The sequence below is a fragment of the Hyaena hyaena genome, unplaced genomic scaffold, assembly GCF_003009895.1.
Source record: "Hyaena hyaena isolate Hyena2069 unplaced genomic scaffold, ASM300989v1 scaffold_385, whole genome shotgun sequence".
Taxonomy (NCBI): domain Eukaryota; kingdom Metazoa; phylum Chordata; class Mammalia; order Carnivora; family Hyaenidae; genus Hyaena; species Hyaena hyaena.
The window spans coordinates 1,161,045-1,228,628 of NW_024081022.1; the positions used below are offsets into that span (position 1 = coordinate 1,161,045).

The 67,584-nt window shown below is 61.4% G+C and overlaps 2 protein-coding genes across 8 annotated transcripts in view; both read right to left on the reverse strand.

The window, feature by feature from the left end:
• Positions 1 to 3,888, reverse strand: part of LOC120244727 — a 22,183-nt gene extending 18,295 nt beyond the window's left edge. For 2 of the 4 annotated variants that reach the window (XR_005531607.1, XM_039251456.1), the window contains exons 1-3: positions 3,655 to 3,714; positions 3,316 to 3,484; positions 1,097 to 1,170 (exon numbers count right to left, since the gene is read on the reverse strand). Coding sequence is in view for 2 of the 4 variants with exons in the window: in XM_039251456.1 (XP_039107387.1) it covers positions 1,097 to 1,170; positions 3,316 to 3,484; positions 3,655 to 3,708 (297 nt within the window). In the remaining 2 variants the exon portion in view is untranslated. Of the gene's footprint in view, positions 1 to 1,096; positions 1,171 to 1,293; positions 1,454 to 3,315; positions 3,519 to 3,654; positions 3,715 to 3,779 lie in introns of those variants that run through there. The other 2 variants (XM_039251455.1, XM_039251457.1) reach the window with 2 other exon arrangements.
• A 25,594-nt stretch (positions 3,889 to 29,482) lies between these two features.
• Positions 29,483 to 60,636, reverse strand: MEF2D (myocyte enhancer factor 2D). Of its 4 annotated transcripts, none has more exons than XM_039251337.1 (12): positions 60,285 to 60,636; positions 44,582 to 44,772; positions 43,811 to 44,014; positions 42,578 to 42,715; positions 41,443 to 41,653; positions 41,212 to 41,268; positions 39,265 to 39,455; positions 38,816 to 38,836; positions 37,620 to 37,749; positions 34,094 to 34,331; positions 33,428 to 33,734; positions 29,483 to 33,155 (listed from the first exon to the last, which is right to left on the reverse strand). In XM_039251337.1, exons 2-12 carry the CDS (start codon positions 44,633 to 44,635, stop codon positions 33,144 to 33,146), a joined length of 1,563 nt encoding a protein of 520 aa, XP_039107268.1. In that variant the 5' UTR covers positions 44,636 to 44,772; positions 60,285 to 60,636; the 3' UTR covers positions 29,483 to 33,143. The 4 variants fall into 4 exon arrangements, with proteins under 4 accessions (XP_039107268.1, XP_039107269.1, XP_039107270.1 ...); XM_039251338.1 differs by lacking the exon at positions 60,285 to 60,636 and adding an exon at positions 45,066 to 45,076; XM_039251339.1 differs by lacking the exon at positions 38,816 to 38,836 and having other exon boundaries at positions 60,285 to 60,634.
• Positions 60,637 to 67,584: the final 6,948 nt, after the last annotated feature.

Genomic DNA, 67,584 nt, shown 5'->3' on the forward strand with positions numbered 1-67,584 from the left:
AGATGAATTTGCTTTAAGGACGCAGATGAAAGCGGCCGTTGGAGGAGGTGGGTTCAGGTATTTATTTCTGCCTTCTAAGTGCATCATTATGATGAGCACCGTCACCGTCATTCTCTTGCCACAGAATGTTTGCATTGTCTGTGGGACAGCGACTCGGAAAAGCAAGAATCGGCTTTGGAAATGCCGCTGCTCCGGGGGAAACAAATCTGTCTCCCTCCACGCAGGCAGAGGAGGCTCGAGGGCTTGGGGACAGAATCTGGAAGATTTCGTCCCTGCGGCTGCTGCCCTTCCCTTCCCCCCAAGACAGCCTTTCTCTCCTGTGAGAGGCCAGCCTGAGAATTTGTCTCTGAGCAATGACCCCCCCACCCCCCGTTGTCCCTTAAACCCACAGGCTGTGTGGGGCCCAGAGCCCCGCGGCGCGGGAGAGCTGAGGACCAGGTGACAGAGATGGCAGAGGGTCCGCCATCAGCACATCAGCAAATGGTCTCCTTGAGGGGCAAAAGCGCGGGTGTGTCAGGACGCCGAGGCTGCGCACACACACACACGCGCGCGCGTGCACGCGCACACACGCACATGCACACACACTCAGAAACCTGTGCACTGAGACAAACACCCGGAGGGCCCTTGGCACTCCCAGCACCAGCGGGAGCTGGATGCTTCCCGGCGCTTGGCCGGACCCTCTCGCGGCTGCTGCCGGGATCCCCACTCCCCACAGCACGCACGGTTCTCCTTCCTCGCCTCTGTCACCCAGGTACACACGCCTCTGCACCTCCCCGGTCCCCCGCTGCCACCTGTGTGTGCCCTCCGGAGCCTCTGAGACCAGGGGAAGAGTCCCCGAACCCCCAGTGCTCTCCTCCCTCCCCCCCCCCCCGCCTCGAGGACTGGGCGCAGGGGGCCCCTGAGTCCCTCGCTCCATTCCCACCGTCCATGGCTCCACGGGTCTTAACTGCCATCAGAGGGAAGCAAAGTCAGGGCCCGCACGCCGGACGCGGGACAGGGCAGAGAGCCGTGAAGAGGTGGGAGAACTCTTCCCCAGAGACGACACAGGGCCAGCCCCCCCTCCACCACTGAAAGCAACAAATAAGAAAATAAATACCCTAAAAGCCAAGGTGGCCGCCCACGGTGACAGGATGACACGGGACCGAGGCCGCCGCTTCCTGGATGCCCAGCCTGTCAAGGAGGAGGATGCGCAGGTTATGGTGCTGGAGTGGCTCTAGCTCTCCCCGTCCTGGCCCCACTCTCCCTGCCCCCTCCCCCCTCCCCCCCTCCTCCCGGGTCCAGCCCGGGGCGCACCAGCCCTCCACGCAGCACGGGGTGGCAGCTGGGAGAGAAAAGCCTAGATGCGCAGGAGGGCAGGGCCCTGGGCAGCCAGAGCCCCTTGCCCGGGGACACTCTCTCCTCACAGCCCCTGCTGCTCAGGACAGGAGGCAAGATCCGGGGGCAAGCCCCTGTTTTGTACGTCCAGATCCAACGGCATTACAACCTGTAAAGTGCGCTGCCCTTCCAATACGGGCCGAGCTCTCTCAGGCTCCTCCCACCCGCAGGAGCAGAGCCGTGGCCTCCTCTCCCCTCTGGCTCACAGGCGCGGGAGGTGAGAATACAAAGCAGCTTGCTCTCATTTTAATGTTGAGTAATGGAACCCAGTCTCCCCAGCCCAGTATTTTGCTTTCAGGCTAAATTTTTATTTAGGGGAATGACACGGGCGACCCAGCTCCTCGAACACTAAGGGAAGTATTTGCGTGTGCGTGTGTGCACGTGTGTGTGCGCGGGGGGGGGGGGGTAAGGTGGTGAATCCTTCTGCCTCAAACTCAATTCCACAACTACCCCACCTTCTTTTTTTGATCAGGAAGCTAATCTACCTTAATGCAGAGGAAATCATAAAAAGGAGGGCTGGGAGGTAGGAATAAGCCTGACCTCCAAGAGTGCTTGGAATGCACCCCCCCCCGCCCCACGAACGCCCCCTCGACCCCAAGCCTCAGCCCTGCCTGCCCACCCCTGCATAAAGGGACGTTTCCCCTGAAATGCTCCTCCCGCCAACGAGGGGCCGGCCCTCCTCCACAGCATGCCGTGCACACTCCCTAGAAAATGGACGCAGACACAGCTGGCGGCCTCTGGCTCCTTCCACCCTCACCAGACAGAGTCGTGGGGTCCCCGCGTGCGCCTCTCCCTGCTGAACCCTGCCCTGCACCCCTCCCAAAACATGCATAGGATGGGGGGGGGCGGAACACGGCAACGAGGTCTGAGCCTGGGGGGTATGGAACGTGTGTGTCTGGTGACCCATGGCCTCAGCTTCTCCCAGAAACCTGGCCTCTGGGGGACCAGAAAGAGTCTGGGGGCCTCCTCCGGCCCCCCCTGCCCCATGGTGGTCCCAGCCCGTCTCCCAGAACGCCCATGTGGGCGGGGACACGAGTGAGACTTGTGCCTTCTCTATATCCTCTGGCCCTTCTTAAAAAAAAAAAAAAAAAAAAAAACACAAGAAATTAAGGACCAGCCTCAGATGGGGCTGGAGACGGCGGAGTAGGGGTCCTGCCCCGACGCCCACGGCCTTCAAGCCCCCCGACCCCTGTCCCGCCTGCCAGCTCTGGGGAAAAGCAGGGACGAGGGGGAACTAAGTTAATTTAAATCCTACAAAATGCTTTTGGCTTTTTTTCCCTAATTCTGGTCTCCACCTGTGTGGGAACGTGGCTCCTTCCCCTCCTTGCCCCCTCCCCCACTCCCCGAACCCTCAGACTCGGTCACTTCCTAAGAGCCGATGTCTGGAGGGCGGACCAGAGCCAGGAAAGGAAAGAAGGTCAGGAGTCCAGATACAGAACCACTTTGCTCTCCCCTCCCATCCCCGCTAGTCTCCCTCCGGCCCCCGCTCTGGTCCCAGCATTAAGATGTTGGCCGTCTGGTGGCGAGAGGGAGGGGCTGATTAATAGGATCAGTAGCACCGTGACCCTGAAGCCCCCTGAATCCCATTGACAAACTTGGTGAATGTCTCCGTCGCCGCCGCCGCCAGGGCTCGCGGAAGGAGGGGGCCCGGAGGCGCTCTGGCGGCTGCCTCGGCTCCGCTCGCCGCCTTGGGCGCCCCGACCCGAGGGAGGGGAGACACCCCCCTCTGCCAACCCCCCTCCCCCCTCCACGCACCTGACCCACCCCTTTTGGCCCCCCCTTAAATCTTTCATCAGCTTCCCTTTCTCTGATTATCGCAGCCGCTTCCATCAGCCAGGGGGCCAGGTAGGGCGCCCCGACTGATCGTAGGGGACCCCCCCGCCCCACCCCAGCCCAGACGACCGGCCGGGGCAGCAAGGACGCTCGCTGACGGCCACTCACCCAGCTTCTGGGAGGAGGAGAGCCGGCTCGGCGGTCCCTGCCGCCCGCCGACTGCCTCTCTCGCGGCTCCCAGCCTCCTGTGGCGCGGGGACGCGGCCGGTGACGTAGCATCGGTCTGTCCATTCAGGAATTCCGCTCGCCTCGCTCTTTCTTTCTCTTGCTGCTCTCCCTGGAAGGCAGCAAAGAGGGGGTGCTGCCCCTGTCTGGAGAGACCACAACCACCAAAATGACAGCCGCCCGGAGGAAGCCCCCTCCGCTCCGCTCCCGCTCCCGGGCCGGTGTGGGAAGGGGTCTTTGTGGGCTCGCCTGTCCCCACCTCCTCCCGCTGCCTTTTCTAACCTGAGGCAGGAAGAAGGGGTGAGGGAAGCTATTGTTCCTCAAGGCCACCCTCATCCCCAAAGGAAGCGAGAGACAGGCTGGGACAGGAGCGCGAGGGCCCCTGTCTCCCGCCAGGTCGAACTGACCTTCGGACTGAGAGGGAGCCGGGTTGGGGGGTGCGGAGAGATGGCAGAAGGACACTTGGCCGTTTCAGGGTGGCCCCCAACCCCGTCCCCGTCAGCTGGATGAATCACAAGTCCACATCTTCGTTGTGAAGGACAAAGTGACACTTGGGGGCTGAGGGAGGGGGAGCAGGGCGGGGGGCGGCGAAGGGCAGCGCCCTCTCGGAAGTCTAGACGGGGAGACGGGAGGGGTGGGACCACAGACTCAAAGTGGGAGATAAATTATCTTGTTCTCAGAGGAGGGAGAGCCACTCGAGGGCTGGTTTCCAGGGCTGGGGTCCCAATATCTGCTGGACGCGGAGGCGGGGGGAGCCCAGGATGCCACAATGGCCGAGTCTTCTCTGTCACCCCCACCCCGCCCCTCCCTCCCTCCCTCCCACTCTCCCCGGCCGGCCTGGGAACTCAGTCTGAGCTCGACGTGACAGACAGCAGGCCTGCATGCTAATGAAGTTTGTCTCAAGTTCATTGTCAAAACCCCCCCTTCCCCAAGACCCCCTCCCCTCCTCTCTCATACACAAATCTCCCTCCAACTTTTGTCCCACAGACCTGGAGGCCACTCGAGTCCCTGCCCGCTCCCCTCTCTCACCATCCCCCACTGCTTTCAGTGTCCCCCGGACCCCCGCCTCCCCTGGCCGGGCGGGCGGGGGCCGCTCTCCTGCCCGGTGCCTTCCCAGCCACCTTCCGGCCCGCGTCCCTAAGCTCTGAAGGCGGGATTCCGAGGGCTTAGGTCAGGCCTTCCTTCCGCACCCGGAGCAGGGAGACCGGGCGGGTGGGGGAAGGCCAGACTGCCCCCCACTCCAGCCCTAGCCCCCTCCCCCATTCCTCCCATGATGATTATTTTGCTCTCCCCTTGATTACATCTGCTTCACTAGCTCAGAAATAAAGATCCTTTGAGACTAATTTTGCGCCCCCAGCTCCCCACCCCTTCCCTCCTCCTTCCCTCTAGGCCTGGGCTCCCTTTCGCTCCTTTCTCACCGGCTGGAAGACATTGAGTTCCTTGTCTAGGGGGCTGGGGGGCCGGCGGGGGGGTGCCGGTGGGGTGGAGGAGGTCTCCAGCCCAGGGACGTGTCCAGCAATCCAAACCTGTCGTCCCTTTGTTCCCGCAAATCTCTTCGCACTATCCCCACCCTCTGGGGTCTGCCTTTCTCCCAGTAAGCGGGGGGGGGGGGGGGGGGGGGGGGGGGGGGGGGGGGGGGGGGGGAGGGGAGGAGGACCCTGAACTCACTCCACCCCTCAATTCCAGGGAAAGGAGGGAGGGGGAGAAAAGGGAGAGAAAGATCGAATCCCCCCCCTCATTAGCCAGAAAGGAAGCGAAAGGGGATAATTATAATTAAAAGCAGACAGCTGTGGATCGAGTCTTTTATGTTCCCCAACCCTCCTCCCACCTCTGCCGTCCCCCGAACATCTGCACGGCTCCGTGAGCACCGTCCCCCTGACGTGCTGGGGGGGGGGGACGGGGGGTGGGGGGGTGCTAGGAGGCCGAGGGGCGGGGGCAGCTTGGGGGAACGGCACCCCATAGCCAGTGCTGTCCTAAACATCTCCACAGACCCAAGGGCAGGGAAGTGCCATCTTCCTGTGCCCCATCCTGCACCCCAAAGTATGGGCCCGGAGGAGGTGAGGGCATCCGGGTAATAATAACTGATTCAACAACGGGGGTGGGGGGAATCTTAGATTCTCCCCGAACGAGTCATACCTGATTATAACATTATCAGTACTACAGATCACATGTGATCTAGACGATTTCCTCATCCAGGCAGGTCTTCCCTCCTCCGAGCAGAGGAGGGGCTGAGAGCCAGGGGAGCCCGGACCTCCGAGCGCTGTGTTATAACAAAGGGAGGCTCGTGGATTTGGGGTACACATACTTTATAGTTCGGGGTGGCGTTGCTGGGCCTAACTCTGCTATCCGTGTATTTATAGAACTTGATCATAGGCCAGAACAGCAGGGTAATTATAGCATTATTAGCATATATGCAAATCGAGTAACCTATATACGCTGAATGGAAGCAAATTATTATTTATTCCCCCCCCCCCGCTCCTTCCCTGGTACCAGCTCTGGCTCCTCAGAGCTCCCCACCAGCAATTATCTGACACCGGGAGAGGGGCGGCCGGCCCGGAGGAGGGGGCTGAGGGAGGAGGACATTTTACTCAGCTTTATTCTGGGAAGAGTGGGGAGGGGTGAGCGCGGAGACACAGACCCGGGTTGGAGGCAGACGAAGCCAGGAAAGCTGTGAAGAGTGACAGGTGGAGAGATAGACCCACAGTCCAAGGGGGGGGGAGCAGGGACAGGCCCGTGGAGGCATGCGGAGGGGGCAGGAGAATCCTGGGGGGGGGACGGCCTGCTTCTGGGGGGGCATCGGCTCATCTTGGTCGTCCGGGGTCGTAGGCCTGGAGCCCGGGCCGCTCACCAGCAGCCGCCAGAGCCCGGCCCCCAGCTCTCCGCCGCCCCGTCCAGGGCTCGGTTCCCGCTGCTGCGGGTGAGCACTCCCCGGAGCCTAAAGTCCAGCTGGAGCCCCTCCCCTTGCCCCCGGGGCGTCTGGCCTCCGTAGGGCTTCCCACCTAGATGCCCCCCAGGGGTCTCCCTCCTCCAGCGCTGGCCCCTGCTACTCAGACGCTCTTCACACCGCCTCACGGGTCGGCCTCACGGGTTGGCACCTGACGCGGTTTATCCTTTTCCTTCATATTGTTCCCAGGACTTGCCCTACTGGCTTGAGTAACCCTTCCCCCCACCCGGCGGCGGGGACCATGGATTTCAGAGCCTCACCGACGTCCTTTCCTCCATTCCCCTCGGAAGAGGGCTTCACCCCCCGAGTGGATTAAGGGAGCGTCTCCGTCTGAGCGGCCACAAAGGCCTTTCCACGTCCCCAGAGATACCTACAGCCCCAGCAAAGTCCTGCGAAAGTGGTCATCTAGCTACCCCGGCTCAACAGAACCTTCACCCACCTGAGGCCAACTTCAAGGGAGGCCATGCCGGGGGAGGGAAGATGGCCAGGCTGCTCCGAGCGGTGTAACGAAGAAGGGGACGGGTCCTCAAGGGAAACGGACAGACCGACACCCAGACAGATAGTAGCCGGAAGCCTGCAAGGAAACACAACGTGAGGGCTGTACTAGATCTTAACACGGGCACGAAAATGTGCCGTCACGTAGACGTATAGAGGCCAGCACGGCGGAAGGGCTTTTTCGCCAGCGACCTCCGCGTTTCCGAAACGCATTTGTCTTTGTACGCGCTCCTGGGTCTGGCTGCTTCTCTGCGGCCCCATAATATACAACAGTGAAGGAGCTGAAGGAAGGAACAGGGAAGGAAGACACACACACACACCCAGCAGAGAGGGAGGCCGGGCGAGGCAGAGACCAAGACCTAAGAGAAAGGCACCAAGAATCCACTCAAGGACAGGGCAGACCTGGAGGCCCCAGGGTCCAAGCTTGTCATTCTCTGCCCTACGTCAGAGACCCGGGATGCGGCCCTTACATCTGCCCATCGCTCCTCCGGGCTCAGTCCAGAAACTGGCACACGGATCTGCAGCTTCATCAGGCAGACACCCTCCACCCTGCATGGATCCGGGCTCTTTGGACAATGGCTGGACCCCCTCCCAGGGCTGTCGGTGGAGACCCGGCCCCCAGCCACCCAGCATTCCAGACAGGGACACGCTACCATTTCAACTTTGAGCCATACACTTCCCCATGTGGCTCTCCCATACAGTGACTGAGCTCCAAACCTCTGGAGTTCTGCGTATGCACATAAATATCTCTTATCTCGTTTTCTCTCCTACAAGATGCATGTCCCTGGCAATCCAATTGGACATCTGTAACCACGTCGCCAGCCCCCTGCCTGGTGTGGCTCTCAGGGGCCGTGTGCGAGGCAGGTCTGTAGGGGGCACGCGCAGCTTTGGGTTTTCACCCAGCACAGTCTGTGGGTCCCCGCACCCGCCTGACGTCAGGCTCTGCCATCGCCACGGCCAGGCGTATCTGGCCACCACTCATGCTGTGATACCTTCCAGACCCAGGACTTCTGGGGCACCGTCCACGTGGTCTTTTGCCCTGGAATTCATCCTCAAGGCTGCCAAAATATCCCTTGTTGGTGACCTGATAACATATCTGATACACACGGTTTTCCCACAGACCAGTCTTTCCCCACAGGGCGTCCAGGGTGCCCATCCCACGCGCCCTGGGAAGGGGACCAGACCTCGCCGCCGGGGTCTGGGCCGGCGTGCCAGCTTGGCCACAGTCCCCACGAGCTGGAGACAGAGTCTGTTTACATCTGCCTCCGTGTGTGCGGGTAACTATGTCTGTACTTTGATTCCTAGAGCCACACACACCTTTGCTGCTCCTTGGCATAAGCGGCATGGTCCCTGTGCGGGCACCTGGCCAAGACGCAGCCCTGGGACCGCGTGGCCGGAAATACATAGCGGCCGGGACCTCATGGCCGCCTCGCTAACACGGCGCCGTTTTCTGGATGTAATCCTGGCTCCTGCCTGCTTCGCACAGGCTTCCCCAGGTCCGCTGCTCACGTCTGGGGCTCGGGCTCCCGGATTTGGGCCAGAACCCTCGGCCGGACAAGCAGCCAGTGTCCCCTGCCCTTGGAGCCGGACCCTTCGAAACTACAACCTCAGTCGAGGCAGAGGTGCTGAACTCTGGGTGGCCGTGTAGACGGCGGGGGTCGTGCCTACTGGTGAGACCAGGCAGGTCCCCCTGTCACTCCGTTGCTGTGGAGGGTCACGCCTCCGTGATGGTCTGAGTTAGCGCTGCAGCCCCCCCCCCGGCCGCCCCATGCGCGCAAGTGGGTTTATGTGTGTCTGAGTCGTGTCTCCCCACAGCTGCAATGATGTGTGTGCTCTGCTGTGTGCCAATTATGCCCGGCGCTGCTCTGCAAGCTGGCGCCTTCGCGGGGTCTGAGGCTGCACGGGTGACATTTGTTGATCCCGGTGTTTGCGGGTGTGTGTCTGGGGGCCCCTGAGTCCCAGTGTGAACCGCGGGCCTGTCCCTCTGTCCGCCTGGGGCCAGCCCCCCGCCTCCCGCCCCTTCTCCGGTGCTGCTCTCCCGGCGGCTGCTGCCCGCTTCCCACGAAGGCCTCGCCAGCGGGGGTGGGGGTGCGGGTCCTCGCAGGCTCGGCCAGCGCCCCGGGAGCCACAGCCAGGCCACCGGTGAACAGGGAGAGAAAAAGAAACAGGGCTGGGAAACCGAGGAGGAGGAGAACAGAATCTGTGCGAAAGGAGACAAAACGTTAAAACCAAAGGGATAGAAAGACCTTAAGTTAAATAAAAGGGAAACATAACAAAGGTACTAAAAACGTTAAATTAAATGATAAAGGGAGGTAACAAAATGGAAAAAAGGAAGGCCTCCAAGGCGCCCGAGGGCAGGGGCGGAGTCGGGGCGATAGGGCGTGGGAGTGGGGGGGCCGTGGGAATGCGGGGGCACGGGATCGGGGGGGGGGCCTGCAGGGCGCGCGGGGCGCAGGAGCTGCCGCAGGGGTGGGGGGCACGGGGTGGGGGGGCCGCGAGGGGATCGGAAGACTGCAGGAAAGGGAGGCTTGGGAAGTGGGGGGCGCGGGGTCTGCGCCGACAGCAAGATGGGGGGCTTAGGGATCCAGGGGTGCGGGAAGAGGGGTGATGCAGGATCGAGGAGCTGGGGGTGGGGTGGGGGCGCTGCGGGATCGGGGGCGCGGGGAGGGGGCGGCGCAGGATGGGGGGCGCGGGACCGAGCGGCTGCAGGAACCCAGGGCCGCGGGGTGTCCTCCCCTGGCCGCCCGCTCCCCGACCCGGGTCAGGCGAAAAGCCGGCTCGAGGCTGTGCGCGCCCCCGCTCCCCTCCCCCATCGCCGCCGCCTCCCCCGGGCTCGGTCCTCCCTCGAGGTTGAGGGTTTGGCCGCCAGGCCCTTCGGAGCCGCTGACTCGGGATTCGCGGCGCCGAGCGTTGGCTCGCGGAGCCGGAGCCGTGGAGAGAGCGTGGGGCCCGGGGTCCCCGCTCGTCCCCGCTCCCGACCAGACCCAGGCGAGCAGTCGCGGCCTCGGTGCGGGCCGGAGAAACCGGGGCAGCGGGGGGAGCCTGGGGAACCCCGGAGCCCGGGAGGAGGAAAATGAGCCCCCCAGAGGCCGGAGCAGAGGGGCCGAGCCCGAGGGGCCAGGAGAGGAGACGCGGCGGGGGGAGACACGGAGGACACAGGCCCAGACCCGGCGCTGGAAGGGGGGGGGGGCTCACGGAGTTTGACCCGAGGCCTTGCGACCCTCCCTTCCTCCCCGCGCTGGGGCTCTTCCCTTCCCTTCTGAGGCTGCGCAAACCTAGACCCAGGTCTAGGGTCTCTCCAGGGCTGAGATGCTGGGTGGGAGTTGGGACCCAATGGACCTCAGGGGACTTGTCTGTGGTTGGCATGGAGAGCAGGCCCTCTGCTCTCCCCGGGCACAGAGCAGGTAGCCGGGAGGGGGACCCAGGGGGGACCCAGCCAGCCCAAGCCCCGGGATCCGGGTGGGATCCTGGGGTCACGGCCACCTGAGAGGCTGGCTGGGCCCAGAGCGTCGCCGGCCTAACCCCCAGCGGCCTTCAGTCAGGGGGCCATTTCACTCCCTGAACACCGGGATCAATGCCCCCCGCCAGCCTCCTCCACCCCCGTGTGTGTGGCCACCACCAGCCGTGTGGCCTTGGCCACGTCGTCTCTTCCACCCCTTCCGTCCTCCATAAAGGAAGCGGGAGCATCCTCCCAGTGCGAAGGTGACCAGAGCCAGGAGGGAAGGAGAGCAACCCAGATCTGGCGGGTCAGTCCCACCCCAGAATATTCTGGACTTTGTCAGTTACCGCCTGGGGCATAGAGGACACCACAGGCTGTGGGAGTGAGAGATGAGGAGTGGGTGCCTCCGTGGAGACCCCAGGGCAACGGGAGCAGAAGGGCTGCCCAGGCGGGTCCCCGCCCTGAGGTCGACGTCCGGGCAGGGTGTTCCCGGCAGGGGGTTGACGTGAAGGCCGGAGGGCTTGGAGGGTGTGGGGTGCTGGGAAGGGCACGGTCTGCAATGGCAGCCGCACCCCTGCCTGGCTGTGTGAGCCGAAGCCAGTTACCTCCACTCTCTGAGCCTCTCTTCCCAGCAGGTGACGTGGACGGGAGGAAAGCTACTTGCGGGCTGTGAACGCAGTGAGCGCACCTGCCGGGCGTGTGCAGGCTTGGCCTCCGCAGAAACGCGTGAGGTCGTAGCTTGCTTCCCAGTCAGGACCTTCCGGTCGGCTTTGTGACTTCCACACTGGGGGAGGGGGGAGGGGGGCAGGGGGAGGGGTGGTTGGGGGGGCGCCTGTAGCTCGATGCCCCTCCACTCTGCCTTCCTGATCCAGGCAGTCCGCAAATCCCTGTCTGCTCAAGCTGTCTCAAGAAAGTACATACGTGTGGGGCGCCGGCCTGGCTCAGTCAATGGAGCAGATGACTCCTGGTCTCGGGTCCTGAGTTCGAGCCCCACGTGGGGCAGAGAGATTATTAAAAATATATATATATTAAAAAATACATACGTTACAAGGTGTCAGTCTTTCAAAAAAATGCTAAAGTAAAGTAAACTGTGTCTTAATACATTGAAATAGCCTGAAACAAAATACCGCACAACTGTCATTCCTCCCGGAGCTCCCACCAGGCACCGGCTACACCTCTTCCGGTTAAAGTTAAGACACTCAGAAAGGTTGGAATTTCTGTTCGGTTCCGTGCTGCCTTCCTGTCTGTCGCCTCCAGCTTCCCTTATCTCCGTGTTTCCTTTTAAAGAATTGTGGACATTCTACGTACGGAAAACTGCATGTTTTGACTGCTTGTGCTTCGGTTTTTATTCCCCACAAACTAAATCTATACATTTGACACGGTTACAGTCAGACACCTGTTCAAGCACGGGTGTAACCAAGTACGGTCTCGGACGAGACCGACACGTGGAAAGGAACAAACAAACCGTGCGGTGGTTGACAGACAACCAACCGGGATGAATGTCCCAGTGAAGTGAAGGCGGCCTGGGCTGGCGGGACCCCGGGGCGTTGCTCTGCAAGCCGCTGACCCTCTGCAGACCTGCTTCCCAAGTTTTCCGACGCCCTCCTCATTCTGTCGTTAGGGGACCCACATGACTTTCCGGACATCCAAGTTTCCTTCTAAACTACAGTGTACTGTGTAGACGCACGCGGCCCGAGAGCTTCTGTGACCCGACCTGCTGCGCGGTCGCACCTGACGCCGAGTGCGTCTCCCAGGCGCCCCCGCCCCCCGCCTCGCCCCAGGTTCTCCAGATGGAGGGGCTCCTGGGCCTGGAGGCGCTGGGGCTCTGGGGGGCGGAGGTGAGTGAAGAGGGCGGAGGGCTGGGCGGAGTGGTTCATTAGCACCTCACCTCCTCTTCCACATTCCTCCCCCTCTGGCCCTCCGCCCGGGGGCGTCTGCCCACCCCCCTCCCCCTGGTGCAGCCTCCGCTGAGCTTCCCCGGGTGTAGACTGGAGGGGTCCTCCGAGCTGTCCCGTGGGGTCGGGAGTGGGGAACAGACTGGAGGTATGGTGCGGGGGGTACAAATTGGATTCTAAGAAGAATGTTCTGCAAGGCGGGAGACCCAGTGTCATTCTCTCCACAAGGAAGAGTCCCCTGACACCCTGGGAATGGAAAGGGTTGGGGGCAGGGGGTGGTAGTGCGGGCACCTCAACAACTCAAAAGAGGAGGGGGAGGGCGACGGGGAAGGGGGAGGCTCTGAGCACTGAGGGAGAGCTTTCTGTGCTCTCTCGGGAAGAGGGGGGCCGGCCTGGCGCCGCTAATGAACCCCTTCCCAAATTCTCTGTGCGGGACCGGGCTGCTCCCAGAGGGGGGTCCTTTCTAACAAGGTGCCCCTGGGCCCTGCCCCTCCCTCCCCAGGAGCCCAAGCCGCCAAAGGTTCGTGGAATATAATGGATCATTTTCCAATTTACCAGGGTCTTAGAGATTACGCCGCTAATCCCATCAAAGACCATCTGCTTACATTGTCCCTCCTGAGCCAAAATAAATAGATCCTTTACTCCCTCCACTTCAGCCCCTCTGGGGTATTGTAGCGGGAGAAAGTTCGACAAGGCCCAGCCCATTCCCCCCTCCCTCCTGCTGCGGGCTGGACAGAAAAGGAGAAAACAAACTTAGCTTGTCTGAGGTGTGAAAGGTCGCTTATGCTCCTGAGCTGTATTCTTCTCCGGAGCCTGCGGCGCTGGGAATCGGGCAGAGGGGTGGCCGGCCCCGCGGAGGGGTGGGGCAGGCCGCCCGGGGGCACCCCCGGCCCCGCCCCGCCGGGCGCTCCGAGTCTCTCCCACCTGGGTCCCTGGGGAGTTCTAGCTTCCGCGCCTCCCCGGCCCACGAAAATGCACACAAACACCAGCTTGGTTCCATCTAGAAGTCATTTGTTTCACAGACATTTATTCCCTTATTTGTGATTGCTCCGTGGACGGGAGGGGCCTCATCGATGGGGGAGAGAGGCTTCGGGGGAGCCTGTCGTGGGGGGGGGTTCATGGCTGGACCCGGAGGGGTGTGCAGGGGCAAACCAGGCCCCAGGAGTCAGACAATACAATACGTGAGGCAGGGGTGAAAGAAGGCTGGGGGTGGGTGCGCCCTGAGAAGGTGGCTTGCGAGCCGGAGCCAGACGTCTGGGTAAGAGGGGGCATCTGGACAAAGAGAGCTCCTCAGGCTTGTGTGTGCCTGTTTCTCCCCCACCCTGGCCCTCAACCAACCCTTTCAGCTGTTTTCTAACCCACTCAAGAAAGTAGAGGAGCTATTTCTTAAAAAAAAAAAAAAAAAAAGTTTTCTCTCCTTTTTGGGGCTGGCTCCGTCCATAGAGCACGCAGCTCTTGATCTCGGGGTCGTGAATTGAAGCCGCACGATGGGTGTAGAGCTTACTTGGGGGGGGGACTGAAGAGGCTCCGGGCAGCCTGTCCTCACCGCCCAAGACAGCCTGCAGAGGTGGGGCTCCCCAACTCCGCCAGAAGCTGCCTGATTGGGGCGACCGCCCCAGACACACTCGGTGCCCAGAAGGGCACACGTTTTGCTTCTGAAAAGCAGCAGAGTGGCAGACACAACAGTCACGGCATCAGCCGGAATCAGCCCCAGCGCTGCTGCCGGGTGACCCGGGTGTGGACCCCCCATTCCCTCATTTGTAAAACCTGGGTCGTGCCTGCCTCGGAGGGCGGCTGCGGACACTCGTGAGATAAGGCCCGGTCCCCGGCAGGTGCTCCGCGCAGAACGCTGGGCAGCACGGAGCGGGGACTGAGCCCCAGGACCACAGGGAGCTTCCAGAGCCTTTGCTCAAGAGATTCTGCAGGGGTGTATAAGGTATTTACACGTTCAGGGACAGAGTGTAGTTTCCTAGTTGTAAGATTTGCCCATCTGGCCAGTGCTCCTGGCACCTCCGTGCACAGAGCCCTGGGGGGCACAAAGGGGAGCGAGGCATCGCCCCGGTTGGAGAGGGCAGCGCGGATACAAAGCGCTGGCGCACACCGCGGGACGCGACATGTGCTCAGAACGTAAGACAGCAATTCTATGGAGAAAGAGAGAGAGAACATACGACTGGGGCAACGTGGCATCAGGAAAGATTTCCCTTAAGGAAGTGGCATGAAGTGCAGAGGGTCCTTGAAGGCTGCTAGGCCCCAAACGAACGTGCGGAACGTAGGGAAGACAGAGGCTGGGAGTGACCACGCCTGACCAGAATGTGCACCAGTAAGTAAGGCCTGAACGCGTGGGCGCACATGAGCTCATTATGGGCCAGTGACATCAAGGACCTGCTAAAAGCCAATGCCTTGGCCTGTCCTTGGTTTTATTAGGGGACAATCACGTCCGGGTCAAGAAATATGGATTACATCACTGTGCTTGGGACCAGAGTCACCTCAAGTGAGCTACTGGCAAGGGAGCTTCGGGAAGAGGGTCAGCGGAAACCCGCCAGGGCTCTGCCGCACTCGAGGGGTGCGACCTTGGGAGGAGACAGGGTGCTCACCTGTTCACCTCGGGAGGAGCTGGGGTGCTCACCTGTTCACCTCGGGAGGAGCTGGGGTGCTCACCTGTTCACCTCGGGAGGAGCTGGGGTGCTCACCTGTTCACCTCGGGAGGAGCTGGGGTGCTCACCTGTTCACCGCACAGCAAGCCAGGGGCAGGGCAGATGGTGTGTAAGCATCCGCTGAGGTGGGAGATCCCCAACGTGATTCCTGGAAAAGAGGATCTAACCCCTCAAAAGCGAAGCTTCATGAAGAAGCTGCTGGAGACAGGCTGTGGTCTCTGGCTGCTCTGCTGAGGGGCGCCCCACCCAAGGGGCAACCGAGTGAGGGGTGCAGGCAGGATCAGGGATGCCAGTGAGGAAGCCGATGAGGCCTGGCATGAGGAAAACAGTCCAAAGGGCCGGGAAAGACCAACTCTAGCCAATGTTTGGTCAAGAATGGCCACCCGTGAACGATGGAGAAGGAATTTCTGTTTGGGGTAAGTGACTGGACGAGCCAGTTCCTAACACTCTTTCCACGCCCATGCTCTTGCTGGAGTCAGCTGACGTTGAAAGCCACAAGCTTCCTTGAAGTTTGCATGAGGGCAGGGGTCATGGCCCATTTGGTTGTTTTCTCTGTCAAGTGCCCGGAAGAGTGACAGGCATATAGCAGATATTTGATAAATATTTGTTGAATGGACGAATGAGTGGGTGGATGAATCAGCGCATGTGAAAGTTCTTATAAACTATACGATATTGCAGGTGGTTAGAATTAGCGATGATAGTTAATCATCGATGTTCACTGAGTTGTGTTTCAGGTGCTTCATATGCATTGCTGTGAAGACAGTACGTGTTCCAGGCCTTGAGTCGAGGGAAGAGCATGGGAAGAAGCGAGGCTGAAGGAAACGGAAGGATGAGACGCGGGCTTGGGTCCCCTGTGCTGAGGGGCGTCGGGAGGGGCCCTGCCCGGCTGCGTGTCCCCCGATGGCTGCTGACACAGGGGGTTGACGCGATCCAGAAAGGGAGATTTTCTCGTGCAGTTACAAACGCGAGCCACGTGAGGCCGAGGGGGAGGCGGCATCTCCCACTGGGGCCGTGGTCGCCGCACAGAACGCTTGCACTGTGGCTGCGGGTCGACCCCTGCTCTGTGCCACGCTGAGCTTCCCAGGGCTTCCAGGCTGAGATGGGGTTTCCTCAATGGTCCCTGGGTTCGGGCAGAGCCTTCAATCCTGTAGCAAAGGACTCAGACTCGATGGAAGGCTAAAGTGGAGAGTTTCTGTGCGCTCCATGCCCCGTTTCTGCCTTTGCTGTTGCTCTGTGGAGAAGGGTTAGGGGGACACTGGAGGGGACGTGTCTGAGGGGCCCTGAGGGCAGGATCGGATGGGGTGGGAACGTCCTCGGGGTACCATTCTTTTATTAAAAAACAAAACAAAACATTCCTGCAACCAGTTGTTTCCCAGCTGGTCTGGGTTGGGGAACCCTATCCAAATGCCCCCTTCCCCCAACCCAGATTCCTCACACCGCCTTCCAAACCCCCCCCTCTTTCTGTAGCCTTTTGAGAGTCGAAAAACTCCAATCTTAGGGGCCCTTGGAAAACAACCCAGGTAAAAAGCACTTGACTCCCCTCGGCCTCTCCTCCCCCTGCCTGGGGTTGCACCGCAGGGTGTCGTCATTTGCAAGAACACCAGTAGGGGCGTCTGGGTGGCTCAGCCGGTTAAGGGGCCGACTTCAGCTCAGGTCATGATCTTGCGTTCGTGGGTTCGAGCCCCGCGTCGGGCTCTGTGCTGACAGCTCAGAGCCTGGAGCTGCTTTGGATTCTGTGTCTCCCTCTCTCTCTGCCCCTCCCCTGCTCATGCTGCCTCTCTCTCTGAAATAGATAAAACATTAAAAAAAATTAAAAAAAAAAAAGAACAGCTGTAGAGGAGGGGCCGTAGTGCCTAAAGTGGGGAGCTCCGTGCTCCCGCGGCCCGGAAGGCACTCGCCCCTGGTTTGCTGCCTTGTGCCGCCATCTAGTGTCCCCAAGCCCTCCTATCCCTTCCCCTGGGGAGGGGCGTTTCATTCACTCGCTCACACTCAGTCATGTAAACGTTCCCTGTTTATTCACTTAGTGCTTTAGCAAAACCACGCGGAGCCTTGCCTCTGGCTCTGGAGCGCCCACCGCCCTCGCTGTCTCCACGCCTCTCCTTTCATGCAGCCCCGTCAGCCCCTTTCTCCAGGTCGCTTCCATTCCAAGCCCCTCGCTGCGCCTGGAGCTCACCCCTTTCCGTTAGCCGAGGCGGGAGGAGGCGGGAACCCCTTGCGGTTGGTGAGCTCCCAGCCTGAGGCCCAGGGCGGGTGGGAGGGAGGAACGACACAGTCTGAGCCCAGATGAGGGTATAACCTTTGGGTGCTCGGGAGTTGGTGAATAGTGTGCATCAGGCCGGTTCTTGTCTGGGGCACCGACCCAGGCTCTCGGGGCGGGGCTCAGCATCCCTGTTTCACAGGTGACCAGAGTCAAGCTGTTAGCCAACTGGTGGCCAAGCTGCGGCGGCGGTCTCCGGCCTCCGGCTCCCATCCAGGGTCCGCTTGTCTAGATCAAGACGTCTAGAACAAGAGCACGAAACGGAGACGCAGAGGGTCCCATGCTTGCCTGGACGGGGAGGGACAGCCCCGCGCAGTCGCGGAGCTCCGACCCGCCGGCGCTCCTGTGGCACAAGGGCTCCTCCCAGTGGCCATGCTGGGTAGTGTCCTCCTCACCGGAGAGGGGACAGGATGGGAAGGAGCCGACCGAGGGGCTGGGCTGGGCGGCAGGTAGGAAGTCGTGTCACCTAATGCGCCCTGCGAGGATTTCCAGGAAAGCGGACACATTCATACCAAAGCGTATGCAGACAGAACCCAGTTTGGATGCATTGAACACATTCTTACCATTACTGCACCTGACATCGATGACACTGTTCTCGATGATGCCTTACCTGCCTTGTGCCGAGTCCTCACAGCTCTGGGCAGGTGCTCACAGAGGCTCCGAGAGGTTAGGCAACGTGTGCAGCACCGGCCTCGAACGCCGACTCCACTCCTGAAACCCCCTTCCCTCTGCCCAACACCCACGATATAACTGACTGTGAGCACAGGCAAACTGCTCTGGGTCTGAATCCAGCAGAGAAAGCAATCTCTCCCTAGGGGTGTCTCTGATCCCTCCCAGATTCCAGGAATGACACCCTCCTCGAAGGCAGTTTAGTTCAGAAACAGCACAACAGCTCATCAGCCCACCCTGGAGCGTGGAAGTCGAATGGTTCACAAGAATGGACCGAATGTTTATTTGATTGGTTCAGATCAGGCAAACTAATGCACACACGTGCCTGGATGGCTCAGTCAGGTAAGCATCCGACTCTTGATTTCGGCTCAGCTCATGATCCCAGGGTCATGAGATCGATCGAGCCCTGTGTGGGCTCCGCACTGAGCGTGGAGCCTGCTTGGGATTCTCTCGCCTCCCCTGTGCCCCCTGTTTGCTCGCACTCTCTGTCTCTCTCAAATGAAACGAAATAAAGTGTATACACAACACATGCCTTCTCTGACCCCCACCTGGTAGTGGAGCATAGTGTGGAAGATACAAAGAGAGCTAAGGAATAGTCTGTATCCTCTGAGAAGGTACGAGGCTAGTCAGGGAGACAAACACTTACAGAAATATCCGTGACACAAGGAGAATATGATAAAGGAAAGCAAAAAACCACTAGGGGGGTGGCTGGGAGAGGAACTCAGTGTCTCCATGGAGGACTGGAAGGTACGCGGAGAAGTGGCATCTGGGCAGGGTGGGACTTCAACAGGCACAGGAGAGGGGCGGGGGAGGAAGAGGGGAACAGGGCGGGGGCACGTCCAGGGCTCCAGCTCCCGGATGGACGGAAACACACACGCACGCGCGCGCGCACACACACACACACACACACACACACACGATGGGCTCCCGGACAGTGAGAAGCTGGCATCGGAGTGGGGGCCTTGCGGGTTAGAACCATGTCTGGCATCAAGAACCATTTAGGTTCTTGGGACGCCTGGGTGGCTTAGTCGGTTAAGCGTCCGACTTTCGCCTAGGTCATGATCTCGTGGTTCGTGGGTTCGAGCCCCGCGTCGGGCTCTGTGCTGACTGCCAGCTCAGGGCCTGGAGCCTGTTTCAGAGTCTGTGACTCCCTCTCTGTCTGACCCTCCCCTGCTCACGCTGTCTCTCTCTCTCTCTCTCTCTCCTAGAAATAAATAAAACATTAAAAAAAATTTAAAAAAAAAATTAAAAAAAAACTATTTAGGTTCTTTACTTGAAGTGGTTTATTCAAAACTGTGCGTCAGAACGAAATCTGTCAGGGACGGTGGAAGGGGGCTTGCTCATTTCTGTGCAAAAGGGACGCAAGTCGGTGTCATGTACGGGGTGGACACACGGGGAACACACAGGGACACGGGGGACTACAGAGCGGCTGGCGCTGGTGCAGAGGAGCGGGAAGCGATTCTGTGGCGAAATGCCACGCGGCGGCTCCAGCACTAGCTGCGCAGTGACCACCGCCGTCCACGAGCCACCTCAGATCCGGATTGGGAAAAGTGAGGCAGCCTCGCATGGCTGTGGGCGAGCTGGATCCGACCGCTGCGGAAAGCGCCTGGCATGCTGCAGGGGTGTGCCTGCTGCAGGGGTGTGCTGCACGGCAGGGCAGCGGCGGGCAGGGCCTTCCAGCTGACTTGTGGGGTCCAGGGCAGTCCTATCCAGGTAGGGCGGCCCAGCAGGTGGCCATAAAACCCGGGGGCTGGCATCTCGGAGAGCCTGTGAATCACCGGCGCCAAGGAGGTCACTGGCACCCTGGAAATCAGTGAGAAAACCCAACGAGAGAAGGGAGAGTGAGAGAGGGGGACGGGGAGAAGGACTGCAGACCTCTCTGGGGGGCACGCGGTCCCGAGAGGGGAGAGCGGGGACAGGGGAGACAGCGGCCTGGGTCACCAGCTCACTGAAGGGAGGGGGAGGGTTTGAGGCCACTTGGGCCCCCGAAGACTGTGGTTTCAGGAGAGAAGGGGCTGGACCCGAGAGACACAAACGAGGACTGACGACTCTCCCTAATTACTCTCGGGATCTTGGGAGAAGTTTGATGGCAAAGGAGGAGGAAAAGAAGGTGGCAGTTTGAGAGGGTGACGGGGGTGATGGCACTTTCTTCCTGGTACGGGAGGGATTTGAGTGTGTTTGCTTGTTGGGAAATGGAAGGCAGTGACCCAGGAGCTTCAAGCGGAGGGGGTGGGGACAGCCGTGCTCCTGGGGTGTCAGCCCCGACAAGCAGGGAGAAACCCACCACCGCCAGAAGCAAGAAGTTCGGAAAAGGGAGAGATTAGGGAAGATACTGAAGAGTCGCCAGAAAGCTAGCTCTGTGCGCAAGAGGTGGGGCCAGAGCCTAAGCCGAGTGCTGCAGACAGACCTGTCCCCACGGGAAGTCTGGTGAGCTGTGGAGCTACCCACAAGGACACGGGGGGCGGGGATGGCTGCGGAGAGGGCTGGGGGCTGGGACCTGGAGGCTCAGATGGAATTTATTAAATCAGCACAAATTAAATATAATAACATCCAGTCCTGGCAAAGGTAGGGGCAACGAGCAGACCGTACGCTGCTGGTACAACCTTTCCGGAAGGCCAACCCGGCAATATGTATTAAAAGCTTTTTTTTTTTTTTTAATATTTTTATTTATTTCTAGGAGAGAGAGAGACAGCGCGAGCAGGGGAGGGTCAGAGAGAGAGGGAGTCACAGACTGAAACAGGCTCCAGGCTCCGAGCTGGCAGTCAGCACAGAGCCCGACGCGGGGCTCGAACCCACGAACCGCGAGATCATGACCTGAGCGAAAGTCGGACGCTCAACCGACTAAGCCACCCAGGCGCCCCTGTATTAAAAGCTTTTCAAATGTCACACTCCTCGGCCCTCCTTTCGGTTCTAAGTGTTAAATATAAGGAAATAAGAAACATATGTACAGATACGTTCAGTGCTGTGTATAACAGAAAAAAGGAAACGGCTTTCAACAAGGTGATAGTACCTGACTTGTAGGCTTATAGTACAAGCAGACTTGTACTACAGTATGCGGGTGGGAGAAAGCTCCAGGCAGCAACCAAAAATGTATCTTGACTTGTAACTTGACATGATCAAGTGGTCATGACAGTAGGAAGCAAAAAGAAAACATAATATATAAAATGTAAGTATATTCTTTTCAATATCTACTACACACATACACACTGGGGGGGGCAGGGAGGGAGGTGAAAACATGTATCAGGCTTGACAGCTGCAAAATTATTGTGATCACCTGCGAGGACACAGAACTGGGGCGCCCAGTCAGTTCAGCGTCCGACTTCGGCTCAGGTCATGATCTCGCGGTTCGTGGGTTCGAGCCCTGAGTCGGGCTCTGTGCTGACAGCTCAGAGCCTGGAGCCTGCTTCAGAGTCTGTGTCTCCCTCTCTCTCTGCCCTTCCCCTGCTCACGCTGCCTCTCTCTCAGAAATAAATACAAAACGTTAAAAAATTAAAAAAAAAAAAAAGGACTCTAATGGACACAAATGTCCCCAGTACCTCCTGCTCGATGCCACTTCCCTGCGGTGACAATTGTCTCCAAAGCGTCACCTCCAGGCACCGTCTGTCATCAGCTCGCCACCCTTCTCTTCACAAACTATAGCAGCGAACCTTCCAGCTGTCTCTGCCGAAACTCTCCTCTCAGAAGCTACCGGCAATTTCCTTTTCCCACAACCCAGTGGGCCTCATCTGGCCAACACGGACCTGGATCTTCCTGCAGATGCGATGGTGCTGATTGTCCTGTTTGAGGACGTTTTCCCGTTTGGTTCAATAAACACCGCGGGGACGCCTCTCAGGTAACAGACTAAAGCAAAGGACACTACTTGACCTCTCAGGGTGAGGAGTTTAGCCTAGTCAAGTCCAGCAGCAGACACCTCTGCCTGGTCAGAGGCTCCAGCGGAATGCCAGGGGCTGACCTTAAACTCCAGTGAGCCGAGAAGCGAAGCCAACTGATAATAGGAAGAGAGGGAGTAGAATGCAGTGGATTCTGCTGGGAAATCTGTTGAAGAAGGGAAAAGAAAGAACTTTCTAGAAAGGCCCTGGAAGGGACTGTAGGAGAATGGAGCGGTGTTTTCAGGATGAGAGACTGGCGTGTTTCGGGACTGAAGGAGACACAAGCAGAAAGGGAGCCACTGAACACAGGAGACAGAGAGGGGATAAGTGATCAAAGTCCCGGCAGTATGAGGAAAGGCAACGTCGTCCTGGAGTGCGCGCGGACTGAGGGCACCACGCCAGCGAGGGTACCCCCGGCGGTCCGACAGGCGTGAAGGGCTTTGTCTGTTTTTGTTGTTGTTTTTTAACCTCCATGGTTTTAAAATAATCTGAATTGGTTGTCAATACTTAAAAATCATGAGATTTCAAAAAAACCCCTGTATTTCCAGCTTCATCTCAAAAACTGGAAGAGACCACAGACTTCTTCGGGTGAACATGGCCTCCATCCTTGGGCGGAGCCTCATCCCACATTCACAGTCACCCGCCTAGCTCCTCTGGGCGTGTCAGCTGGATACCCTGCTGTTATGATCCCTCCTGCTTCTCGGTCTGGGCCTTCTGTGTCACGCTGGTTTGGGGTAACTGGGTACTGTGTCTGTTCTCAGTCTCTCCATGGGTCCCTCTGAGAAGTCGCCCAGCTACTGCTTGCATGAGATTACCTGCAACTCAGGATTACACAGTCACTGAGCACCGGAGCTGGAAAGGAACTCAGCAGTCAGTTCACTCTTCTCAATCAACAGAACGCAGTTGGATAATAAAAGTCTAGAACTCAAAAGAATTTTAAAGGTTAACTAGTCTACTGACAAATAAGGAACCCGAGGTCTTGGAGAGATGAAACAATCTTCTTTCTGCTTCACCACACAATTCTGTGCAGGGCAACACACATCTACTGACTCCAGCTCTGCGCCAGGCGCTGCCAGGTAACACAGCACCGCCAACGCAAACGTGGCAGTCCCGGAATGAAGGACATCACATGATGGGATAACGGAGGAAAAAGTTCCAGGGACAAGTATCTGCATATTTAACTACAGAAGTCGATTTAACTAGATCCGGACAAAGGGATAAGGCACATTCTTCTTTTCAGTTCTTGTTGCGTGTATATGTTCTTTTTTTTTTTTTAATGTTTTATTTATTTCTGAGAGAGGGAGAGAGACACACTGTGAGCAGGGGAGGGTCAGAGAGAGAGGGAGACACAGAATCCGAAACAGGCTCCAGGCTCTGAGCTGTCAGCACAGAGTCCAACGTGGGTCTCGAATCCATGAATCATGGGATCGTGACCTGAGCCGAAGTCGGACGCGTAACCGACTGAGCCACCCAGGTGCCCCATGCGAATCCGTTAACAGACGTGGGAACACACTCAGACTAAGTGACGTGTCCAACGGGACAGGCCCAGGGATCGGGTTTCCAAACTGCGGTGCCGTTCCCCTTACCTGTCGTCGGTCCTCGCCTGTGCCGAGCAGTTTCCTCTACTGCCAACCACCCGCTAGGCACAAATCCATATTCCCCCGCTCCCTGATTTACTCAGTCAGCATCACAGCGTCCCGGAGCCACGTACGGCAGCACACACAACACACACAACAACAGCTGCCACAACATGCCTCGTCCCTATTCTGCAACAAGTCCTATAACTATTAACTTTCCCTTCAAATTGTGTCTTTTATCCGGGGCCTTCTCTGGCCACTGCTGCCCTACTGCAGGGGGGATCCTTACGATCTTAACGTAAACCGTCACAGAGGTGGCTTCTCTCCAAAGTTCGCCCACAAAGTGGCTCCTCCCGTCCTCTCGGTCCCCACAGCGGTCAGCCAGCTGCTGAGGAGGGCACCTGCCTTCGCGGCATCTCCCCACACTACCAGGCACCCGCATAACTAGAACATTCCGTCCCTCACCTGCTCAACAAGTGCTTACTGACCACGTTCTCTGCCCCAGGCACAGTGCTGGGATTTCAGTGCGCAGGGCTCCCCGCTGGCCTCTGCACACACACCCTCACGAATTTTGTCTTGCACACGGAGACACTATCTTGAAGGGCTGGTGTGAGAATCAACTGACAGACCATGTGTAGAAATGTTCTGGAAACGAGCTAATACAGGGAAGACCCTCTTTTCCTCCAACTACGTTTGTTTGGTTTGGCTTGGAGGGGAGGTGATTCCACTCATTTCTACATCATTCTGTAGACACAGGATTAACGTCCCGTGCATTATACATAAACCATGACGAACCAGCCTTCAGGGAGCCATTTCGCCCAGTAACCAGAACGTTCCCACTAGCACCCACCCCCGATCTCTCTCCAACGGAAGTAATGAACTTCGTGCTTATCATTCCTCTGCCTTTTTAAAGCGTTTTACCACATGCACCCAAACGCTATGCTGCTTCGTTGCGCGCTCTCTGCAGTTTAAGAACTTGGTCTGAAAGGTCTGTAGGGCTCCGGGGCTTCTCTGTCGGTCCAGGGGGCGGGCAGTCCTCTCCGGGGCCAGGGTCACGGCCCCCAGGACTGGGGGGTCGCCGCCTGCGCGTGACCGCCGCCCGTGCGCACGCGTGGAGGCCGGGGTCCCTCCCTGCGGGGCGCGCTCCGGAGACCCCGGCCGGCCACGTTGCGTACGCTCGCGTCGCGCAGCGAGAGGGTGGAGTCGGGCTCACGCATGCGCGCCGCTTCCCCAGGCCCCGGCCACACGCAGCCACGGCGGTGCGCCCGCTGCGTTTTTTCCCATCTAGGGCTAAAGCTTTTGTGGACGCATGCGTTTTGCCCGGGCTGCGGTTGGCTGAGGGCCCCGTCCGTCACTGGAATAGCCAACGGGGTGAGCCGCAAGGCCCGCTGCCCCGCCCCCACGGTGTGGCCGCTGGGCGTGGCCCCGGGTCTTTGTCCGCTCCCGCGCTCGGGGCAAGAGCGATCGACCCGCTGCCTAGCGGGGAACGATTGCTTAGTTCGTTGCGTCGCGGCGGGGAGGGGCGGTGGGCGAGTGAGGGGCCGCGGTGACCGCGCGCAGTTGCCAGTCGACCATTTATTGAGCACTTGCTGTGTGCCTGGCGCTACCCAGTGCTCCTTCGCACTCCCCTCGCCCCACTCGCCTCGCACGGTGTGGTCCTCCAGGCCGGCGGGGGCCGGGGTCGCCAGGGGGCGGGGCCTCGGGCTGGGCGGGGGCGCAGTCGGGGCGGGGGGCGCGCTTTGAGTGGGGGGGGATGCCCTGAGAGCGGCGGCCACGGGAGAGCGAGCCCACGACGGCGGGAGGGGGGGGTAACTGCAGCTCGGTCCCAACAGCCCGAAACCCTGGCCCCCAGGCTCCTCTGCCGGGACCTCCCCGCCGCGGACACCCCGGGGCCCCCGGGTTTCCCAGCTGCGGAGGGAGGCAGGGACACGGGCTGATGGGAGTCTGCAAACATAAGCGGTCTGTAGCGACTCCGGCAGGAGCCACCGTGGAGCCTGGGGCGGGGTCGCCTGTGTCCCCTTCACATCCGCCCGCTGTTCCTGAAACACGTTGCCACAGTCACAAGGCTGGAAAAGTTGCTCGGCCCCGGGGACTGCGGAACGAGTCCGAACACGCGCTGCAGCGCGCTGGCCTGGCCGCCGCCTCGGCCGGGACAACCAGAGACCACCCTTTGCTTCCTGTCTCCCCAAGAGCCTCCTCTTTGGGGATAGGAGCCCATGGGTGCTCGTTCTTCAGTGGACCCGGGAAACTGGGAGCCACGCCCCTCAGCCCTGTGGGATCCGGAGCTGGAAAGTAGAGAAGCTGCAGAAAGTCGCCACGCCCTGGAAAAAAACCCGTTGTCACGTTTGCAGCGCTCCGCAGTTTACAAAGTGCATGTTCCCGTTCGGGCCGACGGAACACACTGCGTGCCAGGCCCCGAGCCAGACACGAAAATGGGAGCGCTTTCAGTCCAGCTGCAGAGAGAAGATAGGACACTAGTACTGCACTTCGGGGTAGGGCGACGTGGGGGCTATAAAGGAGGCAGATTCCCAAGACCCCTCGCACAAGCCAGTGGGGCAAGACACGGAAACCAGGAAAAGTTTTCTGGAGGGAAAGTTCTAGGAAGGGAGCCTTGAATGGCAGGAAAGGTTTCAAAGGTAGAAACAGGTGTAAGGCAGTTTGGGTGCCTGGACCTCTTCTTACGCTAGCAAGTCATCCAGTGTCTTGTCTTTGACAAGTGGCAGTAACAGAAATAGTGACTCACGCTTACTGAGCCTGTAATATGGATCAAGAACGGTTTTCTTTCTTCTGGAATATCTGTCAGGTACCTGAGAAGTGTTCTCTCCCCTCATCAGAAGAAAACAAGAATCTGGGTGCACTGGGTCCCCCTATGAAGGAGCAGTTGGGCCTTTAGAACCAGGTCTCCCTGAGGTTCCCATTCCCCTGACCACCCGCCTAGCCCGGCGGTCACCCCCTGAGCTGAGCCCCTGTACCCATCCCCAGATGCCCCCGAAGAATGCACCAATGAGTTTTCCCTTGTTCGAGATGGGTGCAAGGCTACTGAGTCCAGCAAGGCTCTAGTAAAGGCAGGAGGCTGCATAGAGGAAATAGATGTCTGGTTCATCTCCCCTACACAGCCCTGCGCCCCTTGGGCGGCTCCGAGCCTCTGAGTCTCTTTTGCCCCCCCCCCCCCCCCCCCGCCTGCCTTCAAGGCCCTTGGAGTTCCCATGCCCTGAGGTGGACGTCTTCACGGGTGACCAACACCATGAATGGCTTCCCTCTCCAGAACCATACCCCCCACAGGGTGCCCTCACCCTGCAGGCCTGAACGGGATGGCCATCTGTCAGCACTGCCATCTGTCCCCGCGTGTGCCTGGGATTCAGTTCCTCTGAAACAAAACTTCCCTCCCCAGACACACCTGGGCTGCAGCCCCACCACCCCGTCGGAGTCCCGAGGCTGAGTCTGGGAGCCACCAGCGCTCCGTTTCCCCCTCCGCTGCCTTCGCCAGGCGCTTTCCATGTCCTGTTACTCTCCCTCTTTAATATTTACTAAGGGGCACCCGGCCGGCTCCGTCGGTGGAACGTGTGGCTCTGGATCTCAGGGTTGTGAGTTCAGGTGCCACGCTGGGTGCAGAGATTACTGAAAAATGCAATCTTGAAAAATAGTATTTACTGAATTCACTCTCTCGTGCTTGTAACGGACCCTGACTGGGCCTCAATTCGGCCATTCCTTCCACTGGTCCTGGCCCTGCTGTCAGAAGGAGCTGGAGCTTTCTGACATGCAAATCTGACAAGTCCCTCTTTTACTTAAAACCCTCTGATGACCAGGGCACCTGGGTGGCTCAGCTGGTTAAGCATCTGGTCAGACTTTGGCTCAAGTCATGATCTCACAGTTCGGGCCCCAAGTCAGGCTCTGTGCTGACAACTCAAGAGCCTGGAGCTGCTTCAGATTCTGTGTCTCTCTCTGCCCCTTCCCCACCTCCACCCTGCTTGTCTCTCTCAAAAATCAACATTAAAAAAAAAAAAAAATCCTTTGATGACCACACATCTCCAAAATAAAATCCAAATCTTGGCAACCACAGCCCTTCACGGTGAGGCGTCTGTCTACCTCTCCGGCTCTCTCTGCTGCTCCCTTGACCTGCCCCACACTCTTCTGGAGCGCACAGCTCTCCTCCCCCCTGCCCCCATGCGCTCTCCCTGCCAGCAGGAATGTCTCCCTGTGCCTGGCTGCCCAGGAACGCCGAACCCTCCAAACCCAGCTCACTCGCCGCCAAGGACACCCTCCTGACCTCTCCCGGCTTGGGTTTGGGTGTGGCCCCAGGTCCGAGCCCGCGGCCCCCTCACATCCTTCCCATGTGACGTTTCGTACGGACTGCGACCCAGGTGCTGGCTGTTGCTTCATGTGGCCCTGTCCCCACTGAACTGTGAGCCTAACACAGGGGCTCACAGAGTAGGTGTTCAACACACGCATGTTGTGCTGCAGACGGAAAGGTGGTGGGAGCAAGGATACGAAGGGTCTGGGGGGCCCAGAGCAGGTCCCCCGGTCGGCCTGGACTCTGAGGGGCAGCAGCGGGGACACGCGGCGACCGAGCCTGACCAAGACTTTGCGTTGGCTCTTTTTCTGAGTCGGCTGGGAGTTGAGCCGTGGGGTTTGGACTTGGCTCAAAGCCCCCTGCGATGTTCGAGGACCAGAACTGCACAACGGGGTGGGTGGGGGTGGGCGGGAAGGGGAGGCAGGGGTTCGAGAACATAGGCAGCTATGAAATAGGCATCCTCTGGCTGACGCAACAGCAGTGTGGACAGACGGACCAGCCGAGGCCGCGCGACCGCGAGGTGGCAGAGCCCGAGGCAAGCCAGTTGTGGGCTGGGTCAAGTTCAGAGATCTCTGTGCCCGGCCACAGCGGGTACCGCGGTAAGTGGAGCTTCAGGGCTGCGCAGGTGTGAGCGGAAACCCCATCAGTCAGGACAGGAGGGGTCATGGCCCAGACACAACACTAACATCTCTGTGGCCCCACACGCTTCTTTCCCCTTCACACGGAGTCCCTGTCCTACTGGACAGCACTGGAGACCCCGTGGCGACCCAGGCCACTCCGCTGGCTCCCGCCGCTCCCCGGGCAGGGACAGGGCACCTGCAGGCGCAAGTGACAGTGCGATTTCGGGAGTGACGCGCGTCTGTTGGCCAGAACCACCGACTTACGGTGACGGGGAGACACGGTCTTCTGCACCCCCGGGAAGGGCAAGGGGGCAGGGAGGCCCGAGGGCCACGGTGAAGCAGCCACGCGGCCTGAGGAACAGAGGTTCGAGGGACGAGAGCGAGGGCTTCTGCTGGGGGATCTGCGTGAGGCTTCAGGGCGCGCGGGCAGGCGGGCGTGTCTGCACGGCAGTGTCTGCAGGGCAGGGGAGGTGAGGGCAGGGGACACGGGGAGCGCCCACAAAGGCTGCTGACGGGAGGCCTCGGCTCTCTGCCGTGTGGGCCTCTCCCCAGGGCTGCGGACGTGCCCAGGGCGTGGCATCTGGCTTCCCGTGGGGCAAAGGACAAGCGCGAGAGCGAGAGAGACAGAAGCTACGACTCAAGCTCGGCAACCTCAGGCCTTCCCCTCTGCGGCCTTTCACGATCACACGTGCCCAGGACGAGTCGGGGTGACGCGGCCGCGCGAGGGCAGGAGGGCCAGGCTGGGGCGACCGGAGGTCGGGGGGGAGCTGCTGCCGCAGGCGGCCCGTGCAGAGTCGCACCTGGAGGGCATCGCGGGCCCTTCCCGCTCGGCTCCTCCTTTCTGTCCGCTGCAGCCGGGCGCCCAGGGAGGTGCGGCCCGCGGTGGCCCTGGGGAGGCAGGGCCGGGCAGACGAAGAACCCGGGGCCAAGAGTGTCCACCGCACGACGTGGACGCCCCCACCTCCGTCTTCGCCCCCAGCGTGGGCCTGTGCGGGCGCCCAGTGGGGTGGGGGCGGGACGGGGGTCCCCTGCCCCTGCTGGAGGGTGGCAGCGTGGGGGCCCGCGAGGGCACCTCAGGACCGCGGGGAGAGGCTGCCCGGCACCGTGGACGGCCCGCGCACCGTGGCTGTGGGCTCCACGGCAAGCTGTTGCCACAGAGCGTTTCCGGTAGTGAGCACCCCCTCCCGCCACCCCGAGTTCCTGCCCTGGCCTTGGGTGCTCTTCCTGGTGCTCCTGCGTCCCAGGGTCCTTTCCCACAGGACAGCCCTCTCCTCCTGGGGCTTCGGCCCCGGCACCTGGAGGAACCTGTCACCGGAGAGCCCCCCCCGCTGCTGAGGGGACCGCCCCAGTCCCCCTCTCCTCCGCCGACCGCACCAAAGAAAGCAGACCCCAAGCCCAAGTATCAGAAATGTGTATTCTTTTTCTTTTAATAGTAAACCTCTTTACAACAAATATAGTGAAAGAGTTTTCAAACAAAACTCCTAAGAATCCCGAGGACTTTGTCTTCTCATTGTGTAGAATACTAAGAAAGCATCACCATACAGCACGAAAAGAAATAGTGAAAACAAATCAACAGCCACACACTTGGACTCGCCCTGCCCAGGACCAGGAGCGGCCCCAGGAGTGTGGGTGATTGTCGGGTTCCGGAGGGGGGGGCACCTCCATGCCTCCCCTCCCTCTCCCCCCTTCCCTCTGGGACCTGAATGGGGAAGACAAAGAGAATCCAGATTCTCCATAGAACATTCCAGCCCCCTGCCCCCACACAAATCCCACGCCTTCCACCATGGGGGGGGAGGGGGGCGGGGTGCAGAGGGGAGAATAGGAGTTCCCAGGCTGCAGATCTCCTCTCTTCCATGAAAGCCTAAATTCACCCCCACCCCTCCCCAGGAGATTCCAAAGAAGTCAGTTAAAAATATATAGATATAGATATTTCTAGATACACTTTTACATCATTTCTGTCTCTCCAAACAAATAAATAATCGTCAAGAGAAGGTGCTTTACTTCCTTCCTGTCCAAGGTCAGGGGGGCTGGGTCAAGGTCGGGGCGGCCTTGCTGTGCTGAGCGCACTGCTGGGCGGGAGGGGAATGGTGCGCTCCAATGGCGTGAGGGGCTCCTCTTGCCCACTGTCCCCCGAGCCTGGGAAGGCCGGGGATGGAGGGGCAGTGGGCAACTCCAGTGATTACTTTGGCAAATGCCCAGTTCTTAGGAGGAAGGAGTAGGTGGAGGCAAATTTGGCTTGTGAGAGGAAGAAATGAAGTCCTCGCTTGAGGTCTGGGTGCCCAGGGACCCGTTCATCTGGCCAGCCAGGAGCCCCTACCCCCAAGAGAAAGCCCGGGGTACTGCATCACAGAAATGTCACATAGTCATTCACAGACCAGCCCCTGCCCCCAGGGGTAGAGAAGAAAGACGAACAGACATCCACACGCGGTAATCAGAAGCCAGGTTTGCCGGTACAAGGCAGAGGGCAAAACTGGTGAATATTGCACCGTGAACTGCAGGGGCCCCCGTCCCCGCCCCGTGCCCGGTGGTGGCCAAGCCCAGCGTCCACAGGTGGGCAGACTGACGGCGGGGACAGCCTGAGGAGGGAAGGCCAGGCACTCGAGGTTCACCGAGCACCTATCATTCACCTGTTCAGCATTTACTGAGTGCCAACTTTCTGCCAGACACCGGGCAGGGCTCTGGGAATGCACGCACGCACAAGGCTACACCCTGAACTTCCCAGGCCCTGATCAAGTCTCAGCGACTCTTGAAAGTCCCTCTAGGAATCTACAGGAAGACTGGACACGCGGCGTGCCCAGCCAGCGGGGGGGGGGGGGGGGGGGGGGGGGGGATTAATTCTGAGTAAGGAAGGATCACTGCCCAGACAAGAACAACGCTTCGAGAAGGACGAGGAACATGAGTGTCACCCTGAAGGTGGGACCGGGGTGGGGGAAGAGGGCACAGCAGGAAAGGAGCTGCGTGTGCGCACAGGGCCGGGGGCCGCCTGCGCACGGAGCCCAGGAGAGGCAGAGCCGCAGGGCCACGCAAGTGGGGTGACGGCCGGATGCCCCCAGCGGCGGTCCCAGCCTGTCAGAGCTGAAGGCAGAGCAGGGCCAGGAGTGGGGGTCAGGGTGGAGGTGAGGGGCGTGGAGCTGGAGGCCAGGGCTGTGGGGCACACAGCCATTTGTCTCCCCCCCTCCCACCCCACACCCAGGGACGCCCTCAGAGCTCAATCCACACAAAGGTTCGTGTACGTGCCCAGACGGGCTCAGAGACACACAGAGCTATGGCCATGCACACACACACCACATGCCCTCGTGCACACGCTCAGTGCACGTGTGGTCACACCCCCCCTTGGATTCTGGTTCCTTCCCTGCGTCAGGCATCAGAATACTGCAAGCGGCTGGGTCACAGAGGCAGGTGGAGTCACCTGCCACAAAACGGGGCCCTGTCTAGTCTACTTTCCCACTGGGCTGGGATGAAACCCCCGGGAAGCGCTGAGCCCCCAGGGCAGGGGAGCCAGGCTTCTGTGAGGGAGGGGGCGCCCCCTCCCGTCGGCATACACACACCACCTTAGGCCAGGCTGGGGGGGGGGGTAGGTGGATCGCAGGCTGGGGGCCTGCCCCCCTCTGCTTTGATCTGTGATCCAGCCTGAGGTCTCAGGGACCCCACGCTGAGGCTGCCCCCACAGGGGTGGGTGGCGGCTGGGAGGGGTGGGCTGGGGGAGGGGAGGGGAGCAAGAACAAGAGCAGAAGAATCTCGGTCTGTACAGTACGGGCCGTTTGAGTCATTATTATTACAATATACTTTGACAAAAATAGAATCTCATTTCATATCAATACAACAACAACAAAAAAACCCAGTTTCCTGGACTGTTACACTGCTAACGGTTTCCAAAGGTTGCTATTTACAATTACAGTAGCCAAGAGGGAAGGCGGGATGCGGCCTGGGGGTGGGGGACAGGAGGTAGCAGACCAGGAGAAACGCCCAGAGCAGGGAGGTGGGGGGGGGGAGAGCCGGGGAGGGGGGCTGGGGAAGGAGGGCCCAGGCGGGAAGGAGGGAGACGGGCCTCCTCCTCCATCTCCCGCCCCGCCCCCTGCCCTCGCGCCCCCCCCAAGTGTCCCTCCTTCGGGGATGTGGGGACGTGTCCGTGCAAGGAAGAGTGAGCCCCCACTCACACCTGCTACCGGCCCGGAGCCCCCCCACCCCCACCCCGCGCTCTGTGGCCAGCTTCCCGTGGCTCGTGTCGGCCGCGGGACGGGGGCTATTGCACTGTGCATCTTCGAGAAACTGCTAGGGGAGGAAGGGGACCCCGATTCACCCCTCGCCCCAGCTCTCTGCCCCTCCTCATGGCTCTTTCTCTCCAAATGTGCTTCCGAGGGGCCCCTGCCTCAAACTCTGCCCCCAGCCTCAGATCCCCAGGCGGCCTTGCCAGCCCACAGGCTCGGCCAGCGCCCCCACGCCTGCGGGTGCAGCTCGCACGAGAATCAGTGAGTGTGTCATGGGGGGATGGGGGGGTCTGGGCTCAGATACTCTGCCCCACGTGCCTGTGGAACAGCCCAGAAGCAGGGACCCTTTTCAGAAGCTCTGCCTCACCTTCCCCCTGAAACACAAACCTACCCAGCCGGGCCGACTTTGGGGTTCAGTCTATTGTAAGGGGGGTTGTTGTTTGGTAGTTTTTTGGTTATCTCCCTCTCTCTGGGGGATGGGGCGGGAGGGCTCGGCACCTGTCCTGTCCCAAAGGCCTATCGGGCTCCCCACCCCCTCCTGCAGCATATGTGAGCAACGTGCAAAGTGTCCCCCCCTTCCCGCAAAAACCAGCACCCCCCCACCAGCAAAACGGTGGGGGGTGCAGAAAGAGGGGATGGGAGCACCCCCTCTCCAAAGCGAGAATCCAAATTAAAAAAAATATAATAATAATAATAATAATATAATAATTATACACAAATGTAACCGTCAACAGGACACGGAGCACAAAAGGAAGTGGGGGTCGAGCGGGAGGAGCCCAGGGCGGGGGGGGGGGGGGGCGGTGAGATTGTCAACTCTTCATCAGGGAGGCTGAGAGGAGGGGGGTGGGAATCGTCACTTTAATGTCTGCGAAGAGAGGAGATGGAGAAGTGGTGTGAGGGCCCAGGCTGCGGGGGTCTGCACCCCCCACTCCCCTCTCCCCTCAGGGCCAGGACCCTGGAGGCGGCCGGCGGACATGGATGTGGGCCTGGTGCCGGAGGGACAGATGGACAGGCCCGCGGGGGTGGGCAGAGGTGGCGGTGCTGCCCCAGGAGGTGACTGGCGCGGGGGTGGGGGTGCAGGGGGCAGTCCCGGGGGGGTGGCAGACACTGGCGGGCAGGAGGGCGGCGCTACAGTACCCAGGTGTCGAGCCGCATCCTCTTCACGGAGGAGCCGTCGGCCTCGGGCTCCGGAGCCGGGCGCAGCAGGCCCAGCGTGGGCCCGAAGTCCCCCCGGCCGTCGTCCCGGTCCCCGGTCTCGTAGGAGCCGCTGGCGGGGCTGCTGAGGCCGTCGCCGGGCTCAGGGCGGGTGGCCGGGAACACAGCTGGAGGGGGCGGCGCGGGGCTGCGCTCACGGCTGGGGGACACCGGCTCCGACTTGATGCTGATGTGCGGGTGGGTGGTGACTGTGAGGGCGGCCCCCACGTGGGGCAGGGGACTGCCCGGGCTGGGCACCAGGGACAGAAGCAAAGGAGGTGTGGAGCCCAGGACGATGGGGCAGGGAGGAAGAGGAAGGAGGTAGAGGCGGGGAGGGACGAGCAGCCAGGGACAAAAGAAGAGGGGCCAAAGGAGGAAAAGAAGGGAAAAGCCCCGTTAGTCTTTGTGTCTGGTGTCACCACGGCACCTAGGTGCTCCGGGCTGGCGGGGGAGGGGCTCTGGCTGGGTCTCCAGGGCCGCTGCTCTGTGTTCAGTGTTCTGCGCCGTCCGCTGGTGACAGGGCCCTTCGGGGGGGTCCCAGCTCCCCCAGAGAACCTGTCTTCCCACCCTCAGCTCTGTCCCCACCCTCCCACGGAGCCCGGGACTCACATCAGGCTGCTGAGAGACACAGGGACCAGGTGGGGCTGTGCCTGGGGCGGCTGCTGCGGCGGCTGGGGCTGCTGCGGCGGCTGGGGCGGCTGGGGCGGCTGCGGCGGCTGTGGCGGCTGCGGCTGGGGTGGCTGGGGCTGCTGCGGCTGCGGCCAGGCGGTGACACTGCCTAGCGACAGTCCCCCTGGCGAGCTGAAGGCTGGGAGGGAGGAGAGCTCTGCGCTGGTCAGCTGGTAATCTGCAGGGGTCGGGGGGGAAGGGAATAGCTCAGCGGGCACACCCCCGCACAGTGCCCACCGCTGCACCAGGCCCTGGCGCCCGCAGCTAAGGAAATGCAAATCTTAACAACCAGCAGGTGCTGGGTTCTTAAAACGGCCTTTAGCTCATCCCTTTCCAACCATCTGTAAGTATCACTTTCAGAATGTCGACTGGAAAAGAGGAGGAAAAAGTCAGGAAGGTCTAACACATGTCTAACTGTCACCTCTCCACCTGCCAGGGCTTCCGGGGCCTTTCCTGGGCGGAGGGGCGTCGTGGGGACCCCAGCGGAGTGGCGTTCTGAGGCCACCGTCACTGTCCCTTTACCTGCAGCCTCGAGACCACAACACCGGAGAAGAGGGCAGCAGGGCGCCACGGCCGCGGGACCCGCGGAGCAGAGGGGCGGCGAGGAGAGCCTGCCCTCAGCATAGCCAGCCGAGCCTCCCACAGCCTCCCCACTTTTTCTTTTTTTTAAGTTTTTTTTTAATGTTTTATTTATTTCTGAGAGAAAGAGACAGTTTGAGCAGGAGACTGTCAGAGAGAGAGGGAAACACAGAATCTGAAGCAGGCTCCAGGCTCTGAGCTGGCAGTCAGCACAGAGCCCGACGCGGGGCTCAAACCCACGAACTGTGAGATCATGACCTGAGCCAAAGTCGGACGCTTATCTGACTGAGCCACCCAGAGCCCCAGCCTCTCCCTTTTTACTTTCTGAATGTCCATCTCTGCAAAGAAGCTGTGAAATCCACTCCAACGGAGAAAAAACAGGGTTTCGCAATTACACGGGCTGGCATGTTTCATGCTGTGGCCTGTGTGGGGTGGTTTAGCAGTGTCCCCCGTGGAGCCCAAGGCAACAAGGGCAGTGGCAGTGGGCAGGGGTGCACCCGCGTGCTCCCGCCACCACAGCGCCATGTTCATTCTCGAGGGTCACGTGCTGCGGCTCCCACCTTGGTGCAGGGAGGACACCACCAGGCACGGAGAAAGGTGAAGGGCAGGAGTGAGGTGGTCAGCCGTCCTGGTGGCCTCCACAGAGGCCCCGCGACCTGGGACAAGCGCCTTGCGCTCTATGGACTGGACAAGGGAGACCCCACCGTACCACAGCTGTTGTGAGGACCAGGTTCTTGCACGCGGGGTGCGTGCACCATAGAATCGGGCACGCAGGACGCATTCCGGACACCGACCTGTTGCTATGAGCAATTCACAGAGGAGGAGACTGCAGCCTCCAATCTGGGGAGCCCCAGGTCACAGAGAAAGCCAACCAACGGCTGAGCTAAGGCAACACCCAGCTTCTGACTGTCTGTCAGTCCCCCCTAGCAATGGTCCACACTCAGAGCGAGGGCAGGGGCAGCCCCAGGGCCAGCCTGTCGCGCCGCCCGCCGCCCTGGGGGGGAACCAGCCCACGCGCCCGCGCGGTCTGCTCCCAAAGCAAACACAGCCGGACCTCCGCGGCCAGTGTCAACAAGGGGCCAGGCCCGTCCCCCACCCAGGGCAGTACTGGAGTCAGATCGCCCTCCCCGGAACCTGAACGGAGGCCAAGGACTGTGACCAGTGAACAACTCAGCAGCGGTATATTTGCTGAGGGTTTGATTAGACACCTCGGGTCACCTGAAAACACCTGCTGCTTAAACCGAGGCCTGCTCGCCGAGTCCGGGGGCAAGAGGAAGTGGAGGCCCTGGTGCCCGGGAGGGTGTGAGGAGCCCACCATTCCCTGCGACGCCAGGCTCAGGGTCGCAATCTGCCCTCACGCCAGACTGACGAGCAGAGTCTAAAGTCTGGCCCTGCTGGGGGCCGGTCCCAGGTTCACGGACACCCACGAAGTTCCCCTTCTGCTTCAGGAGGCTCGTGGGGGCCACAGAAGGCAGGACGAAAGCGCCGCCACGTATTTCGGGAGTCCCCCAGCCTATGGCTCCCGAAGAGCGGTCTGCGCCGCCCTCCACCAAACGCCCCCCGCCCCCAGGGAGCCTGAGAGATCTCTCAAAGACCCACAACTCGTCCCGATGAGGAGACGGGAGCCCAGGGGCATGACTGCCTGAGGCTGCCCCAGGGCAGCGCGACCGGGCAGCGGTTGCATGGACGGGACATGTGCAGGGTCAGGGGACTGACTGGATACCCGGGTGAGAAGATCTGGACACTGACACGTGCCAGGGTCCGGCCCCTCAACATGAGGTGGCTCCTCCTGGCCTGGCCTGCCCCACGGGGCTTCCCTACGGACACTGCTGGGCCCCCGGTGTTGACCCAGGGGGAGGAGACAGGGTCTTGTATTTGTTTTGTTTTTAATTTTTGAGCAATCTCTACACCAACGTGGGGCTCAAACTCACAACCCCTAGATCAGGAGTTGTACGCAGCGTAGGGGTCTTTTGGTCTAGTCTGATCCGATCACAGCCCTAATGGAAGCCGTTCTGAGCGAGGGAATGGGGGGGATGGGGTGCAGAGGTCTCTTCAGCGAGAAACAAGCACTCTGAAAGGAGGTGACAAGCCACGTCCCCATGGGGAAGTCCTTCCTGACGCAACAACGGAGTCCAGGCCAGGAGGGCTAACAGTGTCACAGACTGTTGCTGGGAGGGGACAGTGCGTGACAGGTCAGGACAGCCCTAGGGACCCAGCATGGCCTGGGCACTAGGTGTCCAGAGTTCTTCTACCCAGAGGCCTCTCCTGCGCCCCCAAGCAGCTCTCCACCTTCATACCCCCCCCACCTTCCCTTTGTCAGTGCCCCCCCTCCCCTCCCCATCACCACCAGGGTGAGAGGCACTCTCCTCCCTCCTCCCCCAAACACCATGCTGGCCTTCCCCAGAGGCTGGGCAAACCCTCTCTGGCCTCCTCCACCCATCACTTTTCCAGGAAGCCTGCCCCCCCCCCACCCCGGGCCCCGGCCCCCGGCCAGGGCAGCCGGAGTGACGTGCTCAGCTCCCCTCTGGCCCCGCCCCGCCCCTCCTCAGGAGGCTCCCCAAGGACAGGGACCCCTCTTCCATTAGGTCCAACAGTAAAGCGAGGGCTCCCCAGTTAGCGAATTTGAATTTCAGACAAAACAATGAATAATTTTTTAAAGTGATTATGTCTTTGAGACCTACTTCAGCAGAAAAACGTCTTTGACACGTTATTTATACTAAAAGATTACTCGTGGTTTTATCCGAAATTCAAATTTCAGGGGGTATCCTCTCTCTCCTATTTGCTGAGCCTGGCAACCTCAGCGCGGCGGGGCGCCCCCTCCCCAGCTGAGCACCCCTCCCCCACCCCCGGGGGCCCGCGGCCCCAAGGCCAAGCGCAGCCGGCTCACCTGTGTTGTAGGCAGTGGGCATGGAGGAGAAGGGGAGGCCCTGGCTCAGCAAGCTCGGTGTTGCCACGGAGACCACGGGGGTGGTGAGCGCGTGGCTCGACTGGGAGGCCCCCAGGCGCTGGGCGTTGTTCTGCCGGAGAAAAGTGTGTGTCGCTGGTGGCGGAGGGCGGGCCTGCGCACCAAGGCCAGGCTGGGGGCCCTGCGTCGTGTCCCCAACTGCCCCCCACCCCCCCGCCGCAGGCACACACGCGCGGGCGCGTCCACGGAGACCCCGGGACCCAGGTTGGGGAGCACGCGTGCGTGCAGAGGGGAGGGCACGCTGGCCCGGGCCGAGAGGCGGCGGCGGGCACATGCCCTGCCAGGGGAGGGCGGGCCCGGCGTGGCGCGTGCCTGCGTGTGAGCACACACGCGTGTGGGGCTGTCAGCTCCATCTGCCGCTGAGTCACTTGTTTATTCCAGCTCCACGCTGGGGCCGAAACTGCCGCCGTGTTGGCCGCCACAGCCCGCCTGCCTTTTCCAGCCTCTCTGGCCCCACGTCAGGCAGCTGGGGGAGGGGGCCGCCCCCTCCGGGCTGGCGGTGACCGTGGGAGCGGGAGCGCGTATGCGCGTGCCTCCGAGCGCGTGCCAGGCGGGCTGCGTGCAGGGCTGAGCACAACATGGAGGCCGAGAGGACGCAGGGAGCTACCGAGGACAACTCTGGGGCCTGGCCTGGGGCCTCAGCTGCCTCTGGGAGGCTGCGGTCACCGTCTGGCTGGCACCCTTCCTAAGGAGGTCCCTGTCCTGGGTTCCAGGAATGCTCAGCGGGACTGAGCCAGAGGACAAGTCCAGTCCAGCCCGCCAATGCAGGCGACCCGGGGCACAGCCAGGAGGGCCCTCCGAGGCCTGGGGGCCGGCCCACCCCCTTGCACGCGTGCACGCACACACATACGGAGAAAGGGGATCTGTGTGAACGCGTCATGAAGACATCCACATACAGGCGGGCACTAACACACGCAGGTCTAGCCCTGCCCCCTGCTCGGTTCACCTCTGCACCCCGCCTGGCACTGGGCACAGCTCCTGGCCAACAACCGAGTACACAACACACACGACACACGCTGGCGGGAGGCCAAGGGCACACGCACACTCCATGCTGGGGCACGAGCCACGGGTGGACCCAGAGTTCAAAGCCACAGCACACTCCTCATAGCCTCACTTACCAGATCTAAATGATCCTCAGTCTGGGAGCGGAAATAAAACCAATGGGGTGGTTCAGTCTCTGACCCCTGTCCCCCCCGCAGACCCCTGTCCCCACAGCCACCCGATCTACCTCTTCACACAGGAGCAGGCCAGCTCTCCAGCCTAGGACTCCAGAAAATGCTATATCCCAACATGCACCAGGTCCAGAACCTTCACAATCCAGCCCTCGTGCTTTCACGGGGACTGCAAATCCCTCCCGTTCTTCTCTCCCACCTTCTGTCCCTTCTTCCTGCCCTTGCAAGGGGCACTTCCACATTCTAACCTCGTGCAGGGTCCCCTGGGGAGAAAGAGCTCACGAGAAGTCCTGCCTCCATGGCCCCTCTCAGGCTGTCCCACCTGCTGGCTGGCCTGCAGCTCTCGTCCCCTTCCCCAGCCCCTGGCCCTGGCCCTCGGTGCGACACCCACTCACCAGGTGATGCATCAAGCCCTTTCCTCCCTGGGAAGTGATGACCCTCAGGTCGGGCTTGCGGCTGGGGGCTCCAAGCTGGGCGCTGTGGGTGGGTGGGGGCGGAGACTTGGCAGGGATGCCCTTGTTCAGACTGTTGCCATTGGCTACGGGGAGGAGGCCGGGGGAAGCCCTGGCACTGACGTAGCCATTCCCTGAGAGGAAGAGATGGGGGTAAAAGGAAAGACATGGATCCAGTCCTCAGCCTTCCTAACTGCTCCCCCTCCACGTGCCAGGACTCCATACTCAGGCTGCCGGTGGGTGCTGAGCTCTCGAGTTCTCCCCTAACACCGCCCTGTCTTGGGGGAGAAGCCCCCTTCTCCGGCATTATTGGGTTCACTCCTCTGCCTCTAAGCAACGCGTGACGGAGTTCGGGATCAGGAGGGCTAAGGCTGGCAGGAAGAAGTAGCCAAGAGCTTCTCCTGCGGCCAAGCCCTTCCCGCCTTTCCTCCTCTTGGTCTCAGGAAGTCCCGGCCATCCCACCACCTGGCCTGACTGGCTCCCGGTGGCCCCGCCTGGAGTAGGGGTGGGCAGCTGTATCCCCGGCCTCCGTAAGGATCCCAGCCCCCAAGGCAAATCAACCCGAGACCCCCGTTTGGCCAGGAGATGGTGCCGTGATTCAGGTGCGCGTGACACAACATGCCCAAGGCTCTGCGGCAGATGAGCCATCGCTGGTGGTGGCAGGGTCACCGGTGGTGGCTGGGTCACTGGCAATGGGGAACTGCCGCCACAGCCGCCACAATTAGACCGGCAACAACAGGCGTAATGACCGCCTCTTACATCTGCTCCACACGCGACAACCCGCGCGGGGCTTCCACGTGCATACGATCTCATTTAGCCCCCGCGCCAGCCGTGCAGGCACACCGGGCGTGGACCTCCAGCTCTATTCACAACGGACCACCCTCAAGGCCCGGTTGGCAGGGGTGTGACAACTGGCCCAGAGCAACACAGCTGGGCAGATGCCAAGCCAGGGCTGGAGGACGCCGAGCCAGGGTTCACACACCCGCATTCCACCTGTGGGGCCTGAGGGCCTGCAGGGACCCCTGGGCCCTCAAGTCTGCAGGCACTCCTCTGGGCCGCTTCTCAAAGAGGAAACGGAAGTCCCCATCCCCTCCGCGGACCCCCACACACTGTGGAGGGGTTTCTGTGGTGCCTGGGGCTAAGCCGGGGGATTCTAAAGCCCAGAGCAGTGAGGGTGCCCAGTCAGACGTGTCACCTTGCTCTGTCCCCTGAGAGCACGTTGTTCCCCTGGAAGTGTGGGGCTGCCTTCATCCCAATTCCCGGATCACTCCGGGAATGGCAGGAATGCCAGGGTGACGTCAATGGTGACATTCGAAGTCACAGCCGACAGTCGGACAACAGCATGGGTCAGGAGAGGCTGCCAGCCGCCCCCCGGGGGTCTGTTGGGGATCGATCAGCAACACCGTGGTATGCCGCAGATCCCACCCAGCCGCCCCCCACTCAGCTGGAATGACTGGGATCTTCTCATCCAGCTAGAAATGTTGGTTCCTGGGGCGCCTGGGGGGCTCCGTTGGTTGAGCATACAACTTCGGCTCAGGTCATGATTTCATGGTTCGTGGGTTCGAGCCCCACATCGGGCTTTGTGCTGACAGCTCAGAGCCTGGAGGCTGCTTCAGATTCTGTGTCTCCCTCTCTCTCTGACCCTCCCCTGCTCACACTCTCTCTCTCAGAAATAAATAAAACGTTTAAAAAAAAAAAAAAAAAGTTGATTCCTTTCCCCACTTTGCCCAGAACGCCCTGGGCCCACATCTCTGACAACTGTCCATACCAATCGCTGCCACAGACAAAGAAATTCATCAGCTGGGGCCCTGGCGTCTTCCTCTCATCTACTCTGGGTCCCTTGGGTCCCCCGGCCAGTGAGACCACGAGCAGGCAGGCTGCTGCACTCACCGACAGGGCTGGGGCAGGCTCCGTTAGCGCTGGTGAGGTCTCCCCCCAGCATGGCCCCTGAGGGACAAAAAGAACACGGTAAGCGGCCGGGGAGCCTGTGGAGGGAGGAGCCCCGGCCCCTTTCTGCAGGAGCCACCTAGGTGGCTGACTGCCATATGAGGCGAAGGGGGACACCCACAGCTGGGAATGGGGTCCTGAACCCCGCCGCCCCCTGCCTCACTCCCACCTCACCTGCGCTGGCCGGCCGCTGGGGCAGGCCCGGAGACACGCTGTTTCTCTGCAGCGCTGGCTGCGGGGGGGACAGGAGCCGGGGGTCCGTGAGGGATGACGTCACCAGGGATGGGGTGACCAGGGAGCCACTGGGGTTGCTGAACTGCAGCGAGCTCTGGTTGGACACCGGCACCGTGACGGGCATCGCAAAGTTGGGGGCCGGCACAGCTGACTAGACAGAAAGCGGAAAGGCGGGGTCAGGCCCGGGGACCCGTCGCCCCCGACCCATTCTGCCCGAGGGGGCAGGCAAGACTTTCTCTCGTTTCTGGGCTGTGCGTCCAAGGGCCAGCAGCCCGGCCTCTCTGCCCTGGGCCCTCCTAGAGGACGTCCGTGGGCGGGGGTGCTTTGGGATGGAGCCCGGCCCAGAGAGCAGGCTCTGCTCACCGCAGACAGCCCCAGGGGCGCCCCGAGGCCCCCCAGAGGAGGTGGTTAGTCCTCAGCCAGGCGGGACGCACAGGGAGCGGGTTAGAGGCCCTGAGTGCAGCCCCGAACGCACCCGTGCAGCTGGGAAGGGCCCGCACCACCGGCTAGGCCACCACATCCCTCGTCGCCTCCCAGCACCCCACTCGCCACCCTCCCTCCACAGTGGGGGTGTCGGGGCAGGCCCGAGACTGGGTCTCTGTCTCCGGGTGCCCCGTATGAGGCTCATGGTCCCTACTTCCTGTCGGCTGAAGCCCTCACGTCATCTACGCACTCCCTGCTGGAGACAGGGACACGCCAGGCCCGTCCCGCATGTGCTCCATCCAGCACGCGGCTCGGCAAGGGTCACGGGGTTTTCACAAGCAAGGTCAGCGGCTCCTCGGTGGTGACCGAGAGCCCCGCACGGCGCAGAGCGGCGCGTCCGTCGGGGGCACCGGGGGCGCGAAGCCACACCATGCAGCACAGGCAGCGCTCCTGCACGCGACTACTCACGGCCAGTCTATAACTCTGCATCATTTTATCAAACTCCTCGTCTATCTTTTTATACTTCTCCTCCGTCTGGGGGGTCAGGGCAAACACCTCGTCCACCTCAGGGCTCTCACATTCCCTGTGTTTCTTGTGCAGCGCCTGGGGGGGGGCCGGAGGGGCCGACAGGGAGACAGTGAGTGGCGCTCACCCCGTAGCGCCGGAAGAGCCCGTCCAGCTCCTCGCTGGCGCGCCGGTACTTGTCCTCCAGCAGGGGGCTCTGCTCCAGCGAGTCCTCCCCGTCGGGCTCCGGGCTGTCACAGCCGTTGAAGCCCTTCTTCCTCAGGGTCTGCAAGCGCACCACTGCGTCAGCGGGGGAGGGGGGGAGGTGAAGGGCCCCCTCCCCCCACCCTGGGCAGGTGTGGGCGTGCTGGAGGGGGGAGGCCCTACCCCAGGGAATGTGGCAGGCACTTGGCACAGACCCCTCCCTCCAGGGTGACAGGCGGGGAGCGGCCCTAAGGAGGTTCCACGGGAAGGGCAGCCAGGGCTGGTGGTGCCCAGCTTGGTCCCTGGGCTCTGGGAGACAAGCAGAGATGGAGACAGAGAGAGAGGAAGAAGGGCAGAAAGGCCAAGAGGAAGTCAGCGTCCCTGGAGCCCCTACGATGTGACGCCCCACATGCTGTCCTTGCCCAGAGGGCAGAACTTGTCACACATGCCCGCACAAAGCCGTGGCGCAGCCAGTAGATCTGCACAGACCCCAGGGCTGCCCTCTGCATGCTCAGAGCATCTTCACAGATGTGGTCTCTTTAAGTGTAGACGTTCTATCCCGTAAGCCTGTTTTCTCGAACATGACACTAAGGCAGTCTCCTCCCAACCTCGGGGGTGGAGTCCCTCTCAGGGAAGGCCAGCCCATGGCTTCCGGGCACCTCGTCACTGACAGAAGCTCCTGCCCTGGTAACACACACACCTGAGCGTGGCAGGACCGGGGCCCCGGGAGCCTGACCCACCCTAGGCCACATGGGCAGTCAGTGCCACAGCGGGACCCCAGGCCCATGAACCTCGACGGTGCACAACACTGGCTCTTTGTGACACAGAAAATTGAGCCACGGGGACCCACAAAGGGACTGAGGCGGGGCAGGAGACCCAGGAACGAGGAGGGAGACAAAGGCAGAAGAGTGGGTGCAGGAGCAGACCAGAAGATGGAGCAGAAGAGAAACAGACAGAGAGAGAGAGAGAGAGAGAGAGAGAGAGAGAAGACAGAGCAGAGACGTCACACTGGCCTGACAGTGAACTCTGACATGAACTCAGAGAGGGCCGGCGGGCAGCCCCATCCGATGTTGACCCCCCCGCCCGCCCGCCTCCCCTGGCCCGGGCTCACGCAAGAGGCAGTCGGTCTGTGCAGTGAGCTCACGGGCGAGCGCGCGTGCCCACGGGCGGGGCCCACCTCGATGATGTCGGCGTTGGTGCGGCTCTCGTGCGGCTCGTTGTACTCGGTGTACTTGAGCAGCACCTTGTCCATGTCGGTGCTGGCGTACTGGAACAGCTTGTTGGAGTGGTTGAAGATGATGAGGGCGATCTCGCAGTCACAGAGCACGCTCAGCTCGTACGCCTTCTTCATCAGCCCGAACTTGCGCTTGGTGAACGTCACCTGCGGGGGGGCGGGGGGGACAGTAGGTCTGGCTCAGTCAAAGCCCAAAGCCCACCCAGGAACCCCTGGCCCCAGGGAAGAAACAGGCCAGCACCTCTCTGTCAATGCAGGGCTGAGACATAGCTTAGAGCGGACTCGACTCACGGAAGGGAGAGGATCTGGATGGACAGAATGCCACACCTCTGTGCTGGGGGCTATAAAGAGGTCGGGAGGAAAATGAGCTTCCCGGCTCTTCCCCTGGAGTAGGAAGAGGGGAAGAATGCACCTTGGGAAAGAGGCTGTTGCCCAGGTACGGCCTGAGGCTTGTGTGGGGCTCCTGGATGGGCAGTGGGGGGCACAGGTCCACCTGCTTGCAGCAGATGAGCCTCAGGGTTCTGAGATCCAGGGTTTCAAGAGCTGCGGGAGGTGGGGGCTCCTCTCCCCCCAACTCAGTCCTTCCCCTTCCATCATAGCCTCTGGAGAACCCCCTCCTCCAAGAAGCCCTCTTAGACTGGCAGGAAGGAGTAGAGGCCGAGGCCAGCTCCCTGCCCTCCTTACCCACTCCACGTGGCTCCAAGCCCTCCTCACCTGTCGGTTCCGCTCGTCAGTGATTCGCTGGATCTGAATCTTCTTCCTCCCCATCTTCTCCGGGGGTCCTCAGTGCTAGGGAGGGGAGGGGGTCGCTGGGTGGCGGGTCTCGGCACACCTTACACTGTGTTCATGAACGGCCTGGGGCCAGGGCTCAGTTCATGGTCTGCAGGACACCTCTGCACAGCCTCCTGGGAAAGGAGGGCCAGGAGAGGGATGTCAGCCCCAGGGGCCAGTACACAGCACCCCCAGGAGAGGCTGGCAGCACCCAGCCCCATCCCCAGAATGAGGGGATGGCCAGGCACAGGCTGGAACTCACACCCAGGGCCCAGGCTCCGGTCCGGGCTCTCTCCACACCAACCCTGCCGCGCTCCGGTTTGAGATCATGCAGAGCTGGCGTCCAGGGCTCTGGGTCTGGGAGGACGCCCTATGCCCTCTCCTCTCCCCAGAGCCTGCCCAGAGTAGAGGCTTCGGGGTTTGCCACCTGCCCCGCTGGCCTAGAGTGGCACTCGGGGACCCGGAGCCCGGTGCAGAGAGCACCTACTGAGGCCGTGAGCAGCCACTGAGGTGCACCTGGTGGAGGATGGCAGTGCTTGGGGCCCCCGGTCCGGAACATAGCAGAGCTGGGCTACAGCACTGCTCCCCCAACCTGCCTCACAGAACACCGGAGCCTGGCGTCCCGGAGTGGGTGGGGGCCGTGAGCCCGTCTCCCCCCACCAGGGGCTGCTCCACACCCATCCGTTCTATTCAGTGTGCCTCGGCCTGGAAGTTTCATTAGAAGAAAGGGTTCTGCTGCTTAAAATGAATCAATACGTGACACCCCCCCCCCCACACACACACACATAGTCTAGAATAGAAGTCTGCAAACTTTTTCTGTAAAGGGGCGGATCATAACTACTTTAGGCCTCGCAATCCACACAACTCTGTTGTAACTCCTTGACCGTGTGGCGGGAAAGCAGCAGACGACACGAAAACAAACAAGGGTGGATGAGCTCCAACAAAACCAGATTCATAACAACAGGCACGGGTCAGAGACGGCCTGGAGGTCACAGCATGCCGCTCCCACTATGGAGGAACGGGCCATGTCTAGGACCCAAGTTCAGAGCCGCTGGCATGTCCAGAGGAGGCGGATGCAGGCACCAGGACGAGGACTCCCCAGCTCACAGGCCTACACGGCAGCCACAGCCCACGGGCCCCAGTTCCACAGGCAGGACAGGGAACGGAGCCCTTCTAGAATGGGAGGGGACATGGAGATGGAAACCCAGCCTGACCCGGAAAAGGTGCGAGCTCTCAGGGCTGGGAGAGGCTGGTGCCAAACAGGCTGGGTGAGCCCCTGGGGCCTGGGGAAGGGCCTTGGGTGGGGTGGGGGTCCTCGATGACCCCCGTGATTCCAGGAGAATCGGGGGCAGAGCCGTCCAGGACAGGGAGGCAGGGGGCAGTGAGGACAGGAGGCCCATGCGTTCTGAAGCCACTCTGATTAGCGGCCCAGCCCTCCCCTGCAGAGTCCCCTCCACAGAGCCCTAGGCAGAGAGCCCACTGCAGAGTCCAGGGAGGTAGGCTCTCAGTGGCCCCGGGTTGGGCAGAGGTGACAGACACGCCTGTGGTTAGGAACCCCCTCCCCGACCCCATTTCCAATGGCTGCTGAGTTTTCCTGGAGCCCTTCCAGCCCCTCAGTCATGGCCCCCGAGGTGCTAGAAGAGACGCCGAAGTTCAGCCTCGCTGACTTCTTGGCCACGGAGGGCAGGGGAGAGGGAAGGAGGGGATCAAAGGACTTGGGAGGAGCCAGGGGTACCCCTTCCCCTCCTTCTGCAGCCCAGCTGCAAAGAGCTTCTGCTCTGTCCCAAGATCTTTGGGAAAGAGCATAGTTCCCTGCACCCTTCTCCCCACCCAGAGACGGATCCAGGAACCTCTTCCTCTGTTCCCTGCCCTCAAGGTGCTCCGTGGGCCCTGGGCCGCCTACTGCCCCCATCACACCCCGCCTTGGGACAAACCCACACAGGCGGCCTGAGCGGCCCCGCAGCCACTCCATTCTTTGCCTACGATGCCGGTCACACCAAAGCCCTCCTTCGAAAGCCCCTGCCCGAGGGTTTCAGCTGCCCTGCTCCCCAGTGTGACCCCAGTGATCTGGGCTTGCCAGGAGAGCGGGGAGGGAACACAGAGGCCAAGGGGGCTAAGAAAACGACTTTTCCAAAGGGATCCTGGAGCCTGGCCTTGAAAACCCCCATCCAGACTGGCGAGTGCTGCCACCGCCGCAGTTCTGTGGCTGCGAGCGCCCACCTTCCATCACCCCCGTCCCATCTCCCTGTCGCCACCTTCTGTGTGTAAGCAGATGCTCACGGAGCTGTGGCCTCGATCAGCTTCCGGCCAATTCCGCCGCCTCCTCCAAGTGGAGACAGGCCCCCATGTCTGCTCTCACGACCCCTGAAGTCTGCCCGTGTTCCCGTGGTCCTCGGGCGCCCTGTTCCTTCCCTTCCAGCGCTCACCACGACCGTACATTAGTTCCAACTCTGAGCTTCCATTTAACGCCTGGCTCCCAGGCAGCCGGAGCCTCGTGAGGGCAGGCCCACACCTGTCCTTGTCACCACCCCATCCCGGTAAGGAGCAAGCAGCTCAGGAAATGTCCGCTGGAAGGACGGACTGTGTCCCTGCTCGGACCCCATGAGAAGTCCTTCTTGTGGTCTAACCTCGGTCAGTCTGGCTACAGGACTGGCTCCTTTCCCTCTGTGCTCTGTGGCGGCGGACCCCTTCTTCCCCCAACCGCCCCTGGACTTGTACGCGTGGACACCATCTACCCTCCAAGCGTGCTGGCCTCTCCAGGCCCCACCTCTCCCGGCCCTCGGGCTGGCTGGTGCAGAGGCTGGGACTCTAAAGTCTTCTAAGGAGCAGCCCTGAGCACATGGAGATGGAGAGGATGGGGTTGCTTAGGCAACTGTCGCCTGGCAACCAGCTCCCTGGCTGATCTCCTGCACCACCCCCCCACCCCCGCTTCATGCTGGGGGAGCTGGGATGCGAGAGGGATCAGGGCTGAGAAGACAGGGAAGCCACAGAGACCCCCTGAGCGTCCTCCGGCAGAGGGGAGTCAGGAAGGAGGAGACTGGGCCCCAGCCGTCCCCGGTCTCTGCCAAGGTCCCCCAAGCACTTCTACAACCGCCTGTGTCTCCAGGGCCCCGTCTGTGCCCACTGCCGCGCCTGCCTCTGTGCCAACACCCGCCAGAGCCCGAGATGCCCCTGCCTCGGGCCGTCCTTCCTCCTGTCTAACCAGGAGCCCGCCTACAGCGCAGGCTGGGTCTGTAAGAACATCTCTCCCCTTCCACCCTGTCTCTCCCTCCCATGCAGCGCAGTCCTTGAAGGCCCCGGGGCGAGAAGAGGAACTCGGTGCAGACTTTGGGAGGGCGGCCTGGGGCCCGGGGGGAGGAGGGGGGCACAGAGGGCCCTCTGCAGACCCTCATCGAGGTATGGAGGCCCATCCTGTCCTGCTTCCCTCCTACATTAGGAAGAGCCTAATGAACACCTGGGCCTCCTTAATGAGCCCTCTGCCTAATTACCTCACCAACTGCCAGGAGCCAGAGGCTGGGGCATCTGTTCTCCAGATGTGCCCCTTTCCTCCCTGGCCCGGCCTGCCCCCATTCCTCTTCTCCTTTCTGGCCTTCTCCTCGAGGAAGCCCTCCCAGACCTGGCTCCCCCCATTCCTCTTCTCCTTTCTGGCCTTCTCCTCGAGGAAGCCCTCCCAGACCTGGCTCTTGGCTGTTTCTCCGGAAGCCCAGGACTTGAGGGGACCTAGGAAGAAGACATCCGGGAGACAAGGGGTTGGCCGGATGGCTTTTGGGCTCCAGTGGCCCTGGGGCCCGCCTGACCTCAGGCCACAGCTAGGACTCCTCGGGCCGGCAGCATCTGGGTCACCGAAAGCAGCCCCTGGAAGGCTCCGGCTGCTTCTGCTTCTGCTTCTCCCACTCGAGGCAGTGCAGGCAGGACGGAGCTGGGCAGGGTGGGCCTCCTGGGGGTGGGGAGTGAGGACAGAAAGAGCAGAGGGGGAGGATGGCAGCTGGGCTGGGCCCTGGGGAGGCAGGCATGGACCCACCTTCTTTGGGGAAGGGTGGCTGCAGAGAAGCCTTAGCAAATGGAGAACAGAGAGGGACGCAGGGCAGGAGGCTCATCTGACATCACCCTTGACAAAAAGGAGGGGCCCAGGGAGCCAGAGCCGGTGGGGAATCTAGAAGGACCCCACAGACAGCCATTTGTCCCGGCCCAACCCGGGATCCAGACCCAATAGGAAGCCGAGGGTTGTATTTACATGCAAACGAGGTGCAAACAATATGCAAAATGGACCCTAAAGGGGGTCTCAGTCTGGAAGGGGCGAGGGAGAAAAAACAGGCCCCTGCCTCCCCCAATCTAACACCTCTTGGTACCTGAGCAATATTCAAACCATTCTCGGGTTTCAGAATGATGCTATCTCAGTTCCTGTGTGAGGGTGGCCTGGGGCCAGTGGGGAGAGTTAGGGGGAGCGGTCAGGGCAGCTGCGGCAGGGCTGCCGTTCCTGGGGAGCCCAGAAGTGCCTCCCAGCAGCCAGCCTCCAGCCCCTCTCCTGCCTCCTCGAGGCCCCCACACCCTCCAGCCCACATCTGCCTGCCCTCCGTCCCTGTCTGCTCCCAGAGCTGCCATACCGGTGCAGGTCAAAACGGAGCAGAGGCCCAGAGAGGCTGAGCGAGCAGCCTCCCATCACAGAGCACTGGGCTTCGCACGGTGAGGAAGGCAGCTCTCATTAGGCAGGCCCTCCAACCCTTCCTCCCAGGCTGCTCCAGGCTGCAGGCCGGGGACTGGAGGGGAAGGCAGGAGGCGCTGGAGACAGCTGTCATCCCTCCTCCCGCCCCTTCCCCGTGGCTGGGCTGCAGGGCATGAAATAAGCAGCAGGCGCTGGGGGAGGGGGTGACAATCCAATCCACCTGTCACCCCCACAGTCAGGCGGCCTCCAGCAGCCTGCTCACTAACGAGGGAGGAGGCGTGGGTGAGGCAGACACAGAGAGGGGTGGGAGAGGGGTACAGACACACAGATGCGAGGAAGAGAGGCAGAGAGGCCAAGGGGAACGCCAAGTGCAGGGCGGAGGCAGACAGGCCAGGATAGGGCCAGAGAACGGAGGGCCAGGCTGGAGCCCAGCTGGAGCCCAGACTCAGAGACACGGGCAGAGAACGACGCCCCAAAGCGGGGCTGGGCACATAGGCACAAGTGGACAGGCTGCCAGGCCTGCCCTCTAAATACTTGCAGTTCGGCCAAGAGACAGACCAGGGCAGGGCAGGTCCCATTTGGGCAAGGGCGGGGCGAGGCAAGCAGGCCCTAGGGGCCTGGACTGGGCCTAGAGCCCGCTGGGATGGGGCGTCTGGGCTCCTGAGACTGGGCAGGCCCCCACAGCGGGGACCCCCAGGTGCCGTCCCTGTTTCCACCCCAGCCCGGAGCTCACAGCCCTCCTGGCCACACTCTTGGCCCTGCCCTCCCAGCAGGGACACGTCGAGGTGCCCTCTGGAAGGCGTGGGGGTGGGGTGGGGGGCAGGTGAGCCCAGTGACAGCCCCAAACACCAAGAGGGGGGGCGCAGGCAGAGGGTGTGGGGGCTCATGGCCCCTGGGGTACACACGGGTGAGTCTTCCTCTGCAAACTCGGAAGTCGCTGGTGGGGGAGGGGTGCGGGGAGGGCAGTGCCCAGTTCTCACGCCCCCAGCCAGCTCCGTCACTGCTCCCCTGCTCCTCTCTGGTGTCCCTCTTCCGTTCCTCCCCTCCCCCAGCCAGGGCAGCCTCTTCAATTCAAACCGGGGCTCCAGCGTCTGCTTTCAAAGGCACGGGCGGCGATGCCCGTCCGGTCCCCAGCCTCCTCCCCTCAAAGTTCTGTTTGGCAGGCTCGACTCCCAAAACCCGGTTCCCACCATCTTCCTCTCCCTCGGGATCTCCCCTCCCCCAGCCCGGCAGCCTCAGGGTTGGGCAGGGGCTATTTTTAGCCTGGGCACTGAGCTAATTTTAACTCACCGACAGGGACCTGGGGGCGGGCTGGCGGGCTGGGGGGAGGGGAAGGACCAGTCAGGGAAAGCTGGTCCCCAGGGCCCCGCGGTGGTCTCAGGTCCCAGGTGCCCAGGAAGGCAAGTGGAGGCAGGCTCTGCAGCCGGGGCTGAAGGGACAGAAACGGTCTCCAGAGGCGCCCTGGAGTGGCCGCTCCATGGGCGGGCGCCTTCCCTGCGGCTTCCGCTGGACACCTCTCCCGGGCCCCACCCCAGGCTTTCCCGCTGGGCACATCTCCCAGGATGGGGTCATCCTGTTCTCTGCCCAGGAGATGCCTCTCCGGTGAGGGTCTGTCTCCCGAGCCTCCTCCGCCGCTCCTCCACCCCAGCCTGTCCTTCCTGTGGTCTAGCTCCCATCCTTCCTGCAGCAGCTGTCAGCGCCCAGCCCCCCCCACGCAGCCAGCGGCCAGCCCACCCCCCAGGCTCCAGGCTCCAGCACCGCCCACTGCAGCTCTGGCCTTCCCCTGGAGGCCTCTGGGCTGGCTGCAGGAACAGTCCCCCCCCCCTCCATTCCTCACAAGTTCCTGGAGCCTTGCTCAGGAAGAAGTGGGGGTCACAGGACACTGAATCTTAGTAGAAAGCGGTGGGTGTGGCTGGGCCGTCAACAGCCCAGGGAGGCATGGGGCCTCTGGGCACGGAGATTCTGGGTGTCTGGGTTCCAGACCCTGCTCTAACCCTAAATCGCTGTGCGACCTTGGATAAGTCACTACCCCCTCCAGGCTTTACACCACTGGCCGGTACAACGGGTGGGTGGAGGGGACTAGGTACCCGAGTACCCTCCTAGCCAGTACATTCGGGTCCTGGGCTCTGTGGAGAGAGAGGCCCCAAAGGAAGGTCAGGAGTGGCTTATTCCATGGGGAGGTAACACAAGAGATGTCCTGGTTGGGTCCTCTGTCCTCCAGCTTAGAGGGAAGGGCAGTGTGGAGGCCAGAAGAGAGTAGGGATGGGCTGATAAAGGGGAAAGGTGTTTTCTGAACAGTAACCCTCACAATGGATGGCGAACCCTCGCCAGGAGGAGCCCAGGGTTAGCCGGGGCAGGTGCCAGGAGGGGCACACCAGGGCCCTGGTGGCTGAGACTCACCCACCCTAGCCCCCAAACACACCTGGAATACAGTAGGAAGACCCAGTCCTACTGCTGTTTACTCAGTAGTGATTGGCCCAAGTTCGAGGTCATGGTCATTAGTGGGGCCAGATCTGGAACCCAAGCCTGAGCCTTGCTTCACGCTCTACCCGGCAGACAGATCAGGAATGACTCACTACCACTCGTTTGCATGAGGATTTGCATAGTGTCTCTGACCTTATTCCATCAGGGCTCAACTTCCCATTCCAGGAACTGGGCCACCCCCACCCGGCATCCCCAGGTGCTTCGGACGGTGCTCCTGGCACCACAGACCTGCGGTGCCATCCTTCTCCTCCAGAAGGCAACCTGGAGTGGTAAATAATCCTGGTGGTCCCGTCTGCGCTCTCAGGGCAACAGGGTCCTCCGCTGTGTCCAGGTGCCCGTCCAGGCGACGACAAGGGAGCAGGTGGAATGAGGAGCGAGCACTTCAGGCTGTGAAGCGCGCCCGCTGCCCGGGGCTCCCCAGGAGAAAAGCCCTGCCCGCCGCAGAGCACAGGGGGCAGGATGGGGTGGGCTGTCCTCTACTTCCGCCTCTGTTCTTGTTTCTAAAATCACTTCCAACACTCAGAGTGACAGGGGGCGGCCCGGCCCGGCCGCCAAGACAGATGCAAGTCTACAGAGAGGACTTCCCGGGGCTGAAGTCTGGGCCTCAAAGTAGTCTCTGGGTCCAAGTTTGCTCTGTTAGAAGTCACCCAGGGGCGCCCGGGTGGCTCAGTTGGTTAAGTGTCTGACTTTGGCTCGGGTCACGATCTCGCAGTTTGTGGGTTCGAGCCCCACACTGGGCTGACAGCACCGAGCCTGCTTGGGACTCTCTCTCTCTCTCTCTCTCTCTCTCCCTCCCTCTCTGCCCCTTCCCCACTTGTATTCTCTCATTCGCCCAAAATAAATAAATAAGCTCAAAAAAAAAAAGTCACCCAACGAAGCACAGGCAGCGGGTAACACCTGGGAGAGCAGAGGCCCGCATGCCACTCCAACCGAGGGGCAGTGAACGACGACAGGTGCCCGGCCTGCCCTGAGGGGATCGGACCAGCTGGCCTCCGCGGTCCAGTCACGCCCTGCGCCCCGAAACCAGAGAGCCCAGCAGTGGCTTCCTATCCTGGGGGAGTCCTCCTTGCCGTCTAACCTCCTTCCCTCCCGCGGAGGCCCCTCCTTCCACTGCAACCCAAGCCACTTCAGTCACCTAGAGGACAGTGGTGGACAGGGGCCCCGGGCCATCTGAAGCGGTTGGGACGGTTAGTGTGTCACCTTCCACCTCCCCACCCAACTTCCCTCTGGGGTCTCAGGAGACAGAAGTGAAAGTGGCAGCTGGGGCCTTGGGGGCGGGTCAGCTTGGGAGCCGTTGGGGGAGCGTGCGCCACCAGGGTCCTGTCTGGGCGGCCTGCCATTGCACAGCGGGTGGGCTGGTGGTTAGACCAGGGGAGGGACTTCCCGTGGAAATGAGGGCAGGGGGTAACCATGGAGTGGAGGCCCCTGCCCAAAGGAAGGGCAGGCCAGAAAGGAAAGAGAGGAGGCAAGCAGGCGGTAGACAATCTCGGAAGGACACTCTCCTCCAGGGCGGTGCCTGCTCCCTTGTTTCAAGCAGTTAGATCCTTCCTTCCCACCCACAAGGCAAGGGCCTGGTCGCTCTGCTGAAGCAGAAGCAGAAGGAGGGGGTCTGGGCCCTGACCGATAGATCACTGGCGGGGGGGGGGGGCAGGCTGGGCCCTCCCCCACACCAGGCGGCACCCATCCTCATGAAAGGGAAGGTGGGGGGGGTCAGAATGTGAGTCCAGCTACAGCTACTGACCGAAAGAGGCCAATCCAATCAGAAGAGGCAAATCCTCCTAGAGACAGCACGGCCTCAGGGAGCCACGGGGGATTTAAAGGGGCCGCTCGGGGCGGCGGCTGGGTCTCCTCCGACTGGAAGGACAGTCCTCTAAGCCCCTGGCAGGGCGGGCGGGCAGTGAGGCTGCGTGGGCCTGCGAGGCGGCCGGCCAGGCAGCTCTTACAGGATTAGCTCGCTGCTAGCAGGAAAGGTGCCAGGTGAGGCGGGTGGAGGGGGACTCCGCGCAGCTATGCAAACACTTGACCCCACATTCAACTCGCACCCCTCCCCGCCACCCCGCATCCCACCCTTTCGCGAAGATTCTGCGCGGGGACCCCCTGCTCGCCGGCCAGGACCCGCGGCTGGCCACCAGCTTTCCCTGCCGGCGACCCAGTGCCATCCTTCCTCTGGGTGGGGAAGTCCTGTCGTCCACTCTCAATCCTGCCACGCTTTACAACTGGGACCCACCCCAGGAGCAAGGAGGGGGCAGAGGGGTTCCCACCCTCCCCCTTCACCCCATGGGCTGACAGGTGGGAGAAACAAGAGGGAACAGCTGGGCCAGGACACCTGTCTCCACCCAGTCAGTCGGGCCCCGCGGGCCGGCCGTGGGGGGCGCACCGGGGAGTCAGCAGAGAGGGGACGACTTTGGGAGCTGGAGGAAAGGGACCCAAAGGTCAAGAAGAGATGTGACTGGGGAGGCCAAAGTCGCCCCGTCCCCGCCCCATTCCAGATCAGCCCTTCCTCCTGGTCCACCCCAATGGCGACCCTTCACCAAACACAGAGCCCACGCACGCTTCAAGGGGAAAACTCGAGGTCAGAGGTCATCTGCTCCATCCTCTTTGCCTCCAAGTTACTTGACTGCCTAGAGCCTGGAGCAGGAAGGCTCCAGAAACAAGACAGACCCCTCCTCTCCCCACCCACCGCCACTGAATGCTTTCTCTCGAGGTTGGGGATGAGCTCTCCTACTCCGTATTCTCCCAAACCTGAACCCCAAGTATCTGCTGGGGGGGCTTGGGGGGGCAGTCATGAGGACCGAAGGGGCATGTGGCCAGAGGGATCTGCTCAGAGTGACAGGGAGGCGGAGGTGGAGGGGACGGCTCTGAGGCAGGGAGACAGCTGGCTGGGGAGGCGGGGCCCGGCTCAGTGTCCCCAGCCCATCCCGGAGTGAGACTGAGCCCTGGGCCCTGGGGCCCCCACAGGGCCCCTCAGTGCCTCCCAGGCCCCTGCCAGGACACCGCCTGCCCCCACCCCGCCTTCAGGACAGCACCCCAGCCAGGCTGCAGCCGGGGTCTAGAAGAAAGGAGGCGTGCGGTCTAAGGCCCACTTTCTGGACCGCCACACGTCTCCCCATGGAAGTCAACTGAGAGCCGGGCAGGGACAGGCCCCCTGTAAGCGGGTCAGCAGCGGAGCGCAGAGGCGGGCTCACTGCACCTCCTCCCCTGGGGGTGCCAGCAACTCCTTCCGGGGCACAGGCCCCACCAGCCAGGCCTCCGGCCTTCAGACAAGCCAGAGCTCTGGCGCAGCTCAAGGGGGCACCAGCAGGGGTCACGGGGGCCCCCCCTCACACCCCTTCTCTGTGGGCCCTCCTCCCACGGTACTCAATCGGGGGGCAGCACCTTCTCGGGGAGCCAAAGCGACGTCTCCCTCAGCGGGCCCCCAAACCACATCGCTGACCCCTGCCAGGGAATCCTGCCACTCATCCTCCCGGCCTCCCCGGGCCTCCGGCCTCAGGGACACACGGGCCCTTCCCTTAACCGCAGACAAGGCCTCGCCACCTCCTGACCAGGAAGAGGGGTCCGCGAGGTCCTCCTGCTCCAGCTGGATCAAGTGACGTGAAGACAAGGGGGCGGAGCAGACGACCCCTGAACAAGTCACTTAAATCTCTGGGTCAGCTCCCCGAGCAGAGAAACGACAAGTCTTCGTGCCACCACACCTGGCACGGAGCTTGGCACACGGGGACACGACAGAGGGAAGTTCCCTTCTTCCGGCCCCCAGGGGCTCCAAGCTCTGAGCTGCAGGTCTCCCGGGCGTACTGGCAAACAGGGCAAAGGGTCCCACCAAGGGTGAAGTTCCCCTGACCAGAGGGCGAGAATGTCCCCCTTTCTACAAGCGTCCCTGGTCTGCCCAACTCCTAGGGAGGGTCCAGAGTGCCCGGCCAGGGGCACCAAGCCAAGGTCAGTGACCAGGCCTAGAGCCCGGAGCCTCCCGGGAGAGTGCGTTTAAATGAGTAAATATGGTCCCGCCTGGGTGTGGCCAGCAACAGGCCAAGCTCTGGACAAGTCCCTCCCCTCGCAGCCTGCAGCAGGAGGGAGGGAGCCCGGCGGCGGGCACTCCCCAGCCCTGCAGAGGCCGTCTGGGTCCCACGCAGGGTCTGCAGCCGGCCAGGACCAGCCAGAAGTACAGCTGGGTTCCCAGGAATGGGGGGCTTGTGGCCACAGCCTCAGGAAAAGGAAAAACCAGATAAAGGGGCTTGGGGGCCAGCCAGGCCAGGAGATCTACCCCCACAATGCCCGAGGACTCGGACGGCACCCTACGCCTCTGGGTGGGTGGGGAGGGTGACATGCACTAGAGGTGCCCAGCAGGACACCAGGTGCTCTGATCACAAGGCTGGGGACACTCCTGGACCCCTGAAAGCTGACTTACCCAGGGCACAGGTCAGCATAAGAGGCAGAGGCGGTGTGAGCCAGGGCCTCGGGGAGGGGCACGTGGGGGTGCAGCAGGGGCAGTGACCCAGGTGGGCCGGGGGGCTGTCCAGCGGTGGTCTACCCTCCGTGCGGCCTGCTCCGCTCAGTTCTCAACCCTCGCCCCCCACCTGCCCCAAGCCTCCGATCCTTTAATCATCTTTCCATTCACTGCCCTCCTCCGCACCCCCCGCAGGCCAGCAGCTGCTCCGTGGGTGTCCACACACTCGTGTGCGCGCGTGTGTACTTGCACACCTTCACACACGCGCCACTGAACGCTGGGGGCGTGCCAGGTATGTCTGGGCACTACAGTCTGCATGAGACCCTCCTCCCACACCCCCACACAGCACCCCTGCAGGAGACCCTGCTCCCAGCCCCCCACACAGCACCCCTGCATGGGACCCTCCTCCCAGCCCCCCACGCAGCACCCCTGCATGGGACCCTGCTCCCAGCTCCCCATGCAGCGCCCCTGTGGGGGGGGGTGGAAAGGGGCCCAAAGGCTCCAGGACAAACTCTCTCCGGCTTCAGGCAAGGAAGAAGAGAAAATAAATAATATCCCATCCTCACAAGGCCGACGTGCAAGGCCTTTCAGCAGAGCTGCCTAGAATCGCCAGAGAAGAAAGCGCTTAGAGATCGCCATCCTTCCTAGGCCGAGCCAGAGCCACCTCTGTCCCCCGATCCAGCTCCACCCGTGGGTCCCTCCCGCAGCCTGCCGGGGTGGACAGGCTGGGCAGCATCCGTCACAACACGGCCAGGTGTCCTGCGTCCCGCACAGGGCGGCTAGGGCCTCACACCTCCCCCTCCCACTATGAGTAAGTCACCAAACTGGGACAGAAGGACGGTCGGTTGGCCGGACTCCGGCCCCATGACTGGCTCATAAAAGCCACCGGCAATTACAGTGATGCCGAGGCTCTCGCGCCACCGCCACCTCCTCCCTGTAAAAAGGGAGATAATTGCTCAGACCAGGTGGCCTGGAGAGCCTGGAGAGTCCCGGCCACGGTCCCCAGGGGTGGGGAGGACCCACCACCAATGTGCCACGAGACCCAGGGGCTGACCCTTGACGGCGGGCTCCAGGCCCACAGCCGATGCTCGCAGCCACACCGGCACCTGAACGGATGCCAGCTACAACCCGGGCCCCAGAGGTCGGGCCTCTACTACCCACCCGCCCATCAACTCCTCTTCTCCAGGGAGGCCACGGCCTCCTGGACTGGAAGGGCAGAGAAACAGGGGCCCTGGCTCCAGATGCAAGTAGGGACACGCTGCAGCCACCGTTTGTCCCCGACTCCTCTTGAGCCCTTGCAGGCAGAGGAGTGGGTGGCAGAGTGTCGGACACGGGGCCCACCCACACCAGGCTGGCGTGAGCCCCAGGATCCTGGACCAGTGCCGGCCAGGGAGCGCAGGCCCAGGTGGCCGGCGGGAGAAGGGCAGCAAGCCGAGCTGCGGGCCGGGCCTCTCCGGGGGCACGAGGGCCAGGGATGCTCACAACAGAGAGACCTTCCCAGGGCAGGGGGTGAGGAGGAAGAGTGGGAGGGGTTAGGTCACAATCAATGAGGGTCTGACCTCAGGCTTCCTCTCCCCGGTACCCCTAAGCGGCTAGCGGGCCTCGGCCAGCCTCCTTGCGGCTGCTACCCTACACCCCACCTGGGGAGCCTACCCTCCACCTTCTCCCCCATCACACACCTCCCAGGAAAGACCAGGGAAGATTTAAAAAAAAAAAAAAAAAAAAAAACCTGCTGGAGAAAGATTATATAACACCAGCCAGAAGGACTACAGTACCTCCCCGTCTGCGAGAAGAGCCAGGAGCCAGGACAGAGCTGGGAAGTCCAGGCCCCTCCAGCACGGGGAGCAGAAGGAACAGAGTGGGGTGAAGACGGGCAGTATCAGCCACCCTCCTAAACCCCCCACCGCTCTGCCCCAGCCAATGGCTATGTGAGGCAGAAGCTCTAACCTAACCTCTCCTGCCCATCCCCCAACACAAAGCGTGTGAGGCTCTCTGGCTGGGTCCCGCTTCTCCCCGTGGACCGGGGGTTCCGTGAGCAAGAATTCTGTTTTCCTTCTCATCTTCTCATGGTCTCTCCCTACTACGAACTCATGCCCGAAACAGAGCAGTGAGACAGAAGGTCTGACACAGATTTGCTGTGTGATCTCAGGTAAAAGGCTCAACCTCTCTGGTCTCTAAAGGAGTGTGAGCGCAAACTCTTCCTTTTCCCAGGGAAACCAGAGACCCCTCCCTTACGAATGTACACACACACACACACACACACACAAGCACATACGGAGTACGTGGGGGGTGGGGAGATACAACAAAGAGAATATGACCAGTGACATCTAAGGGTCCAAACACCTGTGCTGGGACACACTGGGAAAGAGCCACATCAGCTCTAGCGTCCCCCCGTCACCCCATATAAACGGGTCCTCAGCCACCCTCACGCTGATCCCACCCCGCCCCCATCTCCTGCCCCACACACTGGGAAACCACAGGAAGGAAATTCATTCCCAGGCAGGCCGTGGGAGCTGGGACAGTCAGGCTAAGTCCTGGGGCGGGTGTGACCCAGTGGCCACAGGCGGGCGGGACAGCTGTGAACACTGACATGTGCCTTTTCAATGTTCTCCTTGGCCACCAGGACCTCCGTGTCGGGGGGCTGAGGAGAAGCGGGAGGCGGGCTCCCTAACTTCACTACACCCAGTCTCCAGCTGGCCTGGGCTCCCCTCCTACCTCGAGGCCAGAGCAGCCCAAGGTCACCGCCCCAGATGGCAAACTTCCCATAGTCCAGGCTGGCCCCCAAAATGCCTAGGAGACCCACAGAGGGGCTGGGGGAGGGGGGAAGGATCACCCCCCCCAAACCAAAGAAACCAGGCCAACTAGAAGCCCTCACAAAGGGGACCGGGCACTGGGAAGGGGGACACAGGACCCACCCACTGCACCCTCCCCCAACCCACCAACAATGCACGTTTAGGAGGAGGTACAGGGAGCCTCCCAGTCGGAAGGACAAACCTGGGGTAACCTAGTCCGTGGTGCTGAGTGTGCCCACACCCAGGCCCCTCCCCGCACGGGGGGACAGACCTCCGGAGGCTGCTGAAAGGTCCCCTGGATTCTCTAAGGAGAAGGAGCCTTTTCCCATCCCCCTAAGACCCCAACCTGATGGGGGAGGCTGGCATGGGGGCGAGACACAAGATGCATCCTCCTCTCCTGTGGCCCTTCCTCCCGGAAAGCCCCCCAAACTCAGCGTCGACCCCCACTCCCAGACCAGTCCAGCCTGCCATTGGTGGAGAGGACTGGAGAACTCGTGCCCAGATGTTGAACAGCTGCAAACTTCTGGCCAGGGTTTCTCCGACTGGGGCTGCTGACGAACCAGATCAGGGGTCTCGGAACGGGGGTAGGAGGTCCCCAGGAAGGGTCGCGCGTGCCCACGCCCGAGGCGGCCCTGCGTCCCAACTCCACAGGCACCCGGCAAACCCGGGCCCGGACACACACACACTCACACACCCCAACCCACCACCCCGGTGTCATCTGAACGACGTCCCCCCTCCCTCCCCCGCTTCCCAAACAGCTGCGGCTCCCCCCGCCCCCACCCTCCCGCCGCCCTCCCAGGCCCCCTTCTGCACCATTTCGGGCCAAGGAGGAGTGAACAGGCGGCGCGAGGAGGGAGAGGGAGGGAGGGCCGCCTGTTAAAATGTCAGTCGCTCCCGGCTGTCACCGGAGACCCCCCTCTGAGGATGGCGCCCCTTCCCAGACCACTCGGAGGCCGTCGTAAACCCCGGACACCCGCAGCCGGGCGCGCCCCGAAGCGCGGGTCTCACCCCGACCCCGACGCGCAGGGGAATTAGAACCCCCTGCACTTGTCCCCGGCCGCGTCCCCCACACAAACAAGCAGCCCCCCACGTAGTCTCCCACCGACGCCGCCCGGAAACAGCCCGCTCCGCGAGTTCCTCCCACCCGGGGGCCACCCCATCCCACCCCTCAGGGGGACGGTCCCGACCACCCTCCACCCCAAACCCAGGACGGGGTGGGGGAGGGGGCCTCTTAAAGCGGCAGGCGCATTATTTTCCCCTACTCACCGGCCCCGCTGGGCGAAGGGGGTGTCACGGCTGGGAGGGGTGGCCCTCGCCTCGGGTCCGGGGGATCTTCAACACCGGGCAGCCGCAGCTCCGGGCGGGGGGAATAACAAATGAGGCCGGCGTCCGCGCGGGCCCTGGGCGGCGCCGGGGGGCCTGGGCCCCCGCCGTGGGCGCGGGGGCGGACAGGCGCGCGGCGGGCAGTGGGGACCGGGACCGAGCGCCCGAGCCGCCTCGGCGTTGTTGATATTTTGCTTCCTTCCTCCTTTCGGGCTCCAAAGGTAACTCCTCCAGCCCCCGGGAGTCGAGGCCGACGTAGGCACAGCTCAGCCTAGCTTGAGGGGTGGGGCCCGGGGGCTGACGGACGGACAGGGGGACCAATGGGAAGAGCCCGAGGCGGCGGGGCGGGGCCGGAGGGGCGGGCCTGGCCGCGGCCCCGCCTCGCGCCTCCCGCGGCCGGGCGGGCGGGCCGGGCGCCCCACCCACCGCCCTCCAGGCTAGGCTGCGGCGCCGGGAGCGGCGGATCCCTCCGCCGGCCGCGAGGGGAGGGGAGGGGAGGGGAGGGGAGGCGAGGCGAGGCGAGGCGAAGGGAGGGGTGGGGAGGGGGCCGGGCTGGCGGCGCGGGGAGGCGAGGCCAGTCGCCCGCGGAGGGACGGCCGGCGCGGGGCGCCCCTCGGTGCTGCTGCCCCCGTGCGCTTGCCGCGGTCCTCCCCTCAGGCTCGGCGGCCGCCGCGCACGAGCGGCGCCCCTCGGCCCCCAAGCCCCGGAGGGTTGGAGGTGGCGGTCTAACTAGACAAATTCGGGGTGGACGCCAAATGGCGACAAGATTCCGGCCCCCCCGCCCCCCCTTAGCGTGCGCCGAAGCAGCGCGCAGAGGAGCACGTTCTCTGCCGGGGGTTACCTGGGGAGCCCGCCCGCCCCTCTACCTGTGACGCGCGCCTCCCTCCCCGGGCCCGGTTCGGCAGACGCCCAGCAATTTAAAGCGACAGCTCATAGCTCTCGGGTGACCTAATCCCCAGTGCCTGCGGCCCCAGAGCACTTACAGCCGAGGGGGGCAATTTAAAGGGGCGGGACCTTAATTTCCCCCAGCACAGGAAACGCCCGAAAGCATCTTATTAAAGAAACAGTAGTAGCTCTTAAAAGATTTTTTTTTCGTAATAAAAAAATCGCTAGTTGCCCCAGGGCGTGGCGAATCTTCACGTGCCCTACGACAGGAGTGTGGGTGCCATGCCTGCCTACCCCACGGACCGGCCGACTTCCTCCAGCAGCCCTGTTCCCTCCACATCCCGCTGCTTTCTACCTGGAGCTTTAGGAAATGATGGAATCCGGCTTCGATCTCTAAGAACCTTGCAGAACAGAAGGGCACTCAGTTCTTCACACACCCTGATTTCTATCTGACTGGGTCTGACTTACTGAACAAAGACTAGATTCTGGGTGAAGTGCTGGGTTAAGTTCTAGGTGAGGAGACTGCTACGTACGCGAGAGGCCGCAAGTCACGGTGATTAAAAGCATCAACATTGGCGCAGTGGAGCTGCGTTGGTTCAAGCCCTCACTTCACCCTACGTTACCCTCCACCATGGACGTTACCTGTGAACACGGGTACAGCAGTTGACCTCCCTGAGCCTCATGGTCCTCAAGGATAAAATGGAGATGGTAATTATAGCACCTGACTCCCACATTTGGTGTGAAGATTAGTTTATGCAAGTAGATTGTCTAGAACAGTGCCTCATGCTACATTATAATAACCTACAGGCTGGACCGCCATGACCCCTTTAGGCCCATTACCTCATACGAGCCTCCAAGGAGGCACGATCAGTGGAAGGAACTGCCTTGCCAATAGGTTGGAGACTTATCGTGTATGTCCTAAAGCAGGAAGCCAGCAGGCTCCGGTTTCCTTGGCCTCAGTTTCCAACCCTTCCACCTGGCCCGTCCTTCAGGAAACCTGATTTAAACAGTGTCTGGCTTTGTCCCCAAATGTAGCTTCTCAGTTCCCCATCAGATCAGGAGATGGGGCCCCAGGACCAGAAGATGTCAGTCTTCCCTGCGAGGCAGGGCTAGTAGCTTGCCCCAAAGACCTCAGGGGAGGCTAGGGGAGGCCAGCTGTCCTGTCCTGAAGGACCGCGAGAAGAACAGAGCCTTGTGCCAGGGCTGGGGCTGTGGCAGTAGCAAGATGGGAAAGTGCCTCCCCCCTGAAGTGGGGAACCTCCCCTCGCTTGTGGCCTCTATTTTTAGTGCTTCCCCAGGCTCTCGCTGGAGAAACCGTTTAGTCATCAGGGTGTTTATTTTCCGGCTGTTTCCGACGTCGGGAAAGCAGAATGTTGAGACTGGAGAGATCAGGGCTGCTGGAAAAGACTTCTTAGGAACAGGCCTGGGAACTCAGCCTTCAGACCTCTGGGTCCCAAGATCATAGGTAAAAACCAAAGTGGGCACAGGGCAGCCAGGCCCCCTAGGAGACCAAGAGACATGGGTCCTCAGCCTGTCTCCAGTTTCGAGACTCTCCAAGCCGGAGAGACCCCCATGGCCCCAGCTCTACTTGAAGGATCTTCTCCAAGAACATAAGCAGCCCCCAGAACAAATTCTCCCTTACCGCCGATTCCCCGAGCCCCCCTCCCCAACCTCTGATAGACCTGCGGGGTGAGCCTCCCGCCAACCACCGCTCCAGCCAATCTCAAGCTGGAGGCAGGCTTGCCAGGGCTGTGATTGGCTGGCTAGTCCTCCCTGCCTTGGAATGTTGGGTCCTTAACAAAGGAATGAGGAAGGAAGGTGAGTCACCTGGGAGGGTGTTAAAGGGCCAGGAGCTGGAGAGAGAGGAGAGGAGGGAAGAGCTCAGTGAGAGAGACCCAAGTGTCCCCAATCCTGTGATGCTGAATGATAATGCACTATAGAACCGAGTAGGAGAGAGCCGCGGAGACTGACATTACAAGCGGAATAGAATTTACATATATTTATTGAGAGAACTTCATGGAAAAGGAACAAATATAAGGTCTTCGTTTCCATGAAAGACTAAGAAAGGATCTAGGAAGTAATGCTCCTAGGAGTTAGGTTCTATTAAAGACTTCCTGAAACTGACTCACTACATCTTGGTCTTCTGGCCCCTCAACTCCCCATCCCAGAATCCTTTAGGGGGAAAGGTACCCCAGCAGCCTCCGGTGCCTGGGTTTTCATTGTTCCTTCTCCCCCTCGGGCTCCCAACCCCTTTTGTAGAGAAAAGTCATCTTAGAGCCCAAAGTTGCTATAAAACCCCCGAGGAGGCAGACAAGCACCCACCAAAGGCCTAAAAGGTGTGTAACTCCTCTGTACGGAGTCCCCCTCGTCCTTCCTATAACGAAGGGACACCTTTTATTCACACCTCCCCCAGCACCCTGCTCCATCTGAACTTGGAAAGGTCTTCCTCACCCCCAAGGGCTGCTTCTCTCCCTGCCTGCTGTTCCGGAGCCCTAGGAAGCCACTGCCACTGTTCCAGCCTGCGTCCGGCCGCTTGGTGGACCCCACTTACCGTCCTCACTGCCACTCGGAGGATCCCCACTCCCACCCCCATCCATCCCTTCCCTCCTACTGGGCCGATCCTTCTTCCTCCCCATTTGTCAGTCTCTCCCCACACCTTCCACCTTGTTTACAGGGCAAGGGCCCCAAGCAGGGGTCCAGGCCCTTGTTCACCTCCTTGCCTGGGGCCGTGTAGCCTCCTGCAGTCTGCTCAAAGAGTGCTCTCTACGCCACGTGGCCACCTCACCAGCACATGCCAGGCTGCACTGACATTTTTGGTTTCCAATTTACTCTTCTCCACCAGGTCCTGAGCTCCCTGGGGCAGCAGTTAAGTAAGCTCTGGTGTTGCAGGGCCTTGCAGGGCCCGGAGAAGAATGTGTTCAGCCAATGTCTGTTACATGAATCTGTGCACATTTGTGTATGTAGCTGTGTACCTCAGTTAAGATTACAAAACCTTTATTGAATATCTCCTCTATTTGTCCATTGATTACTCTGTCCTGGCCCGGGGATGGGGCTCTGATCTGGGGCCCAGACAAGTCCAGCTCTAGGCCAGAAGCGGGGGGGGGGGGGGGGGGGGGGGGGGGGGTGTAGGGAGTTAAGCAGAGAGCTGTTCTAGGCTGTGCTGGCAGAGCTGTGCCCCAAGCGCAGTGCCAGGGTGCCGTGTCTGGGGCCAGGCCCGGGGCAAAGGGCAGAGGCCCCACCCTGGATCTGAAGGGGGCAGGAAAGGGGTGCCAAAGCCGGGTCCTCGGTCCGTGCCCGCACCCCCCCCACCAGAGTTCCCTGCCCCAGGCAGGGCAGGATGTGGTGGCAGCTGCAAGAGGGTGGGCAGGATGTGGGGGTGGGGGCAGCTGAAACGAGCCTGACACTCGCCTCCCCAGCTCCTCCCTCCTTCCCTCTCTCCCCCCCCATCCGCCCCCTCCAGGTCACGTGCTTCCAGCCCGGGCACCGACGGACTATTTCTCCCTTTCTGCGGAAGGACATAATTGACACCGCGAACTCAAGTCACCTTCGACTTCAGCGGTACCACGCCTTTTTCTTGCCTCGTAGCCCAGGACAGAAAGTTTGCCAGATACACATTTCTTTAAAGCCCTGATCACTAATTCCGGAGTGGCCCCTTTAAATGCAAATGAACCGCCTTCTCGCTCTCGCCCCCCACCCCCATCCCAACTTCGCTCCTCGTGCCCAGACTCCGCCAGCTGCCATTGACGTCACGCGTGCGTCAGCGTCGCCAGCCCAACCAGACGGCACGTGGGGGGAAGAAGGTGGCCTTAAAGGGCCAGCCGCCTTCGGCCGGCGGGGTCGCTGCTGCGAGTTTGGCCTTGGGAAGGGAGTGGTATGAGAGGCGGGGAATCTGTCGGAGCAGGGCACGCAGGATAGACGTTAGGGAGGACAGGTAGGAGTTCTGCTCCTTCCACAGTAGGAGGGCCAGGCGTTTCCTCTGGATTCCGCAGAAGGATGGGTTCTGCGCCTGGGAGAGACACGCCGGAGCAGAGCTGCTCTGAGGGTACAGGAGGCGGGCACTTAAGACTCGCCCAGTTACAGTGTCAGCCCTTCCTTCCTCCCTGCACCCAGGCCCGCCACGCAGGGACCTCGTTCTCCTCGGCATCCCCCCCGCGGTGCAGCGCCAGCCCCGAGAGCAAAGCTCCTGCTAGGCAGGTATTCGGTATTTGTAGGACCAATGCGATGCAGGGCAAAGCCGCCTCCTCCAGGAGGCTCTCCCTGACTGTCGCCCTCGCGGGCTAGCGCGTCCCCGCAGCAAAGGACGGGACCGCCCACAGCATTGAATGAACCTGAGTGAACCTGCCTCTTCCTTCCTTGCATTAGTGACCACAAGGCAGTGCTGAGGCGCTCAGACCCTGGGGTGATGTAGACCTGGGTTCGAATCCCATTTATACCGTGTACTAGTGGAGGGACTTTGGAACAAGCGTGTTCATCTTACTTCTGTCAAGTGTCAAATGGGGCTAATGCCGCTTGGGCCACAGACTTGTTAGGAGGATTGAAGGAAGCCGCGGCTCTTGCATGGTACTTGTTTCATTGTAAGCGCTCAGTGATGGTGGGGAGTGGGCTTTAGGATGCCTCCCTCCCCCCGCTCCCCCCTACCCCCCCTGCCCGGGCTAAACTGTGTGCTTGTTGAGAGCGAGGACCTTGTTGTACTAACTTATTCCCAGAACCGACGACACCGTGCAAGGCTTATTAGTCAGTGATTTTAAAAATGTTTGTTGAATGAACAAACATGAGTGAATGAACGATTTCAGTATTTCCTGAAATCTGACCTCCAAACCCACCCCTGAAGTTGTTACTCAAAGGGAGAAAACATTACCAATGCCCCCTCTGTGCCCCAGCTTTTAAGCTCTGTGGCAGAGGTTGGGGTGAGGCCCTAATCACTGTGGTCGAACCAAAAGTATTATGCAAACAGGCCAGAAATGATGGGTCTGCAGTGGAGAGCTGAGGGCCCCCCCCCAGCTCTGCTGCTTACACCCCTGACCCAGGACCCCCAGCTGGGCTCCTGCCAGGGAGCAGAGGATCCCAAAGGGGAGCTGGGCCAGACCCCTTCGGAGTCTCTAGCCCAGACAAGAGTCAGTCTTTGGCCCTTCCTTCTGCGGAGCCCCGTCCGCCCTGCGCCCAGCTCTGCCTCCCATCACCCGCCCCAACCTTCATTCCTTCTACAGCTTCCCCGCGTTACGGTGGGGGGTGAGGGGGGTACAAGGCCTCCTACCACCTGATTCCAGCTCCCTGGCAAGGGGAGCGAGAGCCACCTCATCCCGGTTCAGCCTGTCCTGCAGCTGCTCATCGATCTGATTTTCGATATCTGTCACCATCTCCGAAGTACAAGGGCCAAGGGCGGGCAGACTACAGAAGGAACTTCCTGCCAGGGGAGGAGCTCTGAGCGCCCTCTCCTTCCTTGAAGACCAGGAAGAAGTGGTGTGACCCTCCTCTGGGGGAGAGCAGCCCCGTCAGCTCAGGAGTCCCGAGGGGGCACAGGCCGGTCCCCACAGGACGCTCCCGCTGCCTGGGTGCCGGCTCCGCCCCCTGCCGGGGTAGGGCGCTGTCCAGGAGCATTCTGTGTTCCAGAAAACCCCAAAATAACCCAACTTTGCTGTCCAGCTGCTATTTCTGTCCATCTTGTTTAATTATTCAAACCCAAGTTGGGGAGTGAACTATAAAAAGCTCTCCTACTTGGGGACCCAGGAGAGCCGGGAGGCTCGCCAGGTTGCAATAGCAGCAGGCCACATGGTGTGGGTGAGGTCACTCGGTCCGGCCTCCTGCCCGAAAGTTCCATCTGCCATTTGCCCGCTTCCTCTGCTAGAAGGCACAGTCCAGGCCTCCCTCCCTGCGACGCGGTCTCCCTCTCACCTGGGCCTCTGTAGCAGCACCCCTCCTGCCTGCGAGCTGGGCTCCACCCCGCCCCCCTGTAGTCTGGAAGTGGGCACTGCCGGCTTCCTAGCCCCGGTTCTTAGCCCTCAGATCCTATTATCGGACCCAAGCATCGAGGACCGAGGGGGTGGGGTGGCAGGAAGTGCAGGTAAAGAGGTCAAGTCAGGTGGATGGGACAGGGCGACTGGGGATGCTTTTCTGGGTGGGGCGGGTTACCGACTGTCACAGGTGCTGTGAACCTCGTCAGGGCCTTCTCTTGGGGACTCTGATATTGTAGCTGAAGGGACAGCGGGAAGGCAGCAGGGATCTTTCTCTGGGACTAATCCTCTTCTGGCCGGCCAGAAGGTCAATGTCAGTTTCCATTGAAACTGAAGCCCACAGCCAGCAGGGTGGGAGGTGTGGGACCTGTTCTGTGATCCCCGCCCCCCCCCCCCCCCCCCCCCCC

What these genes read in the sequence shown, in the direction of transcription:
- MEF2D (XM_039251337.1), bottom strand. Translation starts at nt 44,635, where the DNA reads ATGGGGAGGAAGAAGATTCAGATCCAGCGAATCACTGACGAGCGGAAC. An exon ending in CTGACGAGCGGAACCGACAG is followed by an intron (nt 44,015 to 44,581) that starts GTGAGGAGGGCT and finishes GCCCCCCCGCAG; the next exon opens with GTGACGTTCACCAAGCGCAA. An exon ending in GCCCACTGCCTACAACACAG is followed by an intron (nt 34,332 to 37,619) that starts GTGAGCCGGCTG and finishes CGACCCCTGCAG; the next exon opens with ATTACCAGCTGACCAGCGCA.